We start from the raw sequence: 68,095 nt of genomic DNA, 5'->3' as shown, positions 1-68,095 counted from the left end.
TCATATTCATCATGATGTTTATGCTGCAGTGAAGGGTTTCAGCAAGTGTAATGATGTGCAAATTATAATGGTTTCCTTGAGTGATGGAGAATTTTCAAGTGAGATAACTACACTACAAGACTCTGATTCTAGAGATTACTCTTAACTCACATAAGGATAGGGTAGTGTGTCATACAAAGGGCTCCGGCAAGAGTGACAAATTTTTCTTAAGGTTCTTCAATAGTTCATATCCTACTATCATTGCATTTGGAAAAGATGGCATGATAACTTCTGTATTAGCTCATCGTCTTTCATCTTCTGATGAAGGTAAAGCTCAAATAAAAGGTGATCTGCTTGAAGAGGTTTCCTCTATATTGAATCGTGTTTTAGAATCTTACGATTAAAACGAGATGAGGTTTGCTCGCGATCAGGATCATCTGCAGCTGGGACAGAAGCTTCGGCAAACTAAGTTCTGGTAGACGTTGGGGAACCTTGTAACAGCATTTGTAATTTCAAGATTGTCAATTTGCTGTTTGCTTGGTTTGAGTAAAACTTTTCTTGTATCTGCTTGACTTTAATTTGGTTCTTATCGACTATTATTATGCTTATATCTACTACCAGGGGCGGGTGGAGGCCTGGCCCTCATAGTCCAAATTCGTGGGCTGTTGTGTTGTCTAAGCTGGCACCCATTGTTTATTTATTATGGTTTTATTCGACAATAGTTTATGTATTTCTCCTCAGCTTAGTTGGTTATGATATCATGGTAATAGTATCTCCTTTTGGAATCTAAGGTTAAGGAATTGAATCTTTGTTCAAGCATATTGTTAATCTTTGTTTCTTTGCTATATCTTTTTTTTTTTCCTTAAATATTTTATTTGTTATTTAATTTTATACAGTAAAAGATTGTATTAAGCTATAAATTTTATACCGTAACAATTTAATATTTTCTTTGCACGAGCCAAAATGATGTGGTCCAAATAAATAAAGGTGAAGGAAGCACATACAACATTTTTCAACGAAGTATCGGCTCCCTAATCTGAGGCAAGTTAGTTATTTGCAACACGACAGCACCGGCAGTCAGTAGAAGTATTTTGATACTATTAGTCTTGTAATTAGTAGCCTATGCTGAATTAATGCAGGCAGCTAGACTTTTATTGAAAAAAGAACTGATGATGAGCCATGTTTACCAAAGTTTCAAAATATATTACATCAGATAACTCTACTTATGATGTCAGACTTTTCCCTTTTCTTGGTAATGCAATTGTGTATGAAAAAAATGAAATTCTATGATTCAGAAAAGGCTACTTCACTTGGAGTATGCCATGCCAACATTAGGTATGTATGATAAAGATGCGGATGGAAATGCCTAAAGCCGCACGCAGAAGTAGAAGATGCTGCTTCACGTCAAGTAGGAGCCAAAAGCTCTTCAGGCTCAGGGGTTAACTTGTCTGGAAGTCCTGGTAGCTCTACAAGAAGGTAACTGTGAGCCAAGTTCATTGGTTGATTCTGATATTCTATGGGAGGACCTTCAGTTGGGTGAGGAGATTGGTCAAGGTAACTAGATCATTTCATTAATGATATTTATTTCTACATCTCATCCATTCTTTGATGGTACAGTGATAGTTTATAATCTTGCTCTAAAGTGTCAAACATCAATAGACCTTAGCGTAATTTTATTAAAATTCACTTGCGGTTCTATTGTACAGGTTCTGATGTTTTTGTATATCACAGACTTTGGAATGGATCGGTAAACTCTTTTTAATTCTAGAAAGTCTCAAACTAATGTATTAGTATAAAAAAAAAACAAGGGTCCCTGTATTAGAACTGTTTCTTTACACAAGTCGTAAGTTGTGCAGAATGTTGCTATCAAAGTTTTCTATGGTAAAGATCACAATGAAGGGACTCTACTAGATTACAAAAAAGAGGTAGAGGATGGTTGGGTGATTACTCCTGTTTCATTAATCAAAACTCGAATCGAGCTCACAAGCAATCTCATATTGTATGACACTGCAGATTTGTATAGGGAGGAAATTGAGACATCCAAAATGTCTTGCTCTTGATGGGAGCATGTTATATATCACAGGTATGGCTTGCTATTGTAACAGAGTTTCTTCCAAAGTAATACTGAAATGTGAAGCATGCAGATTTGTTTGGCCCTTTCTTTCCTGTCTATTTTCTGAATCATACTTAAGATATAGCTTGGGTATTATAAAAACAATGATTTGCCCGAGTGAGAGAATGCTGAAATGTGTAAAATGTTAGTACAACATTATAATTTCGAGTTGTGACTCCCTTGATATAACATACATATTTATTTTGTTACTTAAATGATGCAAGAAACGTGTCTACTTATATTCAATTTTGTTGGTTTCATAGGGGAAGTCTTTTTAAGGATACTTCACAGGAGCTTTCCTCAGATTAAACATTAGAATATTGTTGCTCATTACAGTTTTGCAGGTTGATAAGTATGGCTCAAATTTGGGGCAGTGAGAATCCGAAAATCATCTTTGGAGAGGTATATACCAGTTTATAGCTATTATCAATTTTGACTGGAAATTGATTTTGCATGCAAGAGTGTGTCCAAAAATTAAACATGTAGACATATCCTTCTTCCAGCATAACTCTATAAAATACTAAACCCTACTCAGGAACATTCCAGAATCGTGCACAGCATGCATTTTGAGAAACCCTAATACGGCCTAATTGTGCCTTTGCGGCCCAGGATCCATAATTCGAACCTTAATCATTGAGCTAATTCTCCTCTTTAAATACTGGTCAACACAAACTTTCTCTCTCTAAACGATTGACTGGCTAAATTGTCAAGAGTGGCTTTCTTGAGAACAACCCCAGGCAGTTGACTCTCTTTGTTTAGCAAGCTCCCCCACTCTCATATCCAGGAATCTTGCAGAAACATCCGTAAAATATATCATTACAAAAATTGATAATAACTATAAATTAATGATTCAAACTATCAAATTTTTTCATTCCAGGTTAATAAATTGGGCAAGAAATCAAAATTTAATTATGTTGTTTGTATTATTAATATGTTTTTATTTCATGTGATTAGGGATTTTTACTTATTGTTTGATCTTATGAATGTTATGATTTGTAAGCTTGTTCATTTATACTCGTTATTATTAGGAGAATGGAAAAATGGAATGATATAATTAGAAATAATTTGTGTTGTAGCTCTTCAATTTTGGAGAGAACAAAGCTTTTTAGTTGAGAGTTTATTTCTAAACATATCTGTAATCATCGAAGTAACTTTTTTTAGTTTATCAGTCAAGTTGATGTATGTTTCTTGGTGGATGGTGGTAATTAGTTTTTACTGTTTTGTAGTAGTGTAATGTGTGTAGCTATAATGACAGGATTGTTTTATTTAGGTAAGAATAGGCTAAACATTAGAAGTTGCTTGTTGAAATGGAAATAAACATTAGTAGTTGAATCAGAAGTACCAATAAAATTAGGGAATCTCATTGGCTCTCTTGAGCAATTGAGCATTAGTCAGGACTAATCTTCTGGTTTGATTTCCAATTGTCCAGTGATCTGTGAATTAAGGGGAAGATGATTCTGGAGTGGGAGGATAAAAAAATGCTTCTCTAGAAAGCACAATTATTAAAATAAGGATGGTAGATGAAGCATATGACATTGAGAAGCATATTATGTTTTAGTCTGATAGCTTCTAAGTGAGGAAAGACCAATATTATTTTTTCTTCTAGCTTGCTACAATTGACCCTTTAAGTAGTGGAATATAAATAAGGAAAATTTGTGAGGAAGGTTCTTAAAGTAGACCTTTTTGTGAGGAAGGTCCTTTTATAAAAAAGGTGGCACAAAAGGTCCTTATATCATGTTTGGGTTGTGGGGAGGGTCTTTTGACCATTTTTCGGCGTTGACTTTTTTCCGGCCAAAAAAAACTTACTTTTTTTTCTATAATTTTTCTCTCTTTTCCCTCGATTTCCCCTTTTGCCTTTTTTCCCTCCCTATTTAACCCTAATTTCATAACATAATTAATCCCAAATCGAGGGAAAAGAGGGAAAAAAAGAAAAAGGTAAGTTAAGTGGTCACATGCTTTGCATAGAACTTTTTTTGGCCGGAAAAAAAAAAAAGTCAACGCCAGAAAATGGTCAACAATGCTAGAAAATGGTCAAAGGACCCTCCCCATAACCCAAACACGATAGAAAGACCTTTTGTGCCACCTTTTAATATTGTCATGCATCCACCTTTCTAGCTTTGCACTTGAAAAAACTTATATTTTAGGCTTCTTTTACAGAGAGTATTGAAGTTTTCCGTAGTTGATTGTGATTGATTTATTTGTGGCCACTGTGTACAGCATGATGTCTATAAAATTATTAATGATTGATCATTGGTGTCATTTGAGTAAAAAGACTCAGAACTTTTTTGTTATATGGATTATTAGGTGTTACATTTCCAAACATTCAAAAAATTTGAATATGTAAACCAACATGTAAGTGCTATGCTTTGTGTGGGTAACATAAAGGTTATAAAAACATTAGGGATGATATGAAGAGTATGAAGTAAGCAGCAAATTAACTGATAAGTGCTTTCTGCATAGATCCAGAATGCTTCTTTCCCTTCAATTACGTATCTTGATTGTTAATTCTGCCACTTCCGAACATCTGAATATATATTGTTTCATATGTATGTGGACCCCATTCTTGCTAACTTACTTGACTTTGATACTTGTGCACCAAAATGAACTACTATTATGCATGTTTATTTGAATACTCCCTGTGATTTTTATCCAGTAAATGAACATTTAACTTAATTAATATACTCTAAAAATGTTAATTGAAGCTCTGTATTTTGTCAACACATTTTGTCCGTAATTGAAGCTGTGGAAGTTAATTTTACTTCCAAGCAAGATTTCTATTGTAAAATCAATCTAACAACTAATCATAAGAAGTTCTTAACTTTTGATTATTAAGAAGTTCTACAATGCTTGCAAAAATGTTGACTAGTTTAGTTGGTTAAAGTCAAGGGATGATATTTAAGACTTCGTGGCTAAAATATAGTCCATATTAGTAGAGGGCCAATTCAATCAAAAGGCTAAGCTAATGATTGAAGCCGCTTAAGAATGGGTTTTATACACCCCTATATCTGTTACACCTTCACCATACCCAGCGCTTAATAATTCTACTTAAAAAGAAGGGGTGGATGAGATTCGATAAAGCTTAAACTAATACCATAATAGAGGATTAACTTAACCAAAGGTTAAACTGACGATTAAGGGTCGGAATATGTTTTATACTCTATTACATACCATAAATCAACAAATTCAAAAAAATATCATTTTGGATATTTATTTTGATAAAGTAGCCTTAAACTTGGGATTAATCTTGAATGACCAAAAGTTGGGATTAATTTTGGAATGTGTTTAAAACAGGATCATTGATGTGAATTTTTCCTTTATTTGGTCATCTTATGAGCTCCCTACAAGGTGGTAATCAATATTGTTGTTTGTACCCTCGAATTATGTTTTAGTTTTGATGGAAGATTCAGTAAGGTAATTATCGCAGATTTGCACCAGCTAACAGCGTGATGGGTGGAATAGATATCGACCTCAATGCTCCTTATGTAGAAGAAAATGAAATGCCCTGTGAACAGCCCGCGTTGATAACAACTAATCATAGTGTGGAAGCTAACTTTGTTAATGTGAATGAAGATGGAACTCATGGTCATGGGATTACACATTTCGAAACTCCTAGCAGGAAAAGTACAGATAATGTTGTGAAAGAAGATTATTAAGCAAGCTAAGCACAACATATACTAGGAATACATTGTCATATACATAATCCATTCTCATATAATACTTTATAATTGAAGGTTCAATGGGCACTCAAGAGGGGGGGGTGAATTGAGTGTTAAGTAATCGTTGGCTAATTTTGCTTCTTTTCGGATTATGTGTGAGGAACCAGTTGTGCTGGTTCCCGTATGCAGCGGAATATAAATAAGCAATAAAGAAGACAACAAATTTAACGAAATAAAACAAAGCAATAAAGAACACAACAAATTTAACGAGGTTCAGCCAACTCAGGCCTACGTCCTCCTATCCTAAGTTCTTTATTAATCTACTCCGAAAAACAAAGACAAAGAACACTCTGCTGTTCCCTACTCCGGGAACCAGCAAACCCCACACTCTACTCCGAGTGTGCTCTCGACTTACACTCGTAAGCCCAATGTGTTTGAACTCACAAACACTCACCCAGCCTTTAACCCCTTTGTTAAAGACTCAATACAAGAATCAAGAACTCCCCTTTGATCTCACTTCTACGAAGCTAATTAAGAGAAAAAGTTTAAGTACTAGAATGCTCTTGTATATGACTTGATGAATGGGATTAGTGCTTAAGTATATGCTCTCAAATAATTGCTCTTTTAATTTCTGGAGAGGCACACGAAATATGTGAAATAAGATGAGTTTATATAAGCTTAGATTCCTAAAACCTAGTTTCCTTAAATCACACAATCTTAGAGAATAAGATATAATGTAATTTTAGGAAAGTTTTTATCTTATTTGATTTAATCACAAAGATAGAATCAATTAAGATAAATACTCCTAGTTTTTAGGTAACCAAGAATATTTCATCTTATTTCCAGCTGCACAAAATATTTTCAAAATAATCTTTTCGAAAAAATCTTTTTGTAAAATCTTTTTCCAAAACGGCAGCTCGAATACAGTGAACCTGGTTCCCCGACCTGGTTCCCTGAATTGAAACATGTTATGAAACCTGTTCCAACTTTGTACCAGATTTCATATCATACTTCAATATACTTTTAAGCACTTATATAACCCAAACATGCAAGCATACTACGGAGCATATTACATGAAAACCTAGATAACATATTAAAGCATAAATCGTCTTTTCTTCATGTAATCTTCAAGACTTGAATCTTCCTTGAATACTTCTATTATGAGCAAACAATCTTTCTTCGAAATATCTTCGAAAGGCTTCTATGCTCCAAGTCTTGGAATCAACTCAACTACTGCACATGTAACATGGTTAATGCACAATAAAGAGTATGTGACTGCTGTACCACGTAGCAACCATGGAAACAGTACATACTGGTTCCCTACCAGTACATAACACTTTTACCATATAACTGTTCCCTGTATAAAGACAAGTTAGTTCAATAAGAAAACTCATGTAAGTAATAACTTGTCTGGGGAAACAGTGTTCTATGTTAGCTGGTTCCCCTAACTGTATCGAACACTTTCAAGGACCTGTTTCCCTTAGCTGTTTGTCATCATTCAAAACTATCAATCAAAACCTAAGGGACTCAACAAATTCCCCCTTTTTGATGATGACAAACTTTTGAAGTTCCTGAACCTGTGAACATGCTCAAAAGGAAAACCGTCAAAAACTTCAAGGACTCAAGACTCTTTGGAACAAGTCAGTTAGGCCAACTGGTTCCCTAAACAGAAAATAGAAAATACGAAATAAAAAGACTCAAACTGACTCAATCTAAACTAGCTAAACCTTAGGCTTCAACTTCAGACTACTTCCCCCTTTTGGCATCATTAAAAAGTATCCACAAGTAAAAGCAATGTGCACAAGTTAATGTGCTTATCCATACAATGGCATCAACCACCATTCAAGCATTATGCTGCAAAAAGAGATTAGCCAAACAGTTCATACCATAGCAGAGTTAGTAGTTCATACAAGCCAACAAAGTTCAACCAAAGAAGCCCAAATCCATCCAAAAAGAAAGTTCATGGAATGGAGAGAAGTAGACAGACCAACAAAATCAGTTATTTTAGAATAAACATGAGGGTGAGGAAACAAGAACAGAAACAGCATCACTCCTCATCATCATTCTCGTTCCCTTCCTCCTCCTCAAACTTTGCAACATCTTCTGGATTATCATCTGATTCCTCTTCATCTTTGTCACCATTCTCTGCTTAAACCAAAATCATTATATTACTAAGCATATTCTTGTGATTCCCAATCTGTTTCAAAACCACTTCCTGACCTGCTGGTTCCTCTATTTTTTTATTTTTTTTTTTTTTTTTTTTTTTTTTTTTATAAAACATGAGAGATATGTACTGATTCAGAATGTTCTCCTTGTTGCATAACGAGTGCAAAACTAGCATCACATCAATCAAGCAAAGAGGTTCTTGCTGGTACCCTTTTTCTCTTGGTTCCTGGAACAGCGTCAATGGACTGTTCCTCCTGCACCTTCTCAGTGAACTTCTTTAATTGAGTTACTCTACTTCGTACCATGGTCTTAGCAGTGGGTGTCTCCTCATAATAACCAACAACCTCTATTTCATCCTTTTCACTCTGACTTTTCTGAATTTCCTCCAACTTCGGGCTTAAGGACATTTGAGCTTCCTTCTGATGTTTCCCCTGAGACTGAGCTGGTTCCTTGAGTGAACAGTAACCGAATGAACAATGATGAATTTAAAGCATACGAGAGAGAGAAAGAGAATTTCGAGTGATGATGATTGATGATCTGCACAAAGGGTTAGTGTATATTTTTAACAATGAAGCACAAAGAGAGAAGAAGGAAAGAAAAGAGTTAGTTGAGCCAATAAAAAGCAACTGTAAAGGATATTTTTTAAATTGAAATCAAAAATTTGGTAATTATCTTTTACCATAATTATCTCAACCAACTATAAATAAGGCATATGATATGTTTGCCTTTTATATGGGATTAAATAACTGAAATAAGATAAATTCCTTCCAAGAGGAAATATCTTATAGTAATCTTCCGAAAATAAAAGATATTATCGGATGACATATCAGAGCTGGTCTGCTGTTTCCCTTTGCTGGTACCTGTATAGAACCATGTCACGCTGTTTCTGGCAATACAGCCTGATTTCACCTGTTTCTTACAACAATGATTCTCAATCCTTTTGAGATTTTGAACCATCTACACAACACTTGAAAGATATCAACATAAGTATGTACACACACTATACAAGAGAATACCATTCTAACCAATCATTGAAGGAAGTAATTGAAGCCAATACCTAAAATCTAACTAGACCTAAAAGGACTCTTAACCTACAAAAAGACTCTCTACACAAAGGCTTTGTGAAGATATCAGCAATTTGATCTTCACTTTTACAAAACAACATCTCCACCAATCCTTTTTCCACATTGTCTCTTAAAAAATGGTGTCTTATTTCAATGTGTTTTGTCTTGGAATGTTGCACAGGATTCTTTGAAATATTGATTGCACTAGTATTATCACAAAAAATAGGAACACTTTTATAAATAACACCAAAATCTTTCAGCTGGTTCCTTATCCACAGTAGCTGGGAACAGCATGAAGCTGCAGCTATATATTCAGACTCTGCTGTGGATAGGGCCACTGAATTTTGCTTTTTAGAACCCCATGAAATTAGACAAGAGCCAAGAAAGTGTGCCATACCTGATGTGCTCTTTCTATCAACTAAGAAACCAGCATAATCTGCATCTGTGTATCCAATAAGATCAATGGTACTGCCTTTGGGGTACCACAATCCCAGATTTGCTGTTCCTACAAGATACCTAAGTATCCTTCTAACAGCCTTCAAGTGAGATTCCTTTGGATTGCTTTGAAACCTAGCACACAAACCAACAGAAAACACAATGTCAGGTCTACTAGCTGTTAGGTAAAGTAGAGAACCTATCATTCCTCTATAAAGAGAAGCTTCAACATCTTTTCCCTTAAGATCAGCATCTAATTTTGTAGATGGGGGAACAGGTGTATCATAAGCTTTGCTGTTCTCCATGCCGAATTTTTTCAGCAGCTCTTTTAAGTACTTTTGTTGATGGATCATTATTCCATCATCCATTTGCTTAATCTGCAGCCCTAGGAAGAATCCTAGTTCTCCCATCATGCTCATTTCAAATTCACTCTGCATAAGATTAGCAAATTCATCACATAAAACCTGATTAGTAGCACCAAATAAAATATCATCAACATAAATTTGTACTACAATCAAGTGTTTCCCCCTGGTTCTTATGAACAAGGTCTTGTCTACTGTTCCCCTCTTGTAATCATTTGCCATCAAGAAATTGGACAATCTTTCATACCAAGCCCTCGGAGCTTGTTTCAACCCATATAATGCTTTGTCCAACTTGTACACATGTTGGGGGAACAGTGCATCTTCAAAACCAGGTGGCTGCTCCACATATACTTCTTCCTTTAAATATCCATTGAGGAAGGCAGTCTTTACATCCATCTGAAACAGCTTAAAATTCATGTGAGCAGCATAAGCAATTAAAATCCTAATAGCCTCTAGCCTAGCTACTGGTGCAAACGTCTCATCATAGTCAATTCCTTCTTGTTGATTGTACCCTTGCACCACTAGCCTTGCTTTGTTTCTGACTATAGTACCAAGGTCATCTAACTTGTTTCTAAAGACCCATCTAGTGCCAATGACTGATCTTTCCTTGGGACGGGGAACCAGGTGCCAAACCTGGTTCCTCTGAAACTGATTTAACTCATCTTGCATAGCTAGTACCCAATCAGGATCAGTCAATGCCATTTTATAGTCAGTAGGCTCTACATTAGACAGGAAAGAATAGAAAGCACAAAAGTTTTGAAAAACATTTGTTCTCGTTTGAATCCCCTTATTTATATCACTAATTATTTGATCAGTGGGATGAGAAGATTGATATCTATAACTTTTAAAATTAAGACTGTTTTGTGCTTTCTCATTAAGTTGGGAACCAGCATGTTCATGGATCTCTCCTTCTTCTGAGGAGCCAGGAGGATTCACATTCATGCTGTTTCCTCTATCATTACTTACCTCAGGTTCAGGAGTGGTACCTTCTTCTGTTCCCCCTGAACTCATTACCTGTCTATTATTTGAGGAACCATCAGGACTTGGTTCCCCTTCAGAGTCCTCATTATCTTCATTTTCTTCTCTAGGCACTTCATCATTATCATCTGGTGGAGTATTTGGTAGGCCTAGATCTGCTTGCACTTCATCCGTGGGACCAGTATACTGGTTCCCCGTGAAATCCATCAATCCAATCACCTCATCAGGTTGTACCTGCGCAATCTCAGAAGACATGTTAAATTCATCAAAAATGACATGGACACTCTCCTCAACACGAAGAGTCCTTTTATTAAAGACTCTATATGCTTTGCTGTGAGAAGAGTATCCAAGGAAGATTCCCTCATCACTTCTAGGATCAAATTTATCAAGCTGGTCCTTCCCATTATTATGCACATAGCATTTACATCCAAAGACACGAAAGTATGTGATGTTGGGCTTTCGACCTTTAAGAAGTTCATAGGGAGTCTTATTTAACTTTGGTCTAATGAGACCTCTATTCAATATATAGCAAGCAGTGTCAACAGCTTCTCCCCAAAAACTCTTTGGGAGACCACTCTCAATGAGCATCGTCCTCGCCATCTCCTCAAGAGTTCTATTCTTCCTTTCTACAACACCATTTTGTTGAGGTGTTCTAGGGGCTAAGAAGTTGTGATTAACTCCATGTTCCCTACAATAATCAATAAAGTTAGCATTTTCAAATTCAGTACCATGGTCTGATCTTACCGAGACCAGCTTGTGGGTGAGCTGGTTCTCCACTTGTTTCACCAATGTTACCCATTCTTCAAACGTTTCATCCTTTGTGTGTAACATCATTACCCAAGTGTACCTGGAATAATCATCAACCATAACACAGACATATCTATGACCTCTTCGACTTTGTACTCTCATGGGACCACACAAATCAATGTGTACAAGTTCGAAGGGTCTGCTGGTACTCAAAACAGTTTTAGACTTAAAAGAATTTTTGACCTGTTTCCCCCTTACACAATCAGAACAAACTTTATCAGCTTCATACTTAATGTTAGGAAGGCCTACAACTAAGTCACGTGTTTTAAGTTTGTTTAGAAGTGTTAGGCTAGCATGTCCAAACCTCTTATGCCAAATCCATTGATTATTGTCAGAAACAGCTCTCAAACAGATGGACTTGTCTTGAGGGATTTTATCTAAGAAGGTAATGTAAACATCATGCTTCCTGGTTCCCTCACATACAAGTTCTCCTGTTTGTGAGTTAACTATGTGACATAGGTTGGCTTGAAACTCAACTATATTACCTTTGTCACATAATTGAGAAATACTCAAGAGATTATGTTGCAAGCCTTCAACATAATAAACATCATCTATTGCGTTAGAAAGTGTCTTACCAACCTTACCTAAACCAGTGATGGTTCCCTTGCTGTTATCCCCAAAGGTGACACTTCCTCCATCAAAGGCCACTAGTGAAAGGAATTGATCTTTATCCCCGGACATGTGTCTTGAGCAACCACTGTCCAAATACCAATAGGTATCTCCCTTCACTCTAGCCTGCAAGAGCAAATCAAACATTAGTTTTAGGAACCCAAACATACTTGGGTCCCTTTTCAACAACATTAACATCTTGTTGATCCTTTCTTCTCCACACATATTTTACACCCTTGCTGTTCTTATTAGCACTAATTTTCTTAGCTGGACATTCATGTATCTTATGTCCATTTTTACCACAATGAAAACACACATGCATCTCTTTAGTCATGACATACTTGCCTCGTTGATATTCTTTGATCCAGGTGGTTTCTCTGGGAGACCAGTTAGTCCTGGTTCTCTGTCTAGTATAACCAAGACCAACTTTTCCTCTGTTTCCTTTTGAAGAAGTCAGGTAATTTAAGGATTCTTGAGCATTCAATAATTTGTCCACATGTCTATGACTATCATTAAGTTCTTTTTCTCTGGTTTCAAGTGTTTTAGTTAACAATTCGTTTTTCTCTTTAAGAAAATCAAAGTTACTTTTTAAAGCTTCGAATTGTAGATTAAGCTTTGAAACCATAGAGTCAATAGACATGTCAACAACCACTGGTTGCTTGTCCTTTTTCAGTTGATTGATTTCCGCATGCAAATCACAAATATTACTTTCATACTTATCAATCGTATTACTGACATCTACACTGGTACCTGTAGGGGAAACAGTGAACTGTGCAGCTTTAAGTGAAGCAATTTCCTTGTGAGAGTTTTCCAGGTTGTAAGCCAATGTTTCAAAGGCCTTCAACAAGGAAGTTCTAGTACACGAATTTGCTTTACTTATAGCTACTGAAAAATCAAGAGTATCACTAGTGGTTGATAAGTCTCTAGGGAACCAGGAGGTCAGATCCTCTTCACCATCAATTGGTTCAAACGATCTTTCCTTTTCTAGTTCCACTTTACACTTGTCCAATTCAACCTCTAGTTCTGCTACTTGATTTTTTAGTTCATAACAGACTCCTTCTAGATGATCACAACTAGCAATAGCAATATTACATTCACCACGTTTTTCTTTTAATTCTCTTTTGCAAGTTATGTATGTTTCACTTAGTTTATAGCATTCATCTAGTAAGGAATCAATACAAGCAAGCATATTTTCTCTATCATATTCATGCATATCTTCTCTAATTTGCTCTAAGCTTACCTTGCGTTCATGTAGTACATCCTTCTTTGCCATAAAGCATTTGTTGAATGTACTGGTTCCCCCTCTGGTTCCTGGACCAGTGCTGTTTTCCTTGATGTTTGTAAAGGCAGTTAGGCAAACATCTGAGTTGGGTGATCCTTCTTCTTCATCTGACCCTGAGTCAGAGTCTCCCCACATGGAAGCTATCATGGCATTCTTGTATGCTTGTTTATCTCCGGATTTAGACTGTTTTTCATTCCACTTAGGACAATCTCGAATAAGATGTCCTTTTTCTCCACACTTGAAACATCCTGTAGAAGAAGAATTAGAGTTAGATTTTTTATAGTTTTTAAAATGCTTACCTTTGAAATTCTTTCTTTGATCTCGAAGAGATCTCTCAAATCTTTTTGCAATCATGCTAATTTCATCTTCATCATCTTCTACTGTTCCCTTAAGCGCCATGCCTCTTGCTGGTTCCTTCTCAGACTTAGAGTCAATCAGCATCTCATGAGTCATAAGGGAACCAATCAGCTGTTCCAGAGACAAGGTAGACAGATCCTTTGCTTCGTATACTGCTGTTACCTTGGCTGTCCATGCATCTGTTAAACTACGCAATAATTTTCTCACAAGATCCTCGTCAGATAAATTTTTACCAAGAGATCTAAGATCATTTACAATAGTCATAAACCTACGAAAGCAATCATTGATTTTTTCATTTTTATTCATGGCAAACAATTCATATTTAGACATGATTAAATCAATTTTAGACCGTTTTACCTCGCTGGTTCCCTCAAACGCAAGTTCAAGGGTGTCCCATATCTCCTTAGCACTACTACAGCCAGAGATACGATTTGTTTCGGTCTCACCTATTGCTTGTTGTAGTATTGACATTGCCTTAGCATTCTTTTCCAGCAACTTGTAATCAGCAATGACCAATTCGCTATCCTTCTTGGGAACCTGGTTCCCCTCAACATCTGTCTTGAGAATGATATTAGGACCATTTTTAACTACGAGCCAGCATTCATAATCAATACCCATGATAACATTCTGGATCCTGTTCTTCCACCAAGCATAATTATTTCCATTAAACTTGGGTGACTTGTTGTCATAACCGATTGCACTTAATTCTTGAGTACTCATTCTTAACTCCTCTAGATGTTACTCTTTCGAGAAGCTTAGGCTCTGATACCAATTGAAGGTTCAATGGGCACTCAAGAGGGGGGGGTGAATTGAGTGTTAAGTAATCGTTGGCTAATTTTGCTTCTTTTCGGATTATGTGTGAGGAACCAGTTGTGCTGGTTCCCGTACGCAGCGGAATATAAATAAGCAATAAAGAAGACAACAAATTTAACGAAACAAAGCAATAAAGAACACAACAAATTTAACGAGGTTCAGCCAACTCAGGCCTACGTCCTCCTATCCTAAGTTCTTTATTAATCTACTCCGAAAAACAAAGACAAAGAACACTCTGCTGTTTCCCTACTCCGGGAACCAGCAAACCCCACACTCTACTCCGAGTGTGCTCTCGACTTACACTCGTAAGCCCAATGTGTTTGAACTCACAAACACTCACCCAGCCTTTAACCCCTTTGTTAAAGACTCAATACAAGAATCAAGAACTCCCCTTTGATCTCACTTCTACGAAGCTAATTAAGAGAAAAAGTTTAAGTACTAGAATGCTCTTGTATATGACTTGATGAATGGGATTAGTGCTTAAGTATATGCTCTCAAATAATTGCTCTTTTAATTTCTGGAGAGGCACACGAAATATGTGAAATAAGATGAGTTTATATAAGCTTAGATTCCTAAAACCTAGTTTCCTTAAATCACACAATCTTAGAGAATAAGATATAATGTAATTTTAGGAAAGTTTTTATCTTATTTGATTTAATCACAAAGATAGAATCAATTAAGATAAATACTCCTAGATTTTAGGTAACCAAGAATATTTCATCTTATTTCCAGCTGCACAAAATATTTTCAAAATAATCTTTTCGAAAAAATCTTTTTGTAAAATCTTTTTCCAAAACGGCAGCTCGAATACAGTGAACCTGGTTCCCCGACCTGGTTCCCTGAATTGAAACATGTTATGAAACCTGTTCCAACTTTGTACCAGATTTCATATCATACTTCAATATATTTTTAAGCACTTATATAACCCAAACATGCAAGCATACTACGGAGCATATTACATGAAAACCTAGATAACATATTAAAGCATAAATCGTCTTTTCTTCATGTAATCTTCAAGACTTGAATCTTCCTTGAATACTTCTATTATGAGCAAACAATCTTTCTTCGAAATATCTTCGAAAGGCTTCTATGCTCCAAGTCTTGGAATCAACTCAACTACTGCACATGTAACATGGTTAATGCACAATAAAGAGTATGTGACTGCTTTACCACGTAGCAACCATGGAAACATTACATACTGGTTCCCTACCAGTACATAACACTTTTATCATATAACTGTTCCCTGTATAAAGACAAGTTAGTTCAATAAGAAAACTCATGTAAGTAATAACTTGTCTGGGGAAACAGTGTTCTATGTTAGCTGGTTCCCCCAACTGTATCGAACACTTTCAAGGACCTGTTTCCCTTAGCTGTTTGTCATCATTCAAAACTATCAATCAAAACCTAAGGGACTCAACAAAATGCATTTCAGCGTGGAAGAAGTCCTTGGATAGAACCATTGTTGGTAAAACAAAACCTGTACGAGTATTAGCCAATGGCCCCATCGCCTTTCTTTTTCCTTTTTTTTTTACCTCTACTGAGGGGTCTTACCGTCTTATAAGAGGGTTTCTCTCTCTCTCTCTCTCTCTCTCCAAGTTCAAGCTCCTAGACGGCGGGTTAATGTTGACGAGAAGAATTTGTCCTAATCGAGTTATCCATCCCAGTTTGGTAATAAGTAAAAAATATATATAGTATGTAACTTATGAGTATATGTAGTTGCATTGTAGATGTTCATGTAATCCTAGTGTATTTTACTCGTTAGGTATGATCATCAGAGTTGGAACAATCCCATGAACTAAGATGTTGTTTGAAGCTAGAGAAGGAAAGAATGACAAAATAACTAGACAAACCAGGGATCGGCAATTGCACTTTTGCCTTTTGATCCTGAGGAATATTTTGTAACAACAAACTCTATCCTTCTCTAATCAAAAGCAATATACTCCGTAACGGTAACGGTAACAGTAACAGATAGTCGATGCTCACTTGTTCAATGCTTTGAATTGCCCTTCAAAATGTGAAATCTAACAGCAGTTATTGTGGTTCCTGTTGGGAAAGATCACAAATAATCTTACAGCGGAAATAATATTTACTTTTCCTTTGTGTATAAACAAAATAGGTAACAATTATATCTCTATAACATAATAGATTAACTCATAAAGTGTTTATAAACTATAAACTAATATTCGATGGTATACTCTCAAATTTAAATTGTGTTTCTATTTATCAAAAATAATGTGATACAAATTCTGTCTCAATTTTCAATTAACAAATAATCTGATTACATATTTATAATCAGCCGATATCTAAATAACTAATGATGCAAATTATCCTTATATAATTTGCCATTGATTATTTCTTATTTTGCTACTACTCTCCTTCTTTTTTCTCTCCTTTTATTCCTTTCATTCTTTTTCTCTTCTTTCTTGTAAATTCTCCTTTATTTATTTTTAGCAAATTCTAATAATAAGGAGGAATATTATCCAACAAATCTCCCCCTAATGACTTATTAGGAGATTATTGATAAACCCGCTTCATCTCGACAAACATCAAGCTTTTGCATGGTCAATGTTTTTGTCATCATGTCTGAACCATTGTGGTCGGTATGGATCTTTTTCAAATGCAACAGCTTGGCTTCAAAGACTTCTCGTATCCAATGATACCTTACGCCTATATGTTTGGAACGGGCATGGAAGGTAGGATTTTTCGCCAGATGAATAGCACTTTGGCTATCACAGTAAAGTGTATACTTATCTTGTTTAATCCCTAACTCTTTTAGGAAATTCTTCATCCATAATAGCTCTTTACAAGCTTCTGTCACAGCAATATACTCGGCTTTCGTTGTTGATAATGCAACACATTTTTGTAACCTTGACTGCTATGATATAGCTCCCCCGCAAAAGTCATCATATAACCTGATACTGACTTTTGCGAATCAACATCATTTGCCATATCTGCATCTGTGTAACCTTTTAACACAGGATCTCCTTGACCAAAACATAAGCACATTTTTGATGTGCCCCGTAGATACCTTAGAATCCATTTTACACGCACCTTCCTAGTGTTCTTTCCCTGGATTCGAGAGGAACCTACTAACAAGACCTACCAAATAGGCAATGTCTGGTCTCGTATAGACCATAGCATACATAAAAATACCAACTTCTCAATTGTAGGACATTGTTGAGAACTCAACTTAAAATGACTTGCAAGTGGAGAACTTACTGGTTTAGCCTTATGCATGTTAAACCTCTCAAGTAACTTCTCAATATATCTTTCTTGTGATAGCCATAACTTCTTATTTTTCCTATCACGTGAGATTTTTATGCCTAGTATCTGTTTTGCTGGTCCTAAGTCTTTCATGGCAAAGAACTTATTCATCGCCTTTTTCAAGTTAGCGATTTAAGTGGTGTCGCGGCCAATAATTAACATATCATCAACATAGAGGAGTAAAATAATAAAATCTCCCTCTGCAAATCTTTTGATGAACACACAATGATCTGATGTCGTCTTACATGTAATACTTATGATCCTTCATAAAGGATTCAAATGTTCAATACCATTGACGCGGAGCTTGTTTTAAACCATACAAGCTCTTATTCAAACGACATACCATGTGCTCTTTTCCTTCAACCTGAAATCCCTCGGGTTGTTCCATGTATGTTTCTTCTTCCAAGTCACCATGTAGAAAAAGCTGTTTTCATATCTAGTTGTTCAATTTCTAAATCTATGCATGCTGCCATGCTGAGAACAACTCTTATTGACGACATTTTCACCACTTGTGAGAATATTTTTTCAAAGTCAATACCTTTCTTCTAACTAAACCCCTTCACAACCAGCCTTGCTTTGTATCTTGGTTGCGGATTAGTTTCTTCAGTCTTCAATCTGAACATCCACTTATTCTTGAGTGATCGTCGACCTTTTGGTAGCTGTACCAAATTAAATGTATGATTCTCATGCAAGGATTTTATCTCGTCTTACATGGCTTCAATCCACTCTTTTTGGTGAATATCTCTTAGAGCCTCTTCATAAGACTCTGGCTCTCCACCTTCAGTAAGCAACTGAAAGTCGCCACTAGCAAATTTTGCTGGAATTCGTCTATCTCTATTAGACCTTCTTAACTCTAATGGTGATGTCGGTTGACTTTCTTGTTGTGTCATTTGTTCCACATTCTCATTATTATCATCCTCGTCATCATCGTCAATGTTGTGAGGATGATCTTCTTGGTTTACATCTATCCCGTGATTATCAACTACACTCGGGGGAAGGAACTGGATTCATAATTATAGGCAATTCTTCATGGTATGTTGTAGACTTTCCCAATTTTTGTATGTCTTTAATGGTTTGATCTTTGAAGAAGACGACATCTCTACTTCTGAAAATCTTTCTTTCAGAAGGACTCTGTAACCTATAACCAAACTCATCTTTAGGATAGCCAAGAAAAATACATTGTTTTGTCTTTCTATCAAGTTTTGTTCTCTCATCCCTCGGGATATGAACAAAGGCTCTACATCCAAACACCTTCAAACTTTCATAATTTACTTTTCTCCCTGACCATATCATTTGTGGAACTTCACCATCAAGTGGAACTGAAGGAGAAAGATTGATCAAATGAACTGCATTTTTAACTGCCTCCCCCCAAAATGATTTGGGTAACCTTGCGTGAGATAACATCGAACGAACTTTTTCAATAATCGTACAATTCATTCTTTCTGCAATTCCATTTTGTTGAGGCGTTTTTGGGACATTTTCTCAAGCTTTATCCCATACTTCTTGCAGTATTCTTCAAATGGACCTCTATTCTCACCACCATTATCAGATCGTACACATTTTAATTTCATGCTCATTTCTCTCTCTACTTTTGCATTAAACTCCTTGAATGCATTAAGGACTTGGTCTTTACTTTTCAAAAGATAGACCCATACTTTCCTGGAATGGTCATCAATAAATGTGACCAAATAAGATGCCGCACCAAGAGATTTTTCATTCATAGAGCATACATCTGTGTGAATCAAATCTAGAATACGTGGTCTTCTAGATGGTGGATTTCTTCGAAATGAAACTCTGTGTTATGTTCCAGCTAAAAAATCAACACAAGATTTCAAATGAACATCCTTCAACGGAAGAAGTTTCTTTCGAGTGAAGATTTGCAATCCCTTCTCCCTCCTATGCTCGAGCCGCTTATGCCATAACTCGGTAGAACATTCTTTGGCTACATTCAATTGGGTGTTGAGCTTCCCATTTGTGACATAAAGGGTTTGTTGCTTCTTTCCATAAGAAATGATTATCGAGCCTCTCGACAACTTCCACTTTCCATTAGAAAAGTGATCGGCATACCCTTCATCGTCAAGTTTGCCAGCTGTGATCAAATTCAGCCTTATATCTGGAACATGTCTAACATCATGTAAAGTTAGCTTGCACCCTGCATTGGTTTCTAAGCAAACATCTCCATTACCAATTATTTTGGAGGATCCATTATTTCCCATCCTCACAAAGCCAAGATCGCCGCTAGTGTACGATGTGAAGTAATCTTTGTTTGCAGTTAGATGATATGAAGCACCTGTATCAATCACCCAGCTACAATCTTCATTTGTAAGGTTATAACATGAGTCATCACCAGCAAAATAAACTTCGTCACCAACTGTTGTAGCCGGCACATTTTCTTGTCTTCATTATCACTACTCTTGTCATTCTTTGATCGCATGTCCTTCATCCATATTCGACATTCACTTTGCTTATGTCCTGCCTTGTGACAATTAAAGCAAGTGAACCTCTTCTTAGATTTCGATCTGCCTCTCGATTTATCTTGACTTTGGGAGCCTCTAAACATCCATCACCCTCGACTTTCAACAATGTGTGCTTCAGTTTGCTTATTTGTGGAGGCAAATTCTTTCCTTAAATTCTAGCTTCTTCATTGAATAAGCCATCTATCTTTCACCATGTCAAGGGTGAGTTTACCATTCGGAGCTGAATTGCTCAACGAGATAACAAGAGTTTCCCAGCTATCGGGTAATGAGCTAAGGAGTAATAAGGCTTGGACTTCATCTTCAATTGTCATGCTAACATTTGTTAGCTGATTAACAATGCCTTGAAATTCATTCATGTGTTCTGCCATATTTTTACCTTCTTTGTATAGAAGAAGAACCAACCTTTTTACTAATGTAGCTTTATTTAAAGTTGTATTCCTCTCATACATTGCCTCAAGCTTTTTCCAAAGCTTGTAGGCATTGGTATCATTAGCAACATGTTGAAAAATACTTTAATCAATATATTATCGTATCAGCCCGACTGCCTTTCTATTCTCCAATTTCCATACATCTTCGGTTTTACTTTTCGGTTTATTTTCTTCCTCGATGGGTTTATACAAATCCTTGCAATAAAGGATATCCTCCATTCGAGACTTCCACATGGATAGTTGGACGACGTCAATTTAATCATTCCCGATAAGCTTACCATCGAATCTTCCATTTTGTTTTATACAACGTGTATATATGTAACCGGCTCTGATACCAGACTGTTGGGAAAGATCACAAATAATCTAGCAACGGAAATAATATTTACTTTCCTTTTGTGTATAAGCAAAATAGGTAACAATTATATTTCTATAACATAATAGATTAATTCACAAAGTGTTTATAAACTATAAACTAATATTCGATGGTATACTCTCAAATTTAAATTGTATTTCTATTTATCAAAAATAATGTGATACAAATTCTATCTCAATTTTCAATTAACAAATAATCTAATTACATATTTATAATCGACCTATATCTAAATAACTAATGATGCAAATTATCGTTATATTGCCATTGATTATTTCTTATTTTGCTACTACTCTCCTTCTTTTTCTCTTCTTTTATTCCTCTCATTCTTTTTCTCTTCTTTCTTGTAAATTCTCTTTTATTTATTTTTAGCAAATTCTAATAATAAGGAGGAATATTATCCAATAGTTCCAATGCTACAAATGCTAACATAAGTGGCACTTTTTACAATTTATGGCCCAAGTCACTTGTAGTTGGCCGATATACAAAGGGGATAAAAATTTGTAGTAAAAGACACTTCTACCCTTAATGAAATAGATAAAAAGGGAGACAGATAGTGTTAATAAGATTATTTAAGTAAGGATAATTTATCAATTATATCCCTTTAAAGTAGGGATGAGAAAAACTTATCCGAAAAACCGATTCGTAACCAATCCGAAAATTAGGGTACCCGATCCGATAACCATAACGGTTTGGGTACCCGATCCGATAATTTATTGTCAGGTATGGTTATTGGGTATCATTTTAAAATTAACGGTTACCCGATCCGTTCCGATAAGTAATTTTTTGTTTTTTTTTCCTACTTAAATCTATTTATCAAAAATCTAAACTCTTACTTTACTTCATAATCACTTTATAATATGAATGATTAGTAATATTATTAATAATTTGGTCAAGATCATGTGGTATTGTTGTTAATTAGTGTTGAATGATATCATATTAACTACATTATCAAGTTTAATTATCATTATTGGATATTTTATTGGGTACCAGATAACCGATCCAAAAATTTGGATACTCGAAGTCCAGGTACCCGAACTTATCGGTTCGGTTTATGGATATTACTTTTAGTGATATTGGTTATCGGTTACCCGAACCGTTAGTGGTAACGGTACGGGTACCCGACCTATGCTCACCCCTACTTTAAAGTATACATACTGCCAATTGTAGCTCTTTAAAAAAATTGCAAATTACAGCCAATAGTACTATTATTTGTTAATTAACACCCAATTTGTGAATCTATTATAGGTATATAATTTTGGTTCAGCAAAAATAATTTCAGTTCAGCAAAAATAAAGAGAAAACAACATAGCTTAGTCTCTTGAATTAAGTGGTTGTTTATGATAGTTAATCAAATAAATTTTTTATTATTATTATTATTATTATTATTATTATTATTATTATTAACCTCATTTTGGAGGGATAACTTTGATATTTTGATCTTCCATGCTTTGATTATACATTAATTATATTGGAAGAATTTCAGAAATACTAATACACATAAAATAGCTAAACACATTTTCTATGGAATTTTACGTGACTCTAACCTCTTACCCAAAAGGCCAAAAGTGCATCTGTGTGAGAGTGATGTGTTAGAAAACGTGCCGCCGAATATAGTTAAGCAACAACCTGGCCTGTTATGTTGAAATTTCACTTGTCAATTGTATAGCCTTGAAAACACATTATTTACAAAACTGAACCCATAAATTTAATGGATGTGAAAGGATTATTCATTAATTAGGGTTCATCACTAAGAAATCTATTTTATGTAAATCCAAATCTTTACGGGACTTGGGTTGGCAAGCTTTATCCAAAGAAATCATTGGGAAACCTGTGTTTAATAGGTGATTATTTCACTATAATAAATTAATAAACTCCTCTTGAATTGAGCAAGAGAATTAGTCAAAGAGAGTATGGGTCCATCCCATGGGTACATATAACATAAATGGGAAGAGCTCTAGAAGTGGATGGAGTACTCATATACCTCCTACGTTTTAATTATTTACTCGTAATACATTATTTTTATACGCGCAAAGGAAGAAATTAGACTAAATATATAGCCAAATTAATTAAAATAGTTTTATTATCGATAAGAAGAAACTGTAAAGTTGTTATGGTGCAAATTTTATTTTTAATCCATTACTTTTAACTCATCTACTAATTACTTTCTAAAATAACATGTCAAAAAGGTGTGTTTCAAGTATAAAAATATAAGGAAATTACATTATTCTCATTTCAACCAATTTGAAGGGGTATTATCTCCTAACAATATAGTAGGAAATTTCCTGAAATTAGTGAGTTGTCAATGGCTTTGGACAATGCAAATAGTTTCAATACACTTCCATACCTATGCATGTGGTGTACATAAATAATATGTGTATGTGATGAGATATATATTAATGTAAAAGAAATCCAACAAGATATAACTCAAATAAAAAAAATTAAAAAAAAATGGCATTGCAAATAGTTTATTGAGTAATTAATTGTGTTCCCATTTTAGTATTGGAATTTTATATATGTAACACAAAAATAAAAATAAAATAAAATAATTCAAAAATTGAAGAAGAAAATGGTTAGTATGAACAACCACCAACATTCCGACATAGCTTTTTGTATGATTAATTTGAAAAGGATGGCCGTTTGGTTTGGTAAGCCATCTTCATCAATCATCACCGGCATTTGTATACATCATACAGTTGTCTTGACACGTGATATGGCTTTCTCATTTTTTAGGTCTTTATTAAACGTTATGCTATCCACCAATTTTTAGAGCATTTTGTCATGTCTCTTGTTATATTGGTAAAAATAAAAATACCACACTTATATTATTGTTTTGCGTAGTTGGTGAGGATTTCAATTTTTACCTTAATGTTGAATATGTCATGACTCATGAGTTTGATTTATGTCAATAGTAGAGATTTTGGTTTTAATATGACTTTTTCACTTAATCTTTCTACCTCCCAACTATGAATGGTTTGGACCACAAAGATTAGGAAAAAGTGTAACCATGCGAGATCAAATTTACTGCTTGTTTGGTTAACATGCATAAAATATAAAAAGTGAGACTTTTTAGTAGAGGTCTTAAATCGGGTACTCGGATAGAATTTGGGTTGACCCACAACGGGTCGGAATGTTTGGGTCGGGTAATGATGGGTTATATTAAGCTAACAAACCAAATCAAATCGGGTTGAGCTTAATCAGATTCGGGTTAAAGTTGAGTTCAAGTAGGGTCGGATACAAATCAAATGGGTCAAGTCAAATTCGGGTCGAGTCATATCGAGTTAAGATGAACTCGGCTTCGGATTTTATCAGGTTTATTTGGGTCAAAATGGATTTATTTGACTTTGAAACGAGTCATTTCGAATTCGATTAGCTAGATCTCGGTTCAAATCAGTTCAGTTCTGGTTAAAATTTGAATCTGGTTACTTTGATTATTAGCTCATTCTCGATTAAAATTACTTTAGTTTCGGTTTTGAGTCGACTAATTTGAATCTGGTTCCATCTCAGTTCAAGTCGTTTTAGCTATATTAGAATACATGTCATGTCATTTTTGTTATTGGAGGATTTCATTCATATATAGTCCGTTGGGTTTCATTTAATTAAGTTTCATATTGGCTTATTAGAATTGTTATAAGATTGACAACTCAAGTTATTACTGAAAATGACTATTTATCACCTTGATCGGGTGATTATCACATCATTGTAAAATGTATTTTTTCCTTAACGTTTTGCATTTATCGTTGTCTTTGCGGCTATTCATCATCGTCAATTCATTGGAAACTTGATTATTAGAATAAAGTATTAAGATTGTTTGGTCATGGGAAGTTTCAAATTGGGTAATTAAAGGTCGGGTAAAAAGAGGTATTTTGGGTCTAAATGGTTTCGGGTAGATTTCGTTTCGGGCTAGATCAAATTCGGATTTTATATTATCGAGTCTTATTGGTTTCGGATTAAATATGAGTCGGTTCCAAGTTGGGTTGGATCATAAATTACCGGGTGGAGTCGGTTTCGAGATAACGTCGGGTCAACTCCAGATCGAATTCAGATAAAAAATACCCGAGTCCACAACTAGTTCGAAAACAGTTTGGATTTAGGTAATCTTTTCGGATCGGGTAAGTTTTGACACCCCTACTTTTTAGGAATCTCAATGTAGGTCAGTTGTTTATTGGGTGAAAAAAATTTGGTGAATGAAATGGAGGATATGGAACTTGTTATGAAATATTTCCACGTTCTAGTTCCCACAATATGTAGGAATTTAGTGAACTAGTCCCCTTAGATTGTAGACATTCCTATAGATTACTTTCCCTCATTATTAACTACACAACTCTAAGACATTCCCACGAGTTTAATTACTATGGAATTTAATTTCCATAAATTTGAAATTCACCTGAATTTATGCTTCCTATATGTTAACCAATAATCGACCACCTAATGAATGCGACTTTCTTACCCTATCAAATAATTCACCCTCATATCTAAATTTCATTCCACTTTATCTGATAATGCATATTAATAATGAAATGAAGAGAGATGGTATGAAAATGAGTCAAATTTTATTTTTTTTTAATTACCACATACTATATATATGAAATGAAAAGATTGTAGTATTGTGAAAATAAAAAGTAGGAAAGAATGTTAATTAAGGAAATGAAGAAGTATAAATAATAACCAAGCTGTATAATTTAACAATAAGGAAAAGCCGATAAAAATTACATTGATGTAACAAAAAATTAACGCAACATTATTTTCTGTATAAATGACAATAAGTCAATTATGTAAACGAAATTCGATCTCAAGTAAAACACCACCGCTCTTTATCAACTAAATTAATTAAATAAATTCATATTGTTGTAACTTTATCTAAGTATAGTGATGTAAACATACACTTAGTTTTGCCCTAGACGTTTTTCAATTTTATCGTGATTGGCTCCCGTAAAAATTAGTCAAGATAACGAACGCTTTTATACAATGGGAGGGATGACACTAAAGAATGCAACTTTTATTTATTTTATTGAAAGAGAAAGCACTAAACAACTTTTATTTTAATTAATTATAAGAGAAACCACTAAACAACTTACGTATTAATTAATGATTAAGAAATTGTTGTGCAAGATTCACAATAATAATAAAGTAGATTTGACATCTTATGATTGCTACTTGATAATTAAGCCAAGTACTACGAAGAAGCCATTATATATAGTATGTTGATAAGGTTTGAAAATTCTATCTTTTTGGATAAAAACATTAAAACACTACATCTAGATTATGATAGTATATAAACGAGAATTTAATTTTTAAAAAATAAATGAAAACACTGTAGCTGAAAATACAGCTCAACTAATAATTATTTTATTGAGAAAAATGTTGATCGTCCATGCTCGGATCATGTACTATCAATTTCCAATTTAATGATTGGTTTTTGACAAGTCAATTAGCCAGCAATTAGATTTTTTATGGGAAGGTGAACGATTGGCGGCCTCTCCTTCTTATGCAACCTTGGATGGTCCAGATAACCGGATGGACAGGACCGGAACCACAATTCCCCGGTTTATAAATTTGTTATGATAATTGCCAACTATCTTAGTTAGTTACAGTGTTGAAAAATATAATTTCTAAATTATTATTGTATATTGAATGATAATTACCTTAGGTTTGTGACGACAAGAAAAATGGTTTAGTAGTTTAATACTATAAGAAAATTCTTTTAATTAATTACCACTAGATTGGATTTAATTTCTATGTATCAATTGACGAGAGATTCAAGGCATGAGAAAGGTCATAAGAAGTTGAAAAATGTACTCTTGAGATTTGTTCACCTTATAAGTTTCAAGTCTAATAAGTTTAGATAAGTTCAGATTATTTTAGTAAGTACAAATAAGTTACAATAAGGTCCAGTAAGTTTAATAAGGTCAAATAAGTTCAATAAGGTCTAATAAGTTCAATAAGATCTAATAAGTTTAATAAGTTAAATAAGGTATAATAAGTTCTAATCAAGTCTAATAATAAGGTCTAGTAAGTTTCAATAAGACCCAATAAGTTCTAATAAGCTCAATCAAGTCTAATAAGTTCAATAAGGTCATCTAATAAGTCTAATAAGTTCAATAAGGTTTAATAAGTTTAATAAGGTATAATAAATTCTAATAAGTTCAGATAAATTCAGTTAAATTCAGATAAATTTAGATAAATTCAAATCTAATAAGGTGAAGAAAACACACCCTTAATTTTTAATTGATTAAAATTAATTAGATTGACTACAAACAACATAAGTACATCCTTAAACCGAGGAATATTAGTATGTCGTTATACCACCTTATTAATAGTTGATTTGGTTAAGAACATCAAACTTCATAACCAATGAGATCAAAGTTGAGTTTGAGTAAGATTTTTTTGGGGTCTTGTCTGGGCCATAAACTACGGATCCTATAGTTGATTTAGTTAGTATGTCTTTTTCTTAATGTATCATTTAATTAACTACTCGTACTTAATTTTGGGTATGAAGTAGTGATTGAAGAAGTGGGAGGAAGCCGATTCATCACCAATTAATGAGAGTTGTGTCATATAACTTTTAATTAGTGTGTAGTTATTATCTTATATAAAGTGATTAGATTTTGTAATATGAATTAAAAAGAGGTAGCTAGTTATTTCATTACATGCTAGTTGAAGACCTAGAAACCCTAGACTTCTTTACCATACCATAGATTACTTAGTTAAACTCGGTCTTTATTACTTGTTATCTTAATTTAGTTTTATAAATATATAACTATTTAATTTATTAGAGTATTTGACAAAGTTAGTGATTTAGATACTTCAAATTAATGTTGTTTTTATTGTTCTTCGTTGTTTTTATTATTTTTGTATGTATGTATCATTTAGGGTGTTTAACTCACGATGATAATATGACCACTCCATTTGATTAGTTGACCCAACCTTGCACGCATGATAAAAGCAACCTCTTATCTCATGAATAGCTAGGTTAAACTTGTTTTGATACAATGTGGACCCGACTTTGGCTTACCTTTCATGTTACAAATGAATAAGATTGATAGTGGCCCATTTTTATCATAAAGAATGGTTACCGACTTGATAATTACTATTATAATTATTGTAAAGTATCTCACACACGACTCATAGCTAACTCGATTAATTGGTTACTCCATCTGTTTTGAAAAAAAGATGCGCTTTTCTTTTCATTAGGTAATTATTGAAAAAATAAGAAAGAGAATTTAAAAAAGTGAAATATTATAAGGATAAATAATAAATTGAAATAGTATTTGTAGTACAATCAATGTCGTCGTTAAAAATGAAATAAAGAAAATGGAGCTAGAAATTGTATGGAAAGAATAATTGAAATAACGTGGATCAAATTATACTAAAAAAAAAATAAAATAAAAAAATAAAAAAATGAAAATACAAAGTGTTGCTAGCGAAGCAGAAAGCCCTAATTGTGCGTGCTGTCACCTAGACGGATTCACCTTTGGCCTCTAGGCAGGTCGGAACCACATGAATTCAACATGGTAGAGCACAATCCACCAAAAATAGTTAGGGGTAGAAATAATGTATGTTTCGATTAATTGGTGTAAAAAAATTGCAAAAAATACCCTTATTACTATGCCCATAGTTACACAACTAAAATAGAATAGTGTAATCATTATTTATTGCCGAACAAATTGTAAGATAAATGATTACATCATCCGTTTTTTAAATATTGCACCACTTATCTTTTTAAGGAAGTTTCACAAATATTGTCCCATATCAATTTTAGAAAATAAAATATTTGTGTTCACACTATAAATACGCTATATATCCTTACCTTTAAACCCTTGATTCTTTAGTTTATGTTTCAATCACATGGACAATTTTGTACTTTTACCTTTATCTCTTTTTCTTTTTTCCCACTACCAAAAAACTTGTGTCCAACCCTTAAACTACAATATTAAAAAAACAGAGGAAGTATAATAATTTATTTAATTACCTACATAAGTTACCTAAGAGTTCACTACATATAATTAAGGTATAAATTGCATGATTGTATAATAATTATTGGTATCCTTGGCATGGAGCTTACTCACCTCCCCTCCCAAAATAGAATAGAATACAGATTATATATACTCAGTATTTAATTCAAGATAATATAAGTAAGTTTATACGATTTATTATAATTTTATACATACATGTTCCCATTTCCCATGATCACCTGTGCATGCTGCAACATGCTAAGTACAAAACCTACTTCAGGTGATTACAGTATGTAACAGTATCTACTCCACTTCTACTATTCCACTCTCCACTTCAATCACTATACTCGCTACAAGTACGTAGTATTTCCTAACCAATTTTTTTTTTTTAATTAAAAAAAAAAAAATGTTTAATTTTCCCACCTTTCTCCCTCCAATATTATTTATCCCTTCATATTCATCATCAAAGTCTCCAACTTCTCCATTTTCTCTCTCCTAAAAAACCTAAAAATAAAACCCCAGACCCACCCATCAATTTGGAGGGTCTACAAACTCCACCCAAAAATCAAAATTCCCCCTTTTTTTAATTTCTCCTAAAAATAAATCATAACTTTGATAGTTTAAAAACCATGGAAGATGATCACCACCAAAACTCCACCTTCCCACTTCACCTTCTTACACAAAATAATAATAAACTCGACTCCATAGAAAATCCTGAACATACTTCTACTACTGTCCTTCAAAGCGGTTCGTCTTCGGGGCAGAAGAAACCAGCCCCGAACCGAACCTCTTCGAAGGATCGTCACACTAAGGTCGATGGTCGAGGGAGGCGGATTCGGATGCCGGCTCAGTGTGCCGCCCGGGTTTTTCAGTTAACCCGGGAGCTGGGACACCGGTCTGATGGTGAAACTATTGAGTGGCTTTTACAACAGGCTGAACCGTCTGTTATTGCTGCAACCGGAACCGGAACCATTCCTGCTAATTTTACTTCCCTTAGTCTATCGGTTCGTCGGTCCGGGTCGACCGTTTCCGCCGGTTCTCATACGAGACCGGTTGGGTTTAATAATAGTAATTATTTTGGTAATAATTTCTACGTTAGTCCTTCTAATTGGATGGGATTTTCTAACATGTTGATGATCAACGCTGGTGATCAGTTGAGTAACTCTAGCCGTCAGATTAATTTGTTCCCTAATAATGGGTTGGAATTATCCTCTACTAATTCATCCACAATGTTGAATTTACAACACCCGAGTAGGGATGGTGACACGTGTCATGGTAACAAACGCAGTCATGATGAGGAGGATGACGGTGATGATAATGATGAAGATCCGGATCGGTCACTGAATGTCGGGCTTGGGTCGGGTCATGGACCAGGGTCCGGAAATAATAGTACTACAACGACGTGGCCTTATCCCAATACCAGTAGTAATGGTAACGGGACAGTGGCAAGTGGGTTACATTTTATGAATTTTGTTAATAATAATAATAATAATACGAATACTAATACGCCAATGGGGTTTTTGGCCGGGCATCCGGTGGTGGGTGGTGGTGGCGGTGGCGGATACGAAGGCCAATATGGGATGCTTGGAGGGTTCAATAATGGGTTAAGGGGTGTGATACCGGGTACAATAATTGGATCCTACCCTCATCAAGAAAGGTCAAATAATAATAATGTGGATCATGGAGATGCTTCTAGCTAGAAACTAGCTATCTAGCTTATTACTAGGTATGTTATTTATTTGTAGATGATCAAATTTCAATAATTACGGGAATATATTGAGGTATGAACAAGTTGTGTTGAAAGGTCATTTTATTGTGTTGATGTAAGTTTTTGACTTTTATTATTGATTGATCCAATTGAAATATATGAGTATGAGAATGAATTTGTGTGTGTGTTTCCAAGTTGAATTATACTGTTCTTTTCATCTATTTACTTTATGATTAATGCCATGATTACATCATTTACATGTAAATGCTCTCTTAATCAGAGACATACATTCTATTAATAGTACATTTGTTATTAATCACGTACTTATTATTTGCAATTCCCAATAAGTGTTTTTTGTGCAAATTCTAAGTATGTACATAGTACAAGTATACATTGTGGTTTTTTTTGTTTTTTTTTTTAATCTTAACTACGTAGGGCACTTAGATACAACTTGTATAAAATCCCATCATTATGGGCTTATGGCTTAAGATAAAGTACTCGTATGTAGGATCAATTGATTAGAAAAGTCAATTCCATCAATTAGTCATAACAAGTGGTTAATTAAGCACTTATATAATACCTTAATCATATATTAGTGTTTTTTTTATTTTTTCACCATATATTAGTAGCTTCAGCATTTTCCACTAATTTTCATCTTTTAATTGCTTGTATAATTAATCCATTGCATACGATTACATAAATGTTTTTGCAATTCATTCAATGGCTAAGATCGACTTTGGACGATTAAATCAACATATTTCCTAGTAGTCCATCTAAGCTATCAATATAACCAATCAGTGGTTCATGGAGGCGGATGTACCATGCGCATGGTACATCCGTTCAAAAATAAAAAGCGGAAAGAACATTGTATAGAAATGTAAAAAACATTTAGTTGAAGTGAAAAGAACATGGTATAGAATTGTAAAAAACATATATCTAAAGTGAAAAGAACATATTGTTAAAATGTAATGAGCGTGATAAAAGAACATAAGAGATATAAAAAAGAACATAAAGCTATTAATAACAATGAACATGACACTATTTTATAAAGAACAAACTGTTAAATAATATTCTTTATCTCTATGTTATTTGATTATTAGTGTAATGTATTTTTATTTGTGACATAATATTTATTGTTTACTGTGAAATGTTCTTTAAATTTTGTCTTTAGGTTATAGTTGGTGAATATAATTAATGTTCATTACATAATATTATCATTTTTTTTATTAATATTATGGATGTTCTTTAGATGTACAAAAAGAACATAAAACTGGATGTTCTTTGTAAAACAGCTATATGTTTTTTACAAAACAACTATATGTTTTTTACAAAACCACTATATGTTCATTCCGTCTTTTATCAAAAATCTGGATGTACCATGCTTGGTACATCCGCCTCCACAAAGGAAATTTCACAATATAACAAGAGAATGAAGTTACAGAGATTGTTATTTCGTTGTTAATATATCAAAGTTTATGTAAAAATAAAACGTGACATTAATCAAATACTCCGTAGTAAATAATTGTTAATTATTAGGGAATTGGGGTATAGAATACAACTTACACTTTTGATTGATAATAAATAATAGAGCGTACATTTAACTATCTTGAACGGTCAATTTATGTGTGGATATTAGCTACTGAAATTTTGTGATAGAATAATAAGCTATCAAATAATTAATACCTACAAAATAAATGGTGTTTACATTTATAATGTTTATTGTCACTTACATCCTCACTTCTTTTTTTTACTTACCTACTATGATTTTTACACTATCCACATTTTCTTTCTTGACTGAATTTTGTGAGTATGTAAGAAAAAATATATTCGTGTAAGATCGTGTTAAAATCGTCTCTATAAATACTATCATAATATCTAATTTTTATTATTAAGAATTAAAGATATTGATAATTAAAATTATACATTTAATAGACTCGATAAATAAAACACGTCAAGTAAAATCGAACATAAAAAGTATTAATTTATATCTCGGTGATTTCACTTGTGTAAACTAAATATCTAACATTACGTAGTTGTAGGGTTGCAGTCCCGTCCTACCAAGAATATAAAAAGTAAGCATTCCATTTTTAGACAAATTATTTCTTGTTTGAACATAATTATACACGAGATTTTCCAAATATAATCATTTTTGCTTAACCTAATGTGACCTATTTAGCCGATGGTAAGTTGGGAAATGGCCAAAAACTTTGGCCATCGAGCTTTTCATGAGCTTTATGCGCACAATTTTATTATGTTGATTTGACAATTTCGTGTTTCTCCATTATGTAGCATAGTTAATTACTCAACATATTATGAATTGAATCATAAAAAAATCTTAGTTTTCCACTGCCCATAATAACTGTCCATACCCATAATGCATATATATCTGATCTATTGCATATAAACTTGAATTTAATTTCTTTATGATTTTCGGCCAGTATAATACTTAATTAAAAAGTATATTGAAGTCTTGGATTCATTAAGATATTGTCTTGATACTACTCAATGTACAACATAATCATGAAAATTTTATGATCATAGTACAATTCATCAATATAGACAAATCCATCTCTTCCAAATTAATAATCATGAAACTTCTATGATTGTGGCCATGGTTTTAAAATTAGCTTAGGATCCTGAAAATTCTAATGTAGTCTTATGACTACCATAATTTTTTAAAATAGACAGCTGAGATTATTTTCTTTTTGATTTATTTTTAATTAGAAATTTTAATTAAAATCATTTTTAATTATTTTATAGATTTTTTTTTTCGAGGATTTCGAAAATATTAAAAAATAATATCTAGAAGATAAAAATATATTTAAAATAATTAAAAAATAATTTTTAATTAAAATTACTAATTAAAAATAAAAATCAAAACAAATAATCTCAGCAGTCCATTTTAAAAAATTGTGATAGTGAAAAGTCATAAGAATACGTTAAAATCATCTAACACCTCTCCAAATCTTTTCTTGAAATCTTAAAACTCTTTAATTTACTCCATTATGCATATTATAATACGAAGTAATTTTTACAAAATAAATAGATATTCCAACATTTAGTATATTTCTAGCAAGTCAAGAATTGAAGATAGAGGATTCAACTCAAATCAATGTTTTATTAATAGATCAGAGTATGCAGTGAATAAGTTATATTACGGTGAGTTAAATTGTGTTTTTTTTTTTTTTTTTCCTTTCAGAATAAAAATTTCATCTTTTTTAATAGGAGTACATACTACATAGTGAGGGGTAACATATGATGAGTTAAAATGCATTTTAAAAGTAAACTTAATTTGCAATATTTCTTATGAAAAATCTTCATCATCACTATCCTAACTTTTGCTTCATATTAATATTTTTTTTATAATTTTAGGTAAATAAATTAAAAAAAAAAAAGCGCTTCTATCGCACCGCAACCTCGCACACAACACCTAGCTCAGATTAGCATGCAAGGCCGGTCCCTTTGGGGATTACCCTAGCCAACTTAATTACTACGGAAGAGCTCAATATGTATCTAGGGTTTTTTAAAAGTGCCCTTATATCATTAGTTGGTGTTATAAGAATCTTAAGATATATATACTCCGTAGTCCGTACTATAACCAAATATTTAAAATTGATCCGCGTATATATGATATACACTCATGCATGCAGAGTATACATGCATCTATAGTCTATACTCTATACTAGCTAGCTACTCCGTAGTAAAGGGAATCCTTTGAATTTTGTCTTTATACACGGAAAATAAGAGTTTATTGGGAGATGATTCAATGTATTGTAAGAGGGAAGCAACAGTTTTCCATCAAGTAATAGATCATCTGCAAATACCACCCGTGCACCTGATAATTATGATGCACTTACCATTACTCTCTCATATATATCATGATACAACAAGCCTGCTGTCATGACTTCACATGCTTTCATCACCTCAAATAAAGGACAAACAAAGTTTATGTGAAATAAATAAATCAAAGACAGTTAAAAACAGAAAACAAATATTCCCTTCGTCCCTTTAAGTTTGCCCCAGTTTTTTCAATCTATACTATTTTCTCGACTAAGTAAATGATAAGGGCAACACCAAAGGCCAAAACGAAAATTGTCGAGCTGAACCTAGCTGTGGGGCAAATTTAGAGCGACGGAGGGAGTACCATAATTAAACAATGGACCAAATATATTTGTGGTACAATGATGGTGGAAGAAAATTAGTATGCACTACTCTAAGCTAGTTTGTGAATGTGCATGATTCAGGGGCATCTCAGGGCCACGGGCAACGAAAGAGGACGACAGTAACTATGCCACACACATGCATGATCACACTAATAATCAGCCTTTCAGGTGCTGTGCATCTGTATTTTATGTCCCCCATTATATATATTTATATTATACACGTACACTAGGCTAAATTAGCTTGTTTATTTTTATGTGTATTGCCTTGTAAATGCTGTACTCGTATATTGTCTTACCACCTGAAAGAGTGATTCAATGATTCCCTTCCTTTTTCATGCATTTTTGTTTCACTATTACATGACTCTTTTTTAACTTATTATATGCATTGTGTAATAATAATACACCATTATTCTATTTTTTACTGCGTATGCACTTGTTACATTACATGGTCCCTCCCTTCAATGTGAGTTGTTGCATAACTTGCATTATATTATATTGTTCTCCCATGTTCTTGCAAGATATGCTATGGTTTTACTGTTAATACGGAGTTACAGGTGTTAGTACGGAGTTACAGGTGAGATATAAGTATAACTAATGTTGCAGTAATAATCGTAATTAAATTGTTCGTGAGCTTCATTATTCTTGATCCCTCGTGAGCTAATTCATTATTTTTTTATCTCCCTTAGCTTGGCCTTGTTCCTTCATCCGATATGATAACAATTTACAAACTACGGACTAATACTTAACTATTAAAGCTAGATTTGCACACACTATTTGACAAACGTTGTATGTGTTTAGTTCATTTGTATTAATAAGGCCCATCTGATCTGCTAGTTTCTCCTCAAAGCATTACGGAGTATGTAGAGTTGTAGTATTTTCCTTATTTGTTTCGGTGTTCAGATTAACTTTTAAATAGGGAGATTGTTAAATGCAAGTGTTAATACTCGTGTATTGAAGAAAGTAATAGGATTACTTAATATAAAAATAATAACCCAAGGGTGATTTTCTTGTGATATGGTTTCATAATACTACAACTATAAAGTACAAAGTATAATACGAAGTACTTAATATAGAATTGGTAAATATCCACGCTATTCTTGGGTTAGTATTTTATTTAATGCAACGTAACAAGCATATGTAAGGACAATGCCAAATGCAATGGGTCTATCTATCAATCTATGGGATATATAATGGTGTCCGTTATACGCAGTAATAGAAGAGTTGGTTGGTAGATTTTCCCATGCTGTTCCCTCATGGGCCGATTATCATTAATTTTCAAGCTATCTCAAGCAAAAGTAAGGAATTTCTAATTTTATTTTTAGCCCATCTTTAAGCGTGTTTGGACGAAAAATGATATACTCGATATTTAGAATTCAAAAAAAAAAACCTATTAAGGTCATTTTTGGTAATTAGTTGGTAACTTATTGATATACCTAAATGTATTAAAACTATTAACTGGTTGGATTAGATAGTTGTAGATAGCTAGATGTGTAAAAGTATTTGGTAAATTATTAGTTGTTTAATTACAGTGTATGAATTAATCAAAAAGATAATTGTTCAATAAGCTAAATTTAAAAAACTCCTCTTTCATACCTTTTCAAAAGGAGCTTTTTGGGTTCTATAAGCTATTTACCCAACATCCAAATTAGCCTTTTCATTATGATCAAACCTCTAATAGACTCAATAAGATAAGCTAAAAGCTCTCAGAATAAACATATTATCACATTTGAGTTGGTCAAGCTTCAATTGAGAATAATTAAAGCTTGATTTCCCAACAAATGTAGTTATGATCGTAAGCTCTGAATTTGCGACCTTTGATTAATCAGGAATAGCTCACTTCTCGTTTGATAACCAACCACATATCTTTATTTGGTTATAACATCCAACCATTGAATTAAAGTCTTCTAGCTCGTAACAAACAATATTATTTCATTCATCTCATTTTTGTTGATAATATGTTCTAATTTCGTGAATATTTACGTAAGTTACTTTGACTTCATTTTATTATATGATTTATACGTTAAAAAATCATAGTCATTGGCGTGTGAGTTTGTTAAATTTGGCTCGAAGCATATTTTTCAAATTTAAGTTTTTTTCAAAAAAATTTAATCAATAAGATAATTGAAAGTAATTATGTTTAAAAACTTGCATTAGTAAATGTGACTAAAGATATATGCCAATTAAAATAACACAAATGATGTATTTATTATACAAAATATTATTTTGTATTCTTCATCCTTGGATAATACAGAGTACTATTTTAGTTACTATAATTGATTAAAACACTAAAAATATTAATTTGTTTTTATTTCCACCACAACCTAAAAGTAACTTTATAATCAACTCATTCAAGTAATTTATGCTTCTTTCATTTTAAAATACTTGCAGCACAACTTCATAAACACACTTTAACAAGGAGTGCAAGATTTAAATTTCTAATTTATACAAGTATTTAGTTGTTCAATTATACGGAGTATTTTTCTATTATATATCTCTACTAAAAATCGTGCTATATAATAAACAATAATACTTGTAAGAAGGAGATAAACCTAATTGATGAAGAAGAAACTCAAGATGTAACAAAGCCCTAAACATTGAGCATTGTATTCATACACAATGCACGAACACCACAAAAAAGACATAATATCGCAAATTCGGTGCCTCGATCTTCGTGATTCCACAAAATAATTCCCTTTCTCCAGACATCACTCCTCCAAGTTTCTTTGCTACTGTCCCACTTTACTCTGAAACTATTTGAAAAAAATACTCTAATTTTACCAGCACTTTTATTATGCACTGCTTTTAGTATGATAACTTTGACTATTTTTTAGTAAAGAGAATCTCTAGGCTAAAAAAAAAAGTTTCTTCTTTTCTCACTAAAATTTTCACCCCAAATTTTCTCAAATCAAAGAAAACAGAGGAAATTATGGGTTCATCTGGCAAAAATGAGCATAGTTTTCTCTATGTTGTAGCTAGCAACTTTGATGTTCTTGCTGGGTAAGTCTTTTTTATTAAAGGGTTTTAATTTTTGTTTTTGATAAGTCATTATTTTAAAAGGGGTTTTAAAATTTTCAATTTTGTTAGTATATATTTCAATATTGTATTGTTATTTGCAGGCCATTAGTTGCTCTTGTTTATCCTCTGTAAGTTTTTCTTTTTCTTAACTATTTCCTGTTTTCCTTTTGGCCCAATGTTGAGTTAAGTTTGTTCATAAGCTGGTAAATTACTGTATGATAATGTGTGAGTTTAACAATATATATAACTTGTAACTTTGTGAGTGTGGTTTGGAAAATACGGAGTTAGGTGTAGCCAATGACATTTTTTTTCGTGCATTAGAAGATTACGAAACGCACAAAAACAGATAAATAAACTTAGGTGCATCCGAGTGCATAGTAACTACAAGCATTTCATATATCCGTTCATAAAAAGTTGTACAAACAGTAAATTTGTAGAAAATAGTGTTTCAAGTTGTTTGTAGTTGTACATTATTTTGGTATGGACAGAAATGGTGTCAAAGGCATTTTGAAAAATTATTTTAAAAAATTGTGTTAGTGGTTGGAAGATTTGATATATGTTGGTACTAAATTTTAGTGTCCAATAATTTGGATTTCATGCGACATTTGCACCTGAAGTTGCACGTTACTACTTTGCAAGCACTAAATAATTATAGGAGTGGGACGAGGGAGATAATGTCATTTTTTTATACTAAAGGTTTTTTTTTTTTCTTGTTGAGAAATTTAAAGCATGAATGTTTAGCTTACAGGAAGATATGAGCTGATAAGATAAGCAAACCCCAAAATTTATTGTACTCACTTCGTCTCTAAAAATGTTATGGAGTATATGAGTGATCACATTTGATTGGGGGTTATTTTTAAGGATTTGAGTAACACCAAGCTTATAAACAAAAAGGTTAAACTTCGGAGTTCTTTAATTGTTCATGATTATAGTTTTTGTAAACTGAACTAATTTTACAGATTAAAGTTGATCTAATTATATTTTTTATCCCAGTGTTTGTCCCAACAATTGACTAATCTGATCTTATTTAAATTGATCTCTACTTTAAACTTGTCAAAAATTATTTACTATTGTTCCTTCAATGATTTTTATTTTACTGAAACTAAATTTATTAAGTTGAAGAGAACAAGACCGTATCTGATGCTTACTTATTTATTTATTGATGATAATCTACTGACATGAAATTTCACGGTATGCATGACATGTATTAGATATGCTTCAATCAAAGCCATAGAAAGTGGTTCAAGATCAGATGATCAACAATGGCTTACTTATTGGGTATTATATTCCTTAATCACCATCTTTGAACTCTCATTTGCCAAAGTCCTTGAATGGTAAGCAACCTCTTTTATTTCTTAAAAATAATTTGTCTATAGCTACTTTGTTGTGTAGTTGGCACAAGGCTATAGAATTATGTAACTCATACACAATTGTTTGCAATATAGCTAATACGGTTTATATAATCTTGCCTATATCTATTGGTATAAAGAGTCACGAGTCTCACGACAGAAAAATAATGTAGACGAGATTTGATCCTAGATTCTGGGTACCACGGTACAACCTCATGACTTTAATCAACTAACCACGCCAATTTCGTGCATGGAATTGAATGTTTCAGGTTTCCGATATGGAGTTATGCAAAGCTTTTCTTCACATGCTGGTTGGTGCTGCCTCAATTCAATGGAGCAACTTATGTTTATAGACATTTTATTAGACCTTTCTATATGAACCCACAAATGACCACTTCCACCATGTGGTATATACCTAAGAAGAACTTATTCAGCAAACAAGATGATATTTTATATGCTGCAGAGAAGTACATTGAACAAAATGGAACTGAGGCATTTGAGAGGATCATTAAGAAGGTACTTAATCCCTAATTTTTTTGAAAAGAAAAAGTTTTTCCCCTACTGGTCTTCAATTTTCACTCACTTCAGTTGTTTCTCTGGCGAGTATGGTCTACTAAAGGAGGCAATTAGGTCATTCGGATCGTGTTGGTTTGGTTCAATTCTTGTATATAAATGCTTATTATGAATTATGATAAAATAATATTAGACAAATAGCTTGTTGGTAGGATGTAGTTGGACCAAATTTACTACATCAAGTGATTTAGAAGAGTTTGGGTTTTGGGTTGGTGATTGGTATGGATTAGTTATACCAGGTCTATGATTTCATAAAAAATTTCTTTATCTTATTAAAAATTCGTCGATTTTTCGATCTCCTTTTTACTAATTTGATGAGGTAGGGGAAGGATGATATGATACACACATCTTAGAGTGTAGAGTTTAGTCCACTCTGAAATGACGTTTTAAGTGATTCTTGGCATGTGTAACAGAGTTCTTTTGAATCTGTATCTCTAAAGGGTGCTTTTCAATTAATTATCCGTCAAATTTTAATTTGTATGATCACAATGAAATCTTCCGTTAAACTTTAACATTATACATTGAAAGCGTGACGTAAACATCTTGGTGATTGCAGGCTGATAGAGAAGCAAAAGCAAGGAGGAAACACTACATGATTTTTGAAGAGGATCACAAAATTCATAATAAATATAATGGATATTACTGATCTCTTTAATATAGGCTAGCTCTCTCATGAGTTAATTCGACGGCCAGTTGAGCCAGTACGTCTTGTTTCACTAACTTTGTTGCAACCCTGAGTTTTGGATGTAAATATATACTTCCTTTGTTTTTTTTTTTTCCTTTGTTGTACGGCTGTACCATTGTGACTCATCAAATCCTCGGTTCTGACTCGTTTCCTTTGTATGGACATTGTTAATTACAGGACTCTATTTGTAGCTACTGGCTAGATCCCCTTGCCATGGAAACCAATTTATTGTGATCTTTAGGGGCGAGGTGTTCAGAATAATATGAAACTGAATAATGTATGGACATTGCTTCATGTCAGCCCTTCCCTCAAAATTGCCTCGGTCACGTTCCTCAATGTGTTCGTATTCATTAAACTCTCTTGGCCAAGCATTAGACAATATGCAATAGTTGGGAGTTCTCTTTCCTCTCACTAGTTGATTCAAGTTTACAAAGTTAACTATAATATCTTAATGATAATATTTACATACATCTTTCCCAGTGGAGATACACTTCTATATTATCAAAGCAGGAGAGCAACTAACATTGGTCCGTCAATTTACCTATTTTCTAATTTTATCAGATTTTTTTTATTTTTTTTATTTATTATTTATTTTTATTTTTTTAGTGTATGCAGTATGCTATGTTTTTTTGGGGGTATTTTGCTACTACACCAGTGAGTTGATAGCAGCAAAGAAATAAATTCTTGCATAATGGAAATGAAGGCAAGAACAGCCGCCATAGTTGGACTAGCATTTGATATTTTGATGTACACGATGCGTTAAACATTTGAAAAATTTATACTCGTAGCTAACATTATAACCAAGTAAAATGATAAGCAGTTTGGTATGCGATACGGATCGAATCCGAAAGTAATTTGAGCTAAAGCTAGGGTGAATCGAATGGGCTTCCTTAAAAAAAATAACCAAGTAATACGATGACTATAAAGTTTCCTAACTATTTAGTATAGAGTGAAAAAACTGACAAAATATTGTTATGGACATTTTATTGAAACAAAATCTTCATCACCCTTATACTGTTATCATCCCTTAAAAACAGATTTAATTACAAACTCAAACATAAACTTACAAAATTTCAGTTTATAATAGAATAAAGCTCTAAATCACTCAATTAAGACACCGCTGATTGTTTCTTTTGCTTGAAGCCTTTGATAGCAAGATTTTGAAATTAAAAATTCAATACTTATATCGAAATTTTGCTCATTCGTCATCATCGTGTGCATATAAAACTACAACCGCCAATTCGGATGTTTTGGTCAAGTCAATGTATGTTATTTTAGGCCAAATCCATGTTCCAAGCATGTCGGGTTAATGGACTTATCTATGTGGGTTAGGTGATGGGGTTATGTTCGGTTTAGGTTATCCATCCTATAGTGTTTGTGTCGCGTTTGAAGTCAACTCGGGACAATACAACTCCGATCATAGGTGGCTCGATTCGGGTTTGGTATATGTTTTTAGTAGGTTATTTAAAGTTCAAGTCAAATTTGGGTCGGGTCAACTTGTCGAGTGTATTCGAGCTGCATTGATTAACAAATCAGATTAGATTCGGGTTTCAACGTGTAGAAATCAGGTTGGGTCATTCCGGGGTTCATCGAGTTCAAATTTAGAATTCTAGCTAATAAAATTTAAGCTATATAGCGGTCGTATTATCTCTAAGCCATATCATATTCGGGTCTCATACTTGCAAGTTGATTAAAATTTTCAAGTCAAATTCAAATTGGGTCACAATTCAATTAGAGCCTTTAGAGATGTCCATTCAGGTATTTAAGTCGAGTTCGATGAGGTCGATCTGTTCGGATCAAATATCTTTCAAAATTGAATTATGTTAAATTACTTTCCGATCAGATCGGGTCGGGTCAATTTTTAACCCCTTTAGTCACAAATGGGTGAAAAGAACAAGACCCTCTACTTTAGCCTTTGGGAGCCCCCCTCAAAATGTAGGATCACGTGAGTTTATGACAAAAACTTGAAAGAAAAGCGGGAAAACATAACCTACAGTAACACACCACCCCACCAAAAAAAACAAAAGCATAAAAGTGGGCCCAAAAATCTTAAATTGGGCCTACTTCGTAAATGTAAAGACAACATAAATATAGCCTGGGAGAAGTCCAACAAAACTCCAGGTATCTTACGTGGCACCCTTCACCTTTAAAAAAAATAATAAAAAATTGACACTTCTTGAAAGCGTCGTTGCCTTGTTCTTGTCACATTTGTTGCACACACCAGAGGAAAGGGGAGGGAGGAGAGAGAAAATTACTCAACGCATTCAAGAATCTGTTCTCCTTCCTTCTGAAAATTGAGAATATATGCGTTACGTTTTGAAATCCTTAGATTTTGTAGAATTTTCTCTGTTTTTGATCGGGATTTAGTCACCATTTTTGACGATTTCTTGGATTTTTTTAAATTTTTTGGAGCTACGAAGTCAAATTGGGGGCGGCATTTGGAGATTCCTTCGATTTTTTTTTTTTTTTTTGGAGCAATTTTGAGGATTTGAGGTGGATTTTTTTTTGTTTTGATTGAGGTAATTCGGAGCTTTTTTTGAATTTTTAACGAGTTTGATTTTGTTTGAGTTGATTATTTGAGGTAATTCGAATAATTAGGGTTCATTTGGGGGATATAGAGTTGTAAGAGCTGATTTTGTGGCTTAATTTTGCATATTTTGGGGTTAATTTTGAGTATTTGGGGTTTTAGAGGAGTAAATGAGCTGGAGAACAATGCGTTTTGAGGTTATATAATGATGATGAAGAAGAATCTGATGATGGATTACACAAATTTTGAGGAAGAGAAGCGATAATGGTTTGGAGAATTGGCATTGTTTTTTCATGGGGTTAGAAGTTGAGTCACTGAATTTCAGGTTTAGTATTATTAGTCGTTTTTGGATTGGTTCAAATGGGTAAAACAAGGCTGGGACGATCACAACAACGCTGGATTTCGCAACGTAGATGGGTGATTCGACGAGGGGCGGCCCCGGGGAAAGGGACATTGAACAGGTAGCTTTTGCTTTCCTATTTTATTGGGGAGTAAGGAAATGTATGATGTTATTATTATATAATGCTATTTGAAACCATTTTGTGTTTGATGTTCTTTGCTTGGTATATTGACAAGGAATTATGTATTGATCGCTCTGTATTGACTGTTAGTTTATGAATAGACCATTTACTTATCATCTAATAACAGAGAGCCACAAGCATTGTTGTTGAATTTATAGCTTCGATAACTGTATACTAGCATCAGATACAAAAAAGAAACTTGACTTCTATTGTGAAAGCTAAAGGTTTGATATATTGAAGTGATTGGTAGACCTTGCTTCGATGTAACCTTTGATCATATGGGCATAAGAAGGGTTTGAGGGGGAGCATCATTGAAGTATTTAGTGATTTGATGTGAGGGGACCGCAAATTTCCTAGTGGGGATTGAGGGAGTACTGATAGTGTTTAAAGGGGGCTGCTGAATTTAAATGCCTCAAGGCAGGCAAACTTGCCTGTCAATGTTATCCCTTTTCAATTGATTGGGTAGTGCTTGCTAAAGAGCTCACGAAAGTCTTCAACGCATGCTATAATTTCCTTATGTTAATATCAATTGTGTATAATTGGTATTAGAGGAGCTTCATGGTTACGGAAACATTTGGGTTTTTCTCCCTCTATAAAACACACACCCCATTGGCAATATGTACAAAATTCTATGACAACCTTTTTTTTTTTTTGCCAATATTATGTCCTATGCTGGAGGTAATCTGAACTTTTCCACAAGTGTTAGGGTTTGATATGTGATGTATAAGTTGTAGTTACTTGGAAAAACTTTATCTTCACACCAAAGTCAAATAGGAAGCATTTTTGGGATGGAGGGAGTTCAAGAAAGCCTGACAATTATTTTGAGTTCGTGTAAGCAAATAAGATGAGAAAGCACTCAATGTTGTGGACTGCTAAGAAGTTAGAATTTAGAGGTACCACGCAGAGACCTATAGCACATGGTTGGGTTATTATCATAAGTAGTAAGGAACTTAGACCAGCAGTTGACCTATAAGTGAAGATATACAAGGCTCCCAAATGATGTGGTCTGCATTTTGGGTACGTTGGTCTTATTGTATTTAATACAAGAAGGCATCTGTGAAAATGTAAAATTTAAGACATATTTTAGAGTCAAAGGGCAGAGTTAAGATGGAATGTGTGGACTGTAAATTTAAGAAAGTCAGATAGTTTCCTGAGATAGACATCAAGACTCAAACTTTTGCTATACCTACAATTCCCGGACTTGCTTACGGTTACATGCCTAAGATATGATTCATCGAGACCTAAAATTCTTAGACATGGGATTTAGAACACTGCAATTTGGAATTGTTTAGAGTAATTTTCTTGGATGATATGTAACTGTACGAATAGAAAATATCAATCAAGAGTAGTTTTTATGAGAAGTAAAAGATTAAACATATCATTTAGAAAGTTTGGGACCTTCAGTTTGTGCCGAACAATACTGTAATGACTAGTGAGATGACTGAGATCTCAAACTTAAGAATTTCAGGAAAATTGTAGCAAAGATGGAGTCGCTTGTAATTTTTATTTTAATTATCTGCATCAAATTTAATTGAAATGGGACAAATCGCAAGGACATCTCAAAATTACAGTTTTAGCCCTTTTAGATCCGAAAATGTTTATTTTCTATTGGTGTACCTACGATGAATTTGAGGAAAAGGGATCAGCTTTAACGGAAGTTCCACATCTGTACGTTATCAAGGCCTTGACTCAACCCCTAAGGGCTAAGGCACACAAATTATGATTAAATTTATTTTGCCCCGAAGAATTCATTATGCACCCTCAATAATTTAGGTCTATATTGGTGAATTAAACACTCATTTATCTATTTTCTTAGATAATCTTTAGCATTTTAAATTAAGGGAAGCTAGATATGGTTGTTTATTATATGTATAGTGCTTATTAATATACACGCTTGACACAAAAGTTGTACATTTTATTTAACATCCAATTAAAAGTCTTTGAAATCATGATTATGTATTACTTCCTTTGTTCTTTACCAATAAATATAAAAAGATAGAAAGGGTCAAAGCTGTTTGTTGGTAAGCATTAAGTCATTGTTATTGCATGTGTGTGTGAGTGTGTGTGTGAGATAAAGGGTCAAAGTTGTTTCTTGGCAATCATTAAAGTCAATGTTATTGTGTGTGTGTGTGCACGTGCATGCATGCGTGCGTGCTCCCTTTGTTCTGCATCAATTTTCACTTTAATTTTGATTTCTAATTTTCTATTATCCTTTGGTTTACAATTTTACATTGTTATTATTGGTAAATTTTTGTTTAAGAAATCAGGACTCTTTAAATATTAAATCTAGATTTTTCGTCAATGTATGGCGTGCCAAGTTTGATCTTGCAAGTGTATGTGACTATTAATAATCTTGGATGGAGTAGGTTAGCTAAAACATCCTTAGCATTTCGCCTAGATAATTTGGTCTCATTGTGTCAATGACATTTGGTTCAAACTGATAATGTACATACAGGACATAGGTTACCATTTACCAAAGGTACCAGGTCAATTTTGTGATGACAATAGACAGTTCAGGAGCATGTTATCTGCTAAAGTGGAATATAGTGTACATAAAAGTAAGGATCAGGAAATTTAATGAGCTTAGAGATTCTTGCTAACAAAGGGATCTACCTTAAGTACTGATGTGGCATCTTATAAGTGACCCATAGGAAGGGAATCATAGACAACAGAAAGACTTGAAACTGGCTAGGTGTTGCTTTTAGGATCTGGATAAATCTGTGGAATTTGTTTTGCTCTTTAGATAGATTAATTAGATCAGGTGTCATATATGATTATTTTGGATAAAGAGAAGCTATTGTATTCTGTGGTTGTAAATCAATCATATGATTTTGGAAATTATATCTATGTTTGTGATGTGGATGATATAGATATAGCTCCGAATTTATTTTCATTTTCAGGCGGTTACTGCGTTGAAGAAAGGGGCAACTTTGCTGAAGTATGGGCGAAGAGGGAAGCCTAAATTCTGCCCGTTCCGGCTTTCAAATGTAAGACTTGCCTGTCTTATGCGCTTAAGTGCTTAACACATGCTTTGTTTGTATTTGTAATATTCCTGTGAACAAACAAGTATTGAAGCTACATTTGCACTCAATTATAATATTTTTGCATTCATTTCTCCACAAGGGTGGTCTTTTCTTTGTTCAGTAATACTGGTCTTCGTCTCCGCCTATCCTACTTTCATCTATCTTCTACCATGAAAGGCATTGCTTACATTCTAGGAAAGCAGTGGCCTTAAATTTGTATCTTAGTGAAGTTATTTATTTATTTATTTATTTTTATTTTTTTTGGCAATTTTTGGGAGAACTTGCTGCTTAAAATTTGTTGACTCCTTTGCTTTGTATGATCAGGATGAATCCGTATTGATATGGTACTCTGGGAAGGAGGAGAAACAGCTAAAACTCAGCCAAGTTTCAAGGATTATTCCTGGGCAGCGAACTGTAAGTTTGACTGTCCATTTCTAGCTAAGTAATAGAATTTTGTTAGTCAAGGGTTTCATCTAATTTCAATGACATAGAATTATTCACCATTTAACTTGTGATTTTTGGATTATAATGGACTAAATCAGAGTATGAGTTTATTTTGTAATACAAAGTGCCTCCTTGCAGTTAAAGAGGTAAATTTAAACGTATGCTATCCTTTATTCAAAGCACAAGAGGGGTAAAATTGTAGTATAGGGAACTTAGCGGAATATTTAAAAGCTAAAACGACAAGGAGCTCAAAGGTGCACAAGAGTTTTTACGGGGAAACTTTTCTAGTCCCAACTTGCAACCTATTACTATGATATAGCAACCTATTACAAGTTAAGACTCTTACCCAAGTTCCTTACAGTGGATCCCTCAACCTAATGTATTCTCAAATCTCTCACTCAAATAAAGCTTCAGTCAAAGCTATTCTAGAGTTCACTCAAACCCTATTCCCAAATATCACATCGGGCAATACGTGATGATGTGGTTGAGTTTTGAATGTACTTTGAGCACGTAAGACTATCAAATAGATATGATTCCAACAGGCATTGTTAGACAATCAACCTGTCCATTCTCAATTCCAGTCTTATTAGATTTAAAAAAGATAGGTCATGGCATTTTTTTTTTTTTTTTTTTGTAGACTACCCCAGAGAAAAAGGTGCCGGACAATTGCCTTATCTTGATAACAAAGTAAACATTTAAGAAGACTACATCTCTCTCTTCCCCTTTTGGTTGATTTTCTTGATTCTTAGAGTTGTTTTTAGGGTAGGTGTTGTGGTTTTCAAGTGGTTCAAGTTGTTTTAGGAGGGGGTGGGTTCTTAGTTCCAAAAAGTTTGTCTTAGGTGCAAGAGCTGGTGCCGTGCCTTAACTCTTCCCGGTGCAAAAACCTACAAAATGTGTGTGCTTATGCACATTTTTCTAGGCTGCGCGAGAGCTTTTTGCACTTTATGTTGTATGGCATCAATATGGTCAGCAAAATAGGGACTTAGCAACAGAAGTAAAAAGGCCACCCTCCAAAATAAATATTATGAACTTAAGGTGATAGAATAGGGCCTTAACAGCAAAAAACAATACCACCCGCCAAAATAAATATTTATTTAAGGTAAATACAAATTCGGGCCTTAGCAAGAAAATTATTAATACCACCTGCTAAAATAATGTTTTTAAAGTTAGACTTACTTTAATATTAGAGGAGAAAGAAACCCCAAGTACCCCAATTCCATTTTTGGATCACATGGCCCTTTTATCTTTTCCCATAATACTTTTTGTAGACTTATCTAATATATCTATTTTTTTAAATATAAATAATGTGTGCTCATGTTCAAACACATACGCCTTCTCCTTGCGCTTAGGTTCCAAGGACTTTTGTGCCTTGCTGCAACTTGTGCCTTTTAAAACTACGGGTGGGTTTTGTTTTCAAAGTAGTTAGGTGGGTTTTCAGGGATGTTAGGATTTGTTCATAGGGTTGTTGGGACAGTATTCGGGGGTTGTGGGTGGTTTACGATGATGATTGGTTTTGTGGTGGGTTATTGGTGGTAGGGGTGGTTTTGTGGAGGAATTTTGGTGGTGGGGGGTGGTTTCATGGAGGATTTTCGGTGGTGGGGTGGTTTTATGTGTTTTTGGTAGAGGTTGGTTGTTTTTGAGAGAGAGAGGTGGTTTTTGGGTGGTGGGTAGGTGGTTCAAGGAGGTTGGTTGAGCTTTCGATGGTGGTTAAGTGATTCAAAGGGCCCTAGTAATCAGAGTGGTGGTTGGCAGTGGTGTGGTGTAATGAGATGGTCAAAGTGGTAGTTAGGGCTAGTTTGGTGAAGGGGATTTTGAGAGTGAGGATGATTTTTTGGGGGGAGGGAGGAATCATGGTAGAGAGAAGCGGGAATCGTAGTTGTGATTAAATTGGTTAATCAAACTACAAAAAAAGTAAATCAAGGTAATTTATTGCCTTTCCGTTTCTTTAAATCCCCAAAACAAACTCCCACTAAAGGTATAGGGAATCAGAAAATCCCTTATCTTTCTGTCCCTCTCTTTTTTTTTTTTTTGAAAGAGGGGAATAAAATTGTGTATAAACTGAAAAATCAGACAAACATACTAATTATAGTTATGGCACTTAGGGGTGAGTACAATAGGGTGCCTAGTTAAAAAAACCTGGAACCACAATCAGAACCTGATGCAACATGTTCCTCTAAATGGTAACCAGATCAGAACCTCAACCTGTTTCTAGGTTTCGGTTTAAGGAACCTTGCTATACTTAATACTCCCTCCGTTTTTTTTTTAAACGCATCACTTGAGATTTTGTACTATTCATGTGTTACCTTTGACTTAATTTTTTTATTACTATATGATTTATTAACATGATCATGTAATATATTATTGGATTTGTTATAATGTCTACTTTTCTAATATATATTTTTTTTTTTTTTAATTTTTACTAAATTCTAATTAAAGATAATGATGGTCAAAGGTGTGCCTCGACAAGTGTGAGAACTCAAGTGATGCATTTAAAAAAAAACAGAGGGAGTAATTGTTTGCAAAATTAATTTAAAAAAAATCTGGATGATCACAAATTTATATAACTTTTACAACTCACAAATACAACAAACCAAAAGTAGTTGCTAGCAAATTAATACATATATTTATAATTGTCATTTTTAGTTTTTAAAAGTTGGGCTTAATTTTGTGTATAATTTAAGCTTAATTAATATCTTTTATCAAGTTACAAGATACCCATACGGTTCCAAAAAACAGAGAAGTTGCAACATGTCTCAATTTAACTACCTGGAACCGAACCTCTTGTCCAGGTTCCCTTTCCTATCAGGTTCTGGTTCCGATTCAGTGTACCATGATTTTTTGCTCACCCCTAATTACAGTAATAATTCTATATTATACAAATATAATACAGACGATATTTTTAGTAGTATCAGTTGTGCCAGCGGTGCCAGCAGCAATGAACTGTAGGAAATTTTTAACATACCATGCATGCACGTACACAGTCACCTATAGTAACAACCGTAACAATTATGAAGAGGAAGAGATTGGAAAGGTAAAACACATGTTGGGTATGATCTATCCTATGAAAAAAAAAAAAGAAAAGAAAAGATCCTTGTAGTCAGCTAGTTATCACATCCCAATACTTCTTGGGTGTTGAGTCTACTAGTACCTCTTTCTCTGTTACAGTTCCTTCAGAGAATCTTCTACGTCCAAAGCCTGAAAAAATGATGAAAGAAGGAAAGTGCAGTGGCTGAAGTTCCTCTTGACTTTTTTTTTTATAATTTTTTTTTAATTGTTTGAGGTGATTTTCCTGCATTTCAGGGAATTTTTAAGCGATATCCTCGGCCTGAAAAGGAGTATCAATCATTTTCTCTTATATACAATGATAGTAGATCATTGGATCTGGTGAGTCATTTATCATGAATGCTAAAACTTTCCAAGTTTGTAATTCAGGATCCATTTGTTATCATTTGCAGTGTTCTTATTGTATGAAGTAATTTTATGTGCCAATTTTTTTTTATTTTTTAATGACACGCAGAATGCATAATTTTACTTGTTGGTATTGAAAAAGTGATTTGAACATTCTTATAATCTTTGTGATAGATATGCAAGGACAAAGATGAAGCTGAAGTGTGGTTTGTTGGTCTTAAGGCACTAATTTCTAAGAATGGCTGGCGTAAATGGAAAAATGAAGCAAGGGAGAGTAGTACATCATCTGCAGATGGCTCAACTAATCGGAGAATTCATCAATCAATTGCATCACATGTCTGTCCCATTCCCAGAATCTCCTATCTAATTTATTATAAATCGGAACATAAACAATCTTGCAGTTGACTTACTTTTGCTTTTGAATTACATTAGGATGCTGGGGATGCACCCTGCCAAGTGCCAATTGAGAGTCCTCCTCAAACTGGATTGGGGAAAGCATTCTCCGACATAATACTTTACACTGCAGCATCCAATAACTGCAGTCAGGCCGAGGCATCCATCTATGTTGCTAGCTTTCCACCTTCCAACAGTGTAGAAAATTTTACGGGCCGAAATTCATCATCTGAAAGCATTCGGATTAGTTCATCAAGTTTGGTAAGTTCATCAAGTCAGGGATCTTTTCCTGATGATTTTGATTCCTTGGGTGATGTTTTCATGTGGGGAGAAGGAATCGGTGAGGGCATAATGGGTGGTGGCTCCCTTGGAGTTTCACCAAGTGGCAAGTATGATGCTAATCTACCCAAGGCACTAGAATCAACAGTGGTCCTTGATGTTCATCATATAGCTTGTGGTGTTAGGCATGCAGTGTTAGTTAACAGGCAAGGGGAAATCTTCAGTTGGGGGGAAGAGTCAGGAGGCAGGCTTGGGCATGGTGTGGAAGTTGATGTTTCCAATCCAAAGTTGATCGAAGGTCTTAGTGGTATGAATATTGAACTAGTTGCATGTGGAGAGTACCATACCTGTGCCATTACAACATCTGGTGATCTTTTTACATGGGGTGGTGGTACCTGGAATCCTGGTATGCTTGGACATGTTAGTGAGGCAGGTCACTGGATACCTAAAAGAGTATCTGGCCCTTTAGAAGGTATGTATGTATCTTTTGCATCTTGTGGACCTTGGCATACTGCTGTAGTTTTATCAACTGGTCAGTTGTTTACATTTGGAGATGGTACCTTTGGTGTCCTGGGCCATGGAGACCGTATGAGCTATACTGTTCCAAGGGAAGTTGAGGCCTTAAAGGGACAACGAACACTGAGGGTAGCTTGTGGTGCTTGGCATACTGCTGCAGTTGTTGACATTCTGGAAAGTGAAACTATGTTTGATAGATCTTTCTTAGCATCGGGAAAGCTCTTTACCTGGGGTGAGGGTGATAAAGGCCAGCTTGGCCACGATGATAAGGAAGCTAGATTGATCCCTGAGTGTGTGGAAGTGCTAATGGATAATAGTTTCTGCAAAGTAGCTTGTGGCCGTGATTTTACTGTTGCTCTTGCTACCTCTGGACGAGTTTATACAATGGGCAGTACAGCTTATGGACAATTAGGATGTCCTGCTGCTAATGGAAGAATTCCATTTTGTGTTGAGGGTAAGATTGCAGACAGTTTTGTAGAAGATATTGCTTGTGGTTCTCATCATGTTGCAGTTTTGACATCTAAGGCGGAGGTTTTCACTTGGGGAAGAGGGACCAATGGGCAATTAGGTCATGGAGATAATGACCACAGAGATGAACCTACTCTTGTTGAGTTCATGAAAGATAACCAAGTAAAGAGAGTAGCATGTGGGTCCAATTTCACTGCTGCCATTTGTTTACACAAATGGGCTTCGGGAACTGATCATTCTACGTGTACTGGTTGTCATAATCCATTTGGTTTCCGGAGGAAACGTCATAATTGCTACAACTGTGGGCAGGTATTTTGCAAGGCATGCAGCAGCCGCAGATCTCTGAAAGCTTCTTTGGCTCCAAACATGAATAAGCCTTACCGGGTTTGTGATGATTGCTATGTGAAGCTGAAGAAAGCAACAGAATATGGAAATATGCGAATCCCTAGACCTGTCAGTAAAATCAGTCTTCAAAAGTCCAATGAAGGAGCAGAAAAGGAAACATTACTTCCCAAATTTGGGGGACTCTCATTTGTCAATTCCCTGAAAAGAATTGATAGTGATCGTTCTAAGGGTGGTGCCAAACCAGGAAAAGTTGAGAGCTCCATCTTTCCTACTTTCAATGGGATATTTCAACCTGGCAGTAGTCATGTATCAAGCAGTTTATACCCTATGTTGGGAACCTCAGATAAACGAGTCTCAGCTTCTGCTCCTGGTTCCAGAATGGTTTCTCGGGCAGCATCACCCATTTCACAAGGGTGCAGTCCTGTAAGATCATTTACATTTAATAATTCAATCAGTCTTCCCACGTCTCCGGAACTTATGGCTCCTAACTCAAAGCCTACACAAGATAATTTGAGGCAAGAAATTGTTCAATTAAGAGTAGAGGTGAGCCATTTCATAAAGCAGAGATTTACGTACTGTAATTCTGATATAATGCTCCCGCCGTTTCTTAGTGTATGCATGTTATACTAATTTGTTATGTCCTGTGTGCTTCCCTTAGTGTTACGTTCAAGATGCATTATTCAAATTAGTATATCTATAAAAAGGAAATGTGTGCATAGACAATGTGTGCTTCCTTTTTCTTATATCTATAAAAAGGAATCCTGTAGAAAGAACAAGCTAGGGTTTTTGTTACTCTGATACTCCAATCCAGTGAATCCACCTTGGTGGGTGTCATTGGTAACCGACTCCTTAGGGTAAAGATACTTGGATATGATACATGAATAAAAAATTCTAGATGAATGTAGAAAAGGACTACCAAGGCTTTCTACTGTTATAATAATGAATTTGTGCTATGGCATATGTGCCATTATCCATTATCAATTAATTTGTAAAGTTCTGAGCAAATTGTGGATCAAATTATTAGGTAGAAAAACTTACTGGTGACAATAAGCTTCTTGAAGCTGAACTGGAGAAAACAAGAAAGCGACTTAAGGAGGCCAAAGTGGTAGCAGTAGATGAGGCTGAGAAATCCAAAGCTGCCAAGGAAGTCATCAAGTCCCTGACTGCACAGGTTAGTTGCACAACATCTACCATATATTATTGTGAAAAACATCATGCAGTCCCTACAGATACATCAATCATCTATTGTTTTCCAGTTATTCATTTCTTCAGCACTTTTTCATAACTCATAGTTGTCTTGACTGTATTGACTATGGAAGAATTTCTTTTTGATAGTATTGACAAAAGAGATCCGGTGAGAATAGGTCCCTATATGAGAACACCATACTTATCTAAGAATGGGTCTAAAATGTAGAATATGTGAATAAAAATTTAGAACATGCGAGTAAAAGTTTTAAACATCTGCCTGAGTAATAATTTGGAACCTCTGATTTAAGGATAAGAGCATGTGAATTACAATTTAGAAAACTTGATTTAAAATTTAAAACATGAGTAATTTAGAACATCTAAATTTAAACTTAGAACATGAGAATAAAAATTTAGAACACCTGATTTATAATTTTGAACATATTAGTAAAATTAAGAACATGTGAGTAAAAGTTTAGGACATACGAGTAAACATTTAGAACATATGATAAAAAAATCTTAGAACACACAATTTAAAATTTAGAACAAATTTAAGATTCAGAATATGTGTATTAATTCAGAGTATCTAATTTAACTCATTTAAGATTTCGAACATGTGAGTAAAAATGTAGAACATAGAGAGTGTTCTCACATAATTATGGGTTCTCACGATAACCATAATATATATTCTTTATTGTAGCTTGTTGTATACTGTGCTATGATTAGTATCTATTTTAAGATTGAAACCTGGGGCTTCTAAATATTATGTTGTGACTTTTTTTTTTTTTTTTTTTTTTAAGTTGCACCATTTGAACTTTTTCACTACTCATTCATCTCTCTTTGACCATCATTTGTGTTTTATACGTAAGAAAAGATATAGTCAAGTGGGATCTTATTAGTTTCGTCTTGATTTATGTTTTCCAAATATCAAAATTTTATAATTTTTACTAAATGCAAATAAATATAGGAATGATCAAAATTTTGTATTGGCAAGTGTGAAACTTCAAATGATGCAATTAAAAACAACAGAGTAAGTAGTTGATATTTTATGTCTGTAATAAATTAGCGGAATACGATTTTTTAAGCAATATAATCTCTAATATCTTTGTTGTACTTCCGGTGGAGTAGATGCAATTTTTTTTTTAACTCTCATGTCCAGTTTTAATATCTTTATTGTTGCTCAAACTTTTTAAATTTGTCCTTGTGTTTGTTATTTTTTTGTAAAAACGCCTTATGGTGCTTTGAATCTCAGACTTTTTTTCAATTTATTATTGCTGTAGTTCTACATTATGTTCAATTTGGTTAGAAAAATTAACTGAAGATGTAATCAAACAAAGTAAAGAAGGCTAAGTTAGAATTGTGTATTAGTCACAAAAGGTCCAGATATGCGACTTTTGGGTTATTTCTGTTTTTTTTTTTTATTATTGGATTATCCATCTTTTTTTCTTTTCTTTTTTTTTTGAAGAAAAAGATCATCCATCTTTTAACAATAAAAAATATGGAACCCAACTGCTTTGTTAGAGTTGTTTTCTGCCTTGTGACATATTGCTCCTGACAGTGTTAGTTTATTTATGGGTTGTGAAATTTGTTCCGACAGTTGAAGGAGATGGCTGAAAAGTTACAGGGAGGAAAAGATGCAAGCAGCAAATTAGATTTTTGTACACAATCCTCTGGTTCCTTTAGAAAGGTCTCTGATGATAACTTTTTGTCTCCTAGAAGTGAGTCAACTGTTACTATGGATGCCTTACTAACTAATGGAGAAAAAGCACAGCCTGAAAAGACGGAGTGGGTTGTACAAGATGAACCTGGCGTGTACATAACACTTTGCTCCTTGCCAGGAGGCACTAATGAGCTCAAGCGTTTGCGTTTCAGGTACATTAGGTTCTTTCTGAAACAAACTTACATTAGGTTCTTTCTGCATGGTGACATATGACAGTCTATGTGTTGGATAGTAAGTAGAATCTCATGAACTTTCTTCTAACTTTTGTGGACATGTGGAGTTGATGGAATGTGTACAAGACTACAAGTATGTGACACTGCAAACACTTTCTTTTCCAACTAACTGGTCTTTTTGTCAGGCAGACTCAGGCAATACTTGTTATGTTGTAATATCTGCATCTCTTGATTTTATTCTTACATGGTGTCTTTTCTAGAACCTCGAACCTCCTACTAATACTTTCTTATTTATGTCAAAATTATTCCTTACCACCCCCATTTAGTGGACCCCACTCCCACTTGATGAACCCTCACCCACCCTCATTGATTTCCCGCCTATCCTTATTGAGCACTTTTGTCTTTTCAGCCGCAAACGTTTCAGTGAAGGACAAGCGGAAAAGTGGTGGACTGAAAACAGCAGCAGAGTATGTGAACGGCACAATATACAGAGTCAATAGGTGTGGCCTGAGTATATATTATCAACTTGGAAGCAAAGCTGGCAACAATGGCAGGTTTATTTGGAGTGTGTTGACCTGGTTTCTCAGGTAAACTATGGCAGACATACTTGCACCATCAAGTGACAGGAAGGGGTGAACTCTTAAACCCACACGGCCACACGCCTTTGCAAATGTGGAATTGTGAATTTGCCTTCACTTTCAAGAGCCAGTCAAAATCCTTCTTTTTACATGATCCATTCTTTGTCCTCATTGTGATTGTATAGTTAGACAATCAACTGAACTTACTGAATCATTGCAGCTTTTAGTTTTATATAGGGTACACTAACAGGTACTGTTTGTTCACGGTTTTCTGTTTCCACTTACAGATGAAGTGGAAAATGCATTTTTGCTTCAAAGATTAAACAAATCAGATTGTATTGTTATTGTTAAGAGTAAGCTCTCACAAAACAAAAACTCTACTAAGAAGAAACGAAATGTGGCATAGCCAAACCTACAATGTCATCATCAACTATGATCCACGGCCTGAAGGTGGCTTTTGCACCTGCCTCCATCCCTAGTCCACAATAACCAGCACAGCTGCCACAGCCAACTCCACCTGATAGTCCTGATTGCCATCTCACCACCACCACCACCAAACCAACCACCCAACACCTGACCATCCATTGCCATCTCAACATCACCACCACCACCAACTAGCCACCTAAAAGGGTAGAACAAAAAAAAAAAAATTAAAATATTGCCTGCCAACATGGTAGCAGTGCAAGTGTTAGACGCCACAACCATACAACAACAACAACAAAACTTTACTCCCAAAATAATTTAGGATCGACTAACATGAATCGTCATAAGAGCATTCACATTGGTGGGAAAATAGGCTCCCTATTTGACAAAAAACAGAAATGAGGACCTTCCACTAATGTTACTGCTTTCCCATTTACTAAATATTTTTGGGGAGGATAATTTGATTGGAAGCCTCCCAAAAATAAGGTGGTCCCAATTTGCACCAAAAATTATTTTATTAATATTGATGGGGTATGGAAAGTTGGAGGGAGAAAATGTGGAGTATGAAAAAATAGGAGAGTGAAAGTAAATTGGGAGGTCTATGAATATAGGTATGGAATTGTGAAATGAGAATGGTATTTAATAAAGTAAGTGGAAAATGATATGGACTAATGAGGTGAGGAGAGAAAAATTATGAAGAGCCTTAATAGATGTGGATGCTCTAAGTGTTTCGGGGTTTTCGGAGTCCCTCGGAAGAGTTACAACTCCAAGATTGGATGCTGAACGTCTGTACCTGCAAAACAACAGAGACTCCGGTTGGGTAGAGTTAAAAAATATATATATATATATATATATATTGTGCTGCTACTTATCTCATGCCTTAAGTGTAGTAGTTAATAGTTATATATGACTTGGTCTGATATATATTTAGCAGAAATGGGCAAGGTATAAAATGACCCAAATTTGAGAATTGAAACTCACCCAAACAAACCGAAATGCAGAGGCTTACAAAGTCCTCAACCACCACACTTCTCCGACAACTCCCCTTCTCTCTCCTCCACCACTGCCGCCGTCTTTCCACTTCCTCCGGCAATAAAACCGACGAATGGAACGACGCCTGGGAAACTGCTTGGCTACCCGACGATCTCGCCGGCAAGAATACTCGCGCACCATGGGAGTCCGACGTCAACTTCGGCCTTAATCCCGACGCTACTGACCCTGAGACGAAGGCGTTTGTCGAAGACATGAATGAAAACTGGGAAAACCGCCGTATGAACAGAGAGAAAGCTAAACAAGAGGAGGAAATGAAGATTAAGAAGAAGGAAGAAAATGGTGAAAATGTTGGGTTGTATAGTTTGGAAAATGTGCAGAAGGATTATAGGTTGAAGAAACAGAGGATTCATGCTGGGCTTTGGATGAAAGAGATTGAATTGATTGAAGAAGCTAAGGTGGGTGGTGGGTCTGCTGATGATATTGACAAGCTGCTTGATAGTTGTTCTGAGTGAGTTTTCTCTTATCTCTATTTTTAGCTTTATTGTGTTTTCTCTTTGATTGGGAAAATCAAGGTGTTTTTGGTTTTGGTGATCTGGGGTTTGTGGTTTGTAATTTGTTTATGAATTTTTATGCATGCTAGGTGTTTGTTTTTATGCCTGAGTGAACGCCTGCTTGAAAGTTTAGTGGTTAACTCCTGAATTTATGAAATGTATCAATTGGGCATCAAGATTGTTTGCTTTGATAGTTTGGGAACTGTTGTTTGATGCTAGTATGTTTGATTATTGGGTGTGTTTTTTTTTTTTTTTATGCTGGGTGTGTGGGATGTGTTACTTGGATTCTTCATTTCTTTTGAAGTACTAGTGTTGGATCCTCGATACTTTGACATGGGAATGGACACTTCCACAGTTCTTCTTAGGCCAAAAAAACATGGACAACCTTCACAAAATAGACTGAGTACACTCTTGGACATGTACTTGTGTCAATACGAGTACTCAAGTGAGTTGAGTCCAAGTAACATAGTGTGTGAGTACTGATATAATTGCTCATTTTTTGCCTTTTTAGCTCCACAATTGGGTTTTTGTAGTTACACAGCTTACACCATACGATGTTTACCACGGTAATTGGTGGAAGAGTGCATTGATAGCTTAAATTTTGCTGAAGGTAATGGGAGTTTCACATTGAAGGCGAGTATTAAGGTCTCAGACAAAAATACAGTAATATATTATGCTGCATTTTAATCTTAAATTAGGTTTAAGTAAGGAGATTTTCTAGCTTCTATAATTCATCATAAAGCAAAAAAATTTATGTTGTACTATTTATAAGAGGTAAGAATTATACTTCAGTTTAGTCTTGCAATCCTAGATAGGATGTTCTATTATGTGAATCTTCTACTTGTTATACTATATAACCTTGTACAATGCCTTTCCCCAGCATAACTAAAGGAAATTTTATAGAACCTGAATGTGCTGGAATTGCTGTTGTTGTAGGATATTTGACTCTGCTAGCAATAATCTGAATGACCCAAAAGTTCCCAGTACTTCTGAGTTTAAAAACAAGCCTGATGGTTGGGAATCAACGTCCAAATCTGAAGATGGTAATGTATGGGAGATGTCACAGAGAGAAGAGGACATCCTTTTGCAAGAATTTGAGCGTCGAATGGCATTTTGCAAATTTCAGGTTCGCATTTACATTTAGCATTGCATTAATTTATAATATTATTCAATAGCCAAAACTGTTCTCTTTGTTTTCCTTGAGTGTATGGAGTACCGTCTTTTAGGAATAGAAACTGTTGATTTTGAGAGAGATCAATCCGTGCCAATGGTGCAGGTTATGTGATGAACTAATTTTTTTTTTTTTTTTTTTGGGGGGGGGGGGGGGTGGTATGCCCTGTATCCCTGTTGACCCCTTCATATGTAGGCCTATAGTCATAAGAACATGTGAGTTTAGTGTGTGTACTTCCTTCCTTACTATTTTATGGGTTTATTGGTACCATCTCTGAAGGAAACCTCACATGATATAAATGGGAAAGTGGGAATTTTCTATGTATACTAGGTGTATAAGTCTCATGGTCCATACTCCAACTACTTATGACTTTATAAGTGAATTTAGGTGCAATGACTTTTATGCAGCTCAATCAGTTGCATGTCTAATGCCAATGATAAAAACTAGCTTGACCACTTTGCTCATAAAATTTGATGGATGAAGGTGCTATCAAGCCTAAAAAGGTGTGAAAGATAGTTGAAAGATGTACGGTTTTTCACTTTACTGTCTCATTTTACAAGAGGCATCTCCGATTGAACAAGGTTCCGTAATAATCCATGCTTAACTTTATAAACTTAGGTTGAGTGAATTTATATTCTTATTGATTCAGCCCTCTCTCCAAATTTCTGTTCTTCCTACTTTGTATGATTGTATATTATGCCTTAAGATTTATGGTGCCTGTTTGTATTATTTGCAGATAGCAAGTTTTATCAAGACACACATATTCAGCAGGAGAAGACCAATTGATGGGTGGAGATACATGATTGAGGTGATAGGACCTAATGCCAGAAAAGGTAAGGGTAGTGCGTCAAGGTTACCAGGCCTTGCAGATCCTGCAACTCAGCCCTTCACAGAGGATAGAACACCAAGAACTGGTGGCCGTCTCTCCCGTAAGCCCAAATAGTGCCCCTCCAATCTTCATGAAATGGGAGGTTGCCTTGATGACTACAGCTCTGATGTTCAAATTTAAAAGGATCATATGGATGTTTAGGTTCGATTCTTGTGAGTACTAATAGGATCATGCCTTATAGCTATGAAAGCTCACCATCTTCTTCAGTAGTGTCTGCTGGTAGTCCTGAAATTGGGCTTTGTCATTCAGTCAAATGAAACACTCAAGTGATCTTCTCTGCTGGTTGATTTCCACAATGGATGCTTTCATGCTTTCCCTGGCTGTTTATTGGCATGAACGAAGAATTTGTACTGTTTGATCATGTTACCCGAAGGTTCTATTTTTCTGTATTTATGTTTACTGTGTATAATCTAGACACGGAAACTGTATTAGTGTAGTGGCATTTCAAGAGCAATAAAATCATATGTGGTTTATTATCTTCATTTAGCAATATACTGCAATTCGCAGGATAAGAATTAGCCTTGGACTTTGAATGATGATGTTTCTGTTGATATACTTGGCCTTAGATAATGAGGAATGATTATGAGATCTAGGAATGGGAGATCCCTTTGAAGAAAAGGTATCAATGAGATTTTTTGGTGTCACCCATTGAATGTAAATTGCGCTCGGTGGTAAGTTTTAAAGATGTCAAGGGTTTCATTGCGAAAGATAATAGCTTCCTTATAGTAGTGTTTTAAGTGATGTTAAATTTGGAAGTTAAAATTAATATCTTTCCAAATTTATTCATTTGGAGAAAGTGATAGCCCACTCTCCAAATTGATTGGAGTGAATTTGGAGAGGGGCTGAATCAATTTACCCAACTACTACTTAAATTTCAAAAGTTGAGTGAATTTAATATCTTTCCCAAATACTCCAAATGAGGAAATTCAGAAACAAGCAACTTGATCATTTTTCAATTAAAGGAAGGTTCCAAACTACTCTAGTGCAGTTGAGGAAAAGATGATCAAATTTTATACTTTGATGATCGCATAAGGAGCAAATACTTTACAAGAAAATGTTTTTAAACATTATCATTAAAAAAAAAAAAAAAAAAAAAATCCCTCTCATTTTATTCTTATCATTAACTTTTTCCTTTTCTAACTTAAGGACACACCTTCCAGTTTTATTACTAGACTTGTGAAAAGTGTAAGAACTTCTTGTACAATCTGAGTATTAAAAACTTTTTTAAGTGGCTCAATTTTTAATTCTAAATTGAACATAAACTAGAATGTTCGAAATTAAGTGGACATAAACTAGAATGTTCGAAATTATTAACTATAATGTTAGAAATTACTTTATACATAGTAAATTATGTTTACAAGACTTATTGGGCTGAAATGATTTGAGATTTTCCATAAGGTTCTGTTCTCTTTACCATAATTTTGCTGAATTGAAATTATTTTTGCTAAACTTAAATTATTTTTACTGAAATGAAATTAATTCATTAACTAGTAAAACTTATTTTTACTGATCTCTATTATACTTGTTTTTAAAGTCTATTATACTTGTTCATTTTCTTTTTTATTGCAATATTATACTTGTTCATTAAAGTTACTGATTTTAACTATATTGAAATTATTTTGCTAAATCTATTTTTACTGAATTGAACTAATTTTATTTTAAGGTGAAGGGCACAGGGCCCTAAATCTCTATGACATCTTTATGTATACACATTCAATAATCAATATGTATCGACACAAAATCTAGCCGTCTCCTCTCTATTTTTTTTTCTCTCTCTAGGGTTTTTCAAAAAAAGTGTTTCATAGGCCAGAAATTTGGTTATTTCTAACCCTTTCCCTTTAGTTTCTTTATGTTTTTGTTATTGAGTTTAATAAATCTACACTCTTTGAAGGTAGTAAGTACCCCTATAGTGGGTTTGAGTGTAGAAAGTGCCCTTATGGTGGGCTTTGTTTTTGTTTTTTGAGTTTAGTATGGTACAAGTTGTTTCATGAGTAAAATTTGTGCGGGACTGAAAAAGAGTATCCTTTGATTACAATCAGATGAAAATTTTCTTCACTACTACAACAGATCGATAGACCCCCTCGTCGAAAAAGGCTGCAAATCACAACGATATAAAAGAGGGTATGAAGAATATATGATGTGCATAAACGATCGTAGCTCTGCTGAAAGGAAGCTTTTATTTGATTCAAATGTCATGTATTCACTAAATTTAAATCTCTTTGTAGATGTCGTATGACTTTTTATTTATGAATTAATCTTTATTAAAAAAAAAATGTATCGACACAAAATGACTCCGCACAAACCACTATTCGACTAGACCCGATTCGTAACCTACCACAAACGAAACCTACTTGATCATATGGTAAGTTGGTAACACAAATTATGCGATTGATTTCATAGGTTTGGGCTGACCCTAAAAGTCGAAGAAGGATATCACATATTCACAAAACAAGAACAACCCCTCAAAATCCAACAACAGCCCATCATAAACCATTAAACCCTTCTCTCCTTCTCACTTCCGCCGCAGCTTCTGCGCAAACCCAACACCTCGCCGTCGGTGAGCTACCATGGTGCACGTCGTATACTACCGCAACTGTAATTTCTCCTCCCTTTTCCTTTTTTCTGATTTATGTTTTTATTTTTTTCCCATTTTGTTTGAATTTCTTCCATTTTTATCTGTTTATTGTCTCTGTTTTACTCTAGAAATCATCTGGGAATTTTAGATTAATTGATGAAAAACCTTTCAGTATTCGTGATTTTGTAATTTTAATCGATTCTTTGCTAAATTTCGCGCATTTTACTTGATATGAACATCTAGGGTTTATCATGTTAGTTAGGGTGATGGTCTGTTTATGTATATGAAATGTTGCAATTTGGTAGCTTTCAATTATTGTTAGGTTCGTTTAGTTATTCTGTAAATTAGGTTAAAAAAAATTAGTGGGGTTTGTTAAAGTTTGAATTTTTATGCTTAGTTTGAGATTTATGGGACAAATTTAGTATATATGGTTGAATTAGTAGTGATGGTTTTGTGAACTGGGGTGATTTGTAGATGGAAAGACATTTAAGAAGCCTCGTCGTCCTTATGAAAAGGAACGATTGGATGCTGAATTGAAGCTTGTAGGAGAGTATGGGCTTCGAAACAAGAGGGAGCTCTGGAGGGTTCAATATGTTTTGAGCCGTATCCGTAATGCTGCAAGGCATCTTCTTACCCTAGATGAGAAGAACCCTCGTCGTATCTTTGAGGGAGAAGCTCTTCTGAGGAGAATGAATAGGTATGGGCTTTTGGATGAAGGACAGAACAAGCTCGATTACGTGTTGGCTCTGACCGTTGAGAACTTCTTGGAGAGGCGTCTTCAGACCCTTGTCTTCAAGTCTGGTATGGCCAAGTCTATTCACCATGCTAGGGTGCTCATCAGGCAAAGGCATATTAGGTATTTTATTAAACCCTTGTTTACATTTTTGTTGCAATTGAGGTTTGCCTGCTGCATTGTGATACTTGATGTTTTGAATATTTGATATTCTGAAGATGTTAAGTGTGGATTTCTCTCTGTTTTCATTATTGCTACGTATTGCTCATATACAAGTTTCATGAGTAACAATTTTGTCACAGGAATGAGAATGGTGAGCCTTCTGATAAGTTGATGTTGTAGTGTTGGAAACATATGATATTGCTTAAACAAGTCTATGGTTTTGTAGTATATCATTTTATCCATTCATCTTGAGATATATGGCTTCTGATTGAGTTAGTTGATGGTGATGTGAATTTGATCCTTTTCAAGCTGTATGAAAATGTTACTACCGTCTAAAGTGGTCTGTATTGATCGAATTAGCTTTTGATATTCAGTCTTTTGGCTGGAGCTGGTGAATTTGTTAACTTTCATGGGGAGTAATGTGGCCAAATGGCTGATGTTATTCTTGTTAAATATATTGATTGTGAAAAGGAACTGTTGCTGGGAAGGAGAAATAATATTTAGCAACCATGATTTCAATCTCATGTGATTGCAATGTTGATTGTGTGCACTAATGGTTGTGCACTGGGATTTATGAACCAGCTGTGCTGCCACACTTTGCTGTTGAGGAATCGTGTTTTATGTGTGGGTTTATTTGGTTTTGTGATTGAGAAAGCAGAATTGAGGTCGTCTTTTAGGATTGGTTCAATAAATATCCTAGACAGACTTTGCTAGGGTGCTCATCAGGCAGTGGCATAGTAGGTAAACAGATTTTGCTCATCACATTAACAATTCACTTATGTTGGTTTGTGAACAGTGTTTCCATGTATCCATGAACACATTAATTAAAGCTATTTATGTTTATTTTGGCTGGTATTAAGCATATTTGTAAGTTATCTCTTTGCTTGTAATCATATTGGCTACATACTTTCTCAACATAGCTGGCTATGTCTCAATTCTATTGTATTGGATTTCCATCGCAAGGACTTCTTTTCATTATCAAATGGCTGTCGTTATGTAGTTTTTTCTGAATCCATTGTTTTCTGTACCTGTTCTTGTGTGAGACAGTACTTCTAAGGAGGTCAAACTAGTTGTCTGTTTATAACTATCTTTGCCTAAGCTTCTTGTGTGAGACAGTCTACTTCTAGGAGGTCAAACAAGTAGTTGTCTGTTTATAACTATCTTTGCCTAAGCTTCTCAGCTCAATGTGAGTCATGCCTCCCAAGAGCCTTTAATGTGTGTCATTACCATTCATGTTGATGCCTCTTTTGATTTTAAGACGTTATGAAGAGAGGCTTTAGAATGTACATAGCTCTCTTGCTGTTAGATTTTCACCTTGATTGATGGAGGGTAAGGAAGGGAAGGGAAATGGAGTGATAGAGTATCTTCCATTTGGATAACAAATGAGGAAGAAAGGGAATTGGAGGGGAGAGAAATGGAGGGATTACATTGTAAGAAATTGATCTCTCCAATAAAGGAGAGATTTGGAAGGAAACCTCATCAATTTCCCCTCCCCACCCCTTCCCCTCCCCCTCCCTCCCCTTCTTTTCCTTCCCCTTTTTTCATCCAAAAGCACTGTGAATGTCATATATAGTCTGTTGCTTGAGCAATGTGATTGTTTTTTGCTTGATAAAGTTATCTGATCCGCGTGTGATATTTTGATGTTAGGGTTGGGAGACAGGTGGTTAATGTTCCCTCTTTCATGGTGAGGGTTGACTCTCAGAAGCACATTGACTTTTCTCTCACTAGCCCCTTCGGAGGAGGCCGCCCAGGTAGAGTGAAGCGAAAGAACCAGAAGGCAGCAGCAAAGAAGGCAGCTGGTGGTGATGGTGACGATGAAGATGAAGAGTGAGCTATATACCCAGTCCTTGGTAGTTTGTAGGCTTAAGATCCTTTGTTAGCACCTCTATTGAATACTGAAATATGGCACTATTTTTCCTAAGAGATCCTTCAATTTTTATGTTTCAGTTTATTGGTTTTGTTCCTTCACAATTTAGAAAGTTTTTGAGTTCTTTTTGTTGTGGTTAAACTATTCGAATATGACAATGTGTTCATTGCGTTCTTATGGATCCAATTGATCACCTTTATTAACTTATCCATAGCAATATAGCATCATGTTCTGTATTTTTTCTTCCATTGACATTGCTCTTAATGCCTAGCTTATCTTTCTTCTGCCTACCGCAATGGTGCTGCTTGCCTCATCCCTAGTAAGTCGTAATAGAGCATGATTGAGATATCCATAAATGTTAAAATGGATATGTTGCTGTGCATTTTTTTTTTTTTTTTTTTTTTTTTAAATGGTGATGGATATGAACTGTTTCTGATACATGCAAATGAAGACTGGTTGCAAATTTAAACATCATTCTGTGGTTCTGCCATTAGGATGCAAATCTGGACTTGTGATTCTGGTTGTCTGAGCTCATAATCCAGCATAAGCAAAACGGAACAGTGGAGGCATAAACCTGAATAAAGTAGACAGATAACTGAGGGCCATTGGATGATTTTGTGATTGAACTCGAATCACAGGATGTAGATGATCTTTCATTGCTTAGAGTGTACAGTCTGAGTTAAAACACCAAATCCAGTAGATTGTACCACCAAATCGTCATAATATTGGAACTTACTATCAATGCAAGGGACTAGGGAGCCAGGAGCCATGTAAAAGGATGGGAACTTTCAAATAAATGCGCTGTTGGCGCGAAAGCCCACACTACTCAACGCTTGCAGCTCTAGCCTGATAGCGGGGATAATGCGACAGAAATTATCATGGGCTTAACCAAACTATAACCAAAAGGGGTCTTTTTGCTTCCTTTGATTTACCTCTCTCCCCCTTTGCCTGCCTTATTAGAATCAATAATTCAATATTAGTTCTTCCTTCTGGCTTAAACCCTGAGAAGTACAGTTCACTCCGATGCTGCTATGCATGACAAAGAATCACTATAGAAATGCTAGCAATACAATCATTCTTCCACGTCATATATATTAGCTAGCACATTTCATGTAGGCGCGTTTGCTATTGCTTAGTTTCAAATTATATTATCTTCAATTATATATAACCAATATTCATACACTTGATATTTGGAAAATAGACGTTGACACCTTGGCTACCTTGTAATATCTTTTTTTTGTTTTTTCCCTTGAAATTTCACATATACCCACCATGTTCAATCATATGGTTTTCCCCCAAATCCTCCAAAATCTAACATGTATGTTCGAAATTAAGGAAATTTATCCTCGACTTTGCTTCTAATTGAAAATATTCTAATCACCTTGATCTTAATCTCCCTTCAAATAAACGCCAAGGCTATAATTGAATACATTCCTCTACTCTTGCTTGATGTTGAGTTGTTGACAATACACACTAACCATTCCACCGCGCCTTTGAAGATCAGTGCTTTGCAAGATGCTTTTTGAAGCGTTATTGTTATGCCTTACATGAGTTACATCTACTAGCCTTTCCTTTGAGTTTTTTTCGTGGATGGCTTTCGTGCTATTAGTCTTAACCTGAGATAGGGACACCTTTAGACTTGGCGTACCTTTTCTGTAAAAATATTAAGCAAGAACATTATCCACAACTAAATTGCAATAATTAATTAAGCAATGTACCTAGTCAAAATAATGCAACTATTAAGAAACGAAAGAAATAGTTAAGAAGCTTTTGTAGGCTTGTCAAGGATTGTTCCACAGTTTATATCCGGTTGCATAGCCTACTTAAGGAGTTCACGAGATCGTGGAGTAAGCATATCTGAGAGCATGTGTGCATTAGTAAGAGCGCAAGGCCACAAGCCACAACGAACTGATTGCTCGTGTAATTCATGGTACTTGCTTTACATGAACAAGTTCCTCCTTTGTCATCATTAAAACTCGTAAATTACGAGTAGCTACGTTCTTATGTCCGAAAATGACTCAATGCTACGGTGCTACCTTCATACGTTCTTGCGTACAACTAATATCCAAATTTTTCCCTTTTTTTTTGTTTTTTTTTTGTGTTCCACCCACTTCACCCTTTGGGCTAATCTGGATTCGGATCATTTCTGGGTGATTAGGTTCTCGTCCCCTCCCAATTGTTGTTGCGGGAGATCGAACACGGGATTCTCCATACCAACTGCAGTCTCAATCACCATTACACCAACAACCAATTGGTCAAAAATTTTCCTTTGTTGTTCTTTTTGTTTAGACAAAAAAAAATCCATGTTATTAATTGTTTATTAATTATTTTTTACCTTAGATGAAGCACACATTGTGTTCTGCCCCTATAGCTCAGTGGTAGAGCGTCAGTCTTGTAAACTGAAGGTCTGTAGTTCGATCCTGCATGGGGGCATTCATTTTATATTTTACAGAAATGTCTTTTTTTTTTTGGCTATTTAATTTGCATATATGCATAATTAATACAGTAAATGTTATTCCTGTTTAACTGTTTTGTTGTGTTGG

General features: G+C 34.6%; 5 protein-coding genes and 1 non-coding gene across 8 annotated transcripts; all 6 read left to right on the top strand.

Annotated features, from left to right (window-relative positions):
• Nucleotides 1–29,344: 29,344 nt before the first annotated feature.
• LOC110712323 (transcription factor TCP15-like) lies at nt 29,345–31,012 on the top strand. Its single transcript, XM_021890773.1, has one exon. The coding sequence runs from the start codon at nt 29,745–29,747 to the stop codon at nt 30,813–30,815; it is 1,071 nt and encodes a 356-aa protein (XP_021746465.1). The 5' UTR covers nt 29,345–29,744; the 3' UTR covers nt 30,816–31,012.
• A 6,566-nt stretch (nt 31,013–37,578) lies between these two features.
• Nucleotides 37,579–41,611, top strand: LOC110712310 (HVA22-like protein a). Of its 3 annotated transcripts, XR_002509561.1 has the most exons (6): nt 37,580–37,983; nt 38,103–38,129; nt 39,213–39,335; nt 39,620–39,866; nt 40,480–40,624; nt 40,786–41,611. XR_002509561.1 is itself a non-coding variant. In XM_021890767.1 (5 exons), the coding sequence occupies exons 1-5, from the start codon at nt 37,913–37,915 to the stop codon at nt 40,567–40,569; spliced, it is 558 nt and encodes a 185-aa protein (XP_021746459.1). In that variant the 5' UTR covers nt 37,581–37,912; the 3' UTR covers nt 40,570–40,800. The 3 variants fall into 3 exon arrangements, 2 of the variants coding, with proteins under 2 accessions (XP_021746463.1, XP_021746459.1); XM_021890767.1 differs by having other exon boundaries at nt 37,581–37,983; nt 40,480–40,800; XM_021890771.1 differs by lacking the exon at nt 38,103–38,129 and having other exon boundaries at nt 37,579–37,983; nt 40,480–40,800.
• An 812-nt stretch (nt 41,612–42,423) lies between these two features.
• On the top strand, nt 42,424–56,764 carry LOC110712297. The gene is made up of 9 exons (XM_021890757.1): nt 42,424–43,596; nt 46,557–46,643; nt 47,004–47,093; nt 50,424–50,507; nt 50,706–50,867; nt 50,964–53,075; nt 53,557–53,703; nt 55,315–55,589; nt 56,020–56,764. The coding sequence occupies exons 1-9, from the start codon at nt 43,549–43,551 to the stop codon at nt 56,108–56,110; spliced, it is 3,096 nt and encodes a 1,031-aa protein (XP_021746449.1). The 5' UTR covers nt 42,424–43,548; the 3' UTR covers nt 56,111–56,764.
• A 711-nt stretch (nt 56,765–57,475) lies between these two features.
• Nucleotides 57,476–60,697, top strand: LOC110712306. Its single transcript, XM_021890764.1, has 3 exons — nt 57,476–58,112; nt 59,092–59,281; nt 60,063–60,697. Exons 1-3 carry the CDS (start codon nt 57,607–57,609, stop codon nt 60,267–60,269), a joined length of 903 nt encoding a protein of 300 aa, XP_021746456.1. The 5' UTR covers nt 57,476–57,606; the 3' UTR covers nt 60,270–60,697.
• Nucleotides 60,698–62,618: 1,921 nt separating this feature from the next.
• LOC110712288 (40S ribosomal protein S9-2-like) lies at nt 62,619–65,798 on the top strand. The gene is made up of 3 exons (XM_021890749.1): nt 62,619–62,810; nt 63,265–63,646; nt 65,333–65,798. The coding sequence occupies exons 1-3, from the start codon at nt 62,783–62,785 to the stop codon at nt 65,514–65,516; spliced, it is 594 nt and encodes a 197-aa protein (XP_021746441.1). The 5' UTR covers nt 62,619–62,782; the 3' UTR covers nt 65,517–65,798.
• A 2,115-nt stretch (nt 65,799–67,913) lies between these two features.
• Nucleotides 67,914–67,985, top strand: TRNAT-UGU. Its single transcript has one exon. It is a non-coding gene; the product is annotated as a tRNA-Thr (tRNA).
• The last annotated feature ends 110 nt before the right edge of the window (nt 67,986–68,095 follow it).

The sequence above is a fragment of the Chenopodium quinoa genome, unplaced genomic scaffold, assembly GCF_001683475.1.
Source record: "Chenopodium quinoa cultivar QQ74 unplaced genomic scaffold, ASM168347v1, whole genome shotgun sequence".
Lineage (NCBI taxonomy): Eukaryota > Viridiplantae > Streptophyta > Magnoliopsida > Caryophyllales > Amaranthaceae > Chenopodium > Chenopodium quinoa.
Note: the sequence above shows the minus strand (reverse complement) of the source record. Positions and strands in the feature narration are given on the sequence as shown.

Bases quoted from the DNA above. Each gene is read 5' to 3' on its own strand.
- LOC110712297 (XM_021890757.1), top strand. From the start codon at position 43,549: ATGGGTGATTCGACGAGGGGCGGCCCCGGGGAAAGGGACATTGAACAG. The intron at 43,597-46,556 runs GTAGCTTTTGCT...TTTCATTTTCAG, and splicing joins GGGAAAGGGACATTGAACAG to GCGGTTACTGCGTTGAAGAA. The intron at 55,590-56,019 runs GTACATTAGGTT...TTGTCTTTTCAG, and splicing joins CTCAAGCGTTTGCGTTTCAG to CCGCAAACGTTTCAGTGAAG.
- LOC110712306 (XM_021890764.1), top strand. From the start codon at position 57,607: ATGCAGAGGCTTACAAAGTCCTCAACCACCACACTTCTCCGACAACTC. The intron at 58,113-59,091 runs GTGAGTTTTCTC...CTGTTGTTGTAG, and splicing joins CTGCTTGATAGTTGTTCTGA to GATATTTGACTCTGCTAGCA. The intron at 59,282-60,062 runs GTTCGCATTTAC...TATTATTTGCAG, and splicing joins TGGCATTTTGCAAATTTCAG to ATAGCAAGTTTTATCAAGAC.
- LOC110712323 (XM_021890773.1), top strand. From the start codon at position 29,745: ATGGAAGATGATCACCACCAAAACTCCACCTTCCCACTTCACCTTCTT.
- LOC110712288 (XM_021890749.1), top strand. From the start codon at position 62,783: ATGGTGCACGTCGTATACTACCGCAACT. The intron at 62,811-63,264 runs GTAATTTCTCCT...GGTGATTTGTAG, and splicing joins CGTCGTATACTACCGCAACT to ATGGAAAGACATTTAAGAAG. The intron at 63,647-65,332 runs GTATTTTATTAA...TTTTGATGTTAG, and splicing joins ATCAGGCAAAGGCATATTAG to GGTTGGGAGACAGGTGGTTA.
- LOC110712310 (XM_021890767.1), top strand. From the start codon at position 37,913: ATGGGTTCATCTGGCAAAAATGAGCATAGTTTTCTCTATGTTGTAGCT. The intron at 37,984-38,102 runs GTAAGTCTTTTT...TGTTATTTGCAG, and splicing joins AACTTTGATGTTCTTGCTGG to GCCATTAGTTGCTCTTGTTT. The intron at 39,867-40,479 runs GTACTTAATCCC...TGGTGATTGCAG, and splicing joins TTGAGAGGATCATTAAGAAG to GCTGATAGAGAAGCAAAAGC.